The sequence below is a fragment of the Mchenga conophoros genome, linkage group LG3 (assembly GCF_057382185.1).
Source record: "Mchenga conophoros isolate Kocher_MC1m ecotype Shallow Benthic linkage group LG3, M_conophoros_male_GT1.1, whole genome shotgun sequence".
Taxonomy (NCBI): domain Eukaryota; kingdom Metazoa; phylum Chordata; class Actinopteri; order Cichliformes; family Cichlidae; genus Mchenga; species Mchenga conophoros.
The window spans coordinates 60,349,197-60,420,600 of NC_140528.1; the positions used below are offsets into that span (position 1 = coordinate 60,349,197).

The following is a 71,404-nucleotide window of genomic DNA, read 5'->3' on the forward strand; positions in this document are numbered from 1 at the left end:
TAAAATCTACAAACATGTGACTAATATATGTGTATTACACAGCCACAAAGCAGTATCTTTGAAGGTGCTTGTTATGTATTAAAGGAGAAATCCAGCCACCCCCTGGCCACAAGCGATTGCACTACTAATTAGGGTAATAGGCTGGAATGATTTGAGTTATTAGAATAGCCTGATTATAAAAAAAAACAAAACCTTTGTTTCAATACTTTGTTTAAGTCACTGCTCTATATTTCACCATGTCGCCTTGTAAATGTGAGCATTTCACCCACAGCTACAATTAAAAACAGACCTGCAATAGAAATTTTATCTTGTAGCGTGCCCGTGAATAGATAGAAGATGTCATAATAGACATTATGTCCATGCAGCCTCCAAAGAAACTGATAACACAACGGCAACAGTGAAAATTATGCTTTCATAGTTTCATGTGAATCCAGTGAGACGGAAGTAATATATATATATATATATATATATATATATATATATATATATATATATATATATATATATATATATATATATATGTAGTCGGATGGTAACAAAGAGAGGGAAGGTAGTCAGAACTGAGGGGATTGAACTACCAGAAGGCAACATTGCAGACATAGAGGACAGTTACAAGTACCTGGGGATCCCGCAGGCAAATGGGAACCATGAAGAGATCGCTAGAAAGGCTGCAACCACCAAGTACCTGCAGAGGGTCAGGCAAGTCCTGAGGAGTCAGCTGAATGGTAAGAACAAGATCCGGGCCATTAACACGTACGCCCTACCCGTGATCAGGTACCCTGCTGGGGTAATAGGCTGGCCAAAGGAGGAGATAGAAGCCACTGACATAAAGACAGTAAAAGCTCCTTACCATGCATGGAGGGTTTCACCCCAAGTCCAGCACCCTGAGGCTGTACGCTAAGCGGAAGGAAGGGGGCCGGGGACTGGTGAGTGTCAGCACCACAGTCCAGGATGAGACAACGAACATCCAAGAATACATTGGGAAGATGGCCCCAACTGACCGAGTGCTCAGTGAATACCTCAGGCAGCAGAAACCCAAGAAAGAGGAGGGAGACGAGGAACCATCATGGAAGGACAGGCCCCTGCACGGTATGTACCACCGGCAGATAGAGGAGGTGGCTGATATCCAGAAATCCTACCAGTGGCTGGACAAAGCTGGACTGAAAGACAGCACAGAGGCACTAATCATGGCAGCACAAGAACAAGCTCTGAGCACAAGATCCATAGAGGCTGGGGTCTATCACACCAGGCAAGACCCCAGGTGCAGGCTGCGTAAAGATGCCCCAGAGACAATCCAGCACATAACAGCAGGGTGCAAGATGCTAGCAGGCAAGGCATACATGGAACGCCATAACCAAGTGGCCGGCATAGTGTACAGGAACATCTGTGCCGAGTATAACCTGGAAGTCCCGAGGTCAAAATGGGAGATGCCCCCAAGGGTGGTGGAGAATGACCGAGCTAAGATCCTGTGGGACTTCCAGATACAGACGGACAAAATGGTGGTGGCTAACCAACCGGACATAGTGGTGGTAGACAAACAGAAGAAGACGGCCGTAGTGATCGATGTAGCGGTTCCAAATGACAGCAACATCAGGAAGAAGGAACACGAGAAGCTCGAGAAATACCGAGGGCTCAGAGAAGAGCTCGAGAGGATGTGGAGGGTGAAGGTAACGGTGGTCCCCGTGGTAATCGGAGCACTAGGTGCGGTGACTCCCAAGCTAGGCGAGTGGCTCCAGCAGATCCCGGGAATAACATCGGAGATCTCTGTCCAGAAGAGCGCAGTCCTGGGAACAGCTAAGATACTGCGCAGGACCCTCAAGCTCCCAGGCCTCTGGTAGAGGACCCGAGCTTGAAGGATAAACCGCCCGCAGGGGCGTGCTGGGTGTTTTTTTTAATTTATATATATATATATATATATATATATATATATATATATATATATATATATATATATATATATATACGTTTTTTGCTTGTGTGTTTGACTTGGCTGGAGTATTGTAGGCAACCCATTGGGTGTGTGGACACACACATTTGTGAATGCAATAACTTTAGAACGACACAACATAGGATTTTGAAATTCATACCACAGGTGCATCTACTATGAGGCTGGGAGGTACCACTTTACTGGAAGCAGTAGACCAGGGTCCTTCATGAAACCACCTGTTTAATCAAATACTAAATAGGTCATGAAGGGTTAGCAACTCACATCCACACTGATGTTATTAAAGTAATGGTTAACTTAGAGTTTTGCTTCATGATAGAGAAGTCAAAGGAAACCACAGATATGAAATGGTTCTCACTGATGTAAGAGAAACAATTAATAGATTTAACATGACAATGGCAGAGTGAAGCTGTTTGTTTACTATATATGTAGTTATACTTATTTGCACACAAATAGTTCATAGTTCACCAGTTCATAGCAATCAGTTATCTAGGATCGACCTGTCTTGACTTACTTTGCACAGTAATGAATCAGATGTTAGTCAAGCTGGAGTGGCAGTTCGAACCCCGCCCCCTAGTGGGATGGATGAGACTGTCATGGTCCTGGGTCGCTGACCCAGCGTTTCTGAGTTTATTGTCATGATTTTCTAGTTTCTTCTAGTTTCTATTATTCCTACCGGTGTTCTCCTGTGCTCTGTCTGTGTCTCTGAGTTTGTGTTTGTAAAACAGTTTGTGAGCTTCCTGTTTTACTTTGAAGTTCTGTGTCTCGTCGTGTCTAATTAGGTCCAGCTGTGTTCCCCTCTAGTGTGTCATTCCCTTGTTACCTTGTTTGTATTTATACTGTGTGCCTGCCTGTGTTCCTTGTCAGTTCGTCTGTGTTATTTTGTGTTTCTACGTAGTTTCAGTCGCGTGATTTTAGCCAAAAAGTGTTTACTTAAATTCAGTGCACATATCAATTTGGTGCTGATTACACCATTCTTTTGGAACATTTGAGATTTATGCTTTTAGAATTCATTTTGAAGCAAGTTTCACAAGAAAATTGGCTATCAGACAAGGCTATTGTCTATGAGAGTGGAATGTGTTAATTCTCTTTTTCTATCTGATAACAGAACACATATTAAGAATATGTGAGATATGTTTGGAAAAAGTATGTACACAGTATTAATACTGTAAAGTAACAAAGGAGTGCATATGTGTAAATTGCAATAAAAAATGGAAGGACATACGTTGTCGTTAAATTTATTTAGGAGTGTTTAGTTCAGTCACAGAACTCCTAAACACAAACTTAACAATGCTGTAGGAATGCTAAATCCTCTATAATGGAAAGATCAAACAACCACTTCATAAACGCAAGGCATGAGACAAGACTCAGCTGTCCATCTGCAAGGACAAAGGTCAATCTTTTGAGGATTAAAATATTCACATTTTGGACAGAGAAGACAGATGGTTTGAAAGAGGAGTAAAAGAAGCCATTTAACGCCCACTCACTTCCTGAGCAATTTGATCTCTGGAAATTACATGACAGGAATTACATCACTATGAGTTCAACCAAAAATTTGACTGATTGTGACCTACAGCCGTTTTCACACCTTGGCTCATGTGATTAAGTAGAGGATCATTAGGGGGCCCATGTCCCTCTTGGGGGACAGTCCCATAGGGCTTAAATCTTGGACTCTCCACCATTTGACCTTAGAACTGAAGAAGCTTCTCAGATGAGAGGTGAAACGTCTTCAAGCAACTTAAAGAAATCCAGACGCTTTTCTTTCCGATCTCCTTAGATTACAATGACTTGGATGACTGAGAACCTTCACAGATAATTTAAATTTGTTGCAATTTCTGATCCCCTCATTGTCAGAGCTCTCTTAAAAAATTAATGTCAATGATGCTTTTTATAAAAGATTAATAAAGGATATATAATAAAAGTCACTTTGCCAAAAAACTGATTTAAGCTTCAACCTGAAGGTTGTTTGTAGCTCAGGAAAGAAGTGTGACAGCTACAGCCTTAAGAAAACAGAAGCTCTGCCTGGAGGCGGGGCGGGAACAGCCAGCCCACAAATACACCAGTAGATCGGAAGCAAGAGGCTAAATTTAGATGTAGGGGGAAACTCACGGAAGTCCTGGAAACTTAACTATTCATTGACTTTAAAGTTACCAATGAATAAGAAGCAGACCTGAATGATAACAACAAAAACCACTACCATAGCCAACCAGAACAAAGATAGTAATAAAAAGTTAATTAAATCTTATTCTTAAGACTTCTTAATCTCAATCATAGCTTACCAGGTTACCTTCCAACTGTGTCTCAGTTGTCTAGACATGTAAATGCATTCCTTCACTGCATTTAGACAAAGTATGACATCTGGTTCTTCTGGTTTTATCTTTTATTAAATACCTCATCAACTACACAAAGTGTAGGCGTTGATTACGGTAAAACGTGATCACAGAAGCTGAGCATATTCTTTTGTCTTTTAAAGTCTAAGACAATGACTGTAGTTGTTAGCAATGGAGCTCCAACAGCTTGTGTGCTGGTTCAGTGTGATGATCGTACTCTTTTTCAAAGGTGAGAAAAAAAGATTGGTTTTTCTCATTACATAGTTTGTTTCTGGAGCAGATGTAAAAGAATAATTAGAGGCACAAATGTAAACTACACTGTATAGTAAAGTATATTATATAGTATAATATTTATTCCGATACTGTATTATTCTCATAAGTATCCAATGTTATAATATTAACAAACCAAATTAATTAAACTCAATCACTGATTAAAATCTGCATTTCACAAGCCTAGAGACTTCTGTAAGTATCATTGTGTTTGACTCTGTTCAGCCAGTCTTTCTTTCCTTAAAGGTTTTATATACAAGGTTAAAATTTCAGTTTAAAACGGACTAGCTGTGTAGGTTATTTTTTGCAGTGTTCATGTTGACAATGATCACTCTCAGTACTACTTGAGCAAATACACTGAAAAAAAAACCTGCTAGATGAACATTGCAAAGATATGTATATCAGTTACATGCAATTAATTTGTATATCGTCAACCTTAGTGTCTTATGTTATTACTGCTCACAATTTTTTCGTAACATGAACATGATTTTTTATGTTGTTCTTATGCCTTTTACTCCTGTCAAATATCTATAGAAACCATCTGTTTATTGGAAATTAAATGGTTATGTAAAATGTAAAGGTTTTTTTAATGCTAATTGTATTTGACTACCATTTGTTAGATTGACAAGATTATTTTATGCTAAGTATATTTTAATTTCTAACTAATTACTGTATATACATATATAAACACATACACACAAACAATTTAGTGTTCAATAAATAAAACTAAGTTAAGGTTGATCTCACTGTATGTACTATACATTTTCTTTTCAATCCGAGCAATAAGCTAAAATAATAGCTTTATTCAAAACTAACAATGAACAATGAACTGTATTTTTAAAACTAATATTGTAGTTTATGAGTCATCTGTTTAAAGTGCGTCTCTTGAAAAACATTCCATAATGTTCCTCAGAAAGAATCTTACGACGTCACAGCTATGTAAAAAACAAATATGTTTTTAAATGTAAGAGTCATAAGGAACTATAGCAACAGGAACATATTTATTTAAATGTAACAAGGAAGAGCCTTAAAATAACATTTTAAACCACAAGCTCAAAACCAAGTGACCTAAACTGGTTAGTATTGGCTTGCATCTATCGCTAAAACATCATAATAACTCATACTAGACTATGCAATCTGTTTGTAGAAGTGCACCCTGCAATTGAAAATGGCCTCTTGGTAACCTGACCAGAAAAAAACCCAAACTATGTGTCACCAAGAAAAATAGACTGATGCTCTTTATGTAGTGTATTAGGGCTGTCAGCATTATTAATCAGCATTAATGCTGCCCTAATACACTGCAATAACTTGTGCTAGGGAAAACATCACAGAACAACCAAAATTACCATGACCATGTCCAATGAGCTTGCAAATTGTTTGTCATCTATATATCTGTTTCAATGACTCAGACCAAGCTTGTGACCACCTGAGATCAGTTGACACCTTCAAAATTACTGTGGTGAATCAAGATGTCAAATAATGCAGTGATCATTTTGCAATTGCCTCAAAGTAGAGGGTGTGGTACACTCAGCCTCAAGGTGATGAGAAAAAAAAATGAGAATGGACTCAATGTTTAGCACCTCCATTGTCGAAGTTGCAGCACTGAGCTGCAACCACAAGGTGGTTGGTGCCTGTTGTGGTGGTTATACCCGAACCAAATGGTGAACACCAGAGGTGAAGGGAGTAACTAGACTGAAGAAGGAGTCCTATGGGGCTTGATTAGCTTGTGGGACTACAGAAGCAATTGATAGGTACCGACAGGCCATGCAGAACACAACTGGGGCAGTGGCTGAAGCGAAAACAAGGATGTGATAGTTGTGGCATATGTGTTAGAACAGTGAACCTGGAGGTGGTGATGCAAGTTCTTTTGAAATTACCTTTTTAAAATAAAGAGAGCGTTTTCTCTTTATAAATACTGCTTTGTAACATCAAAAGTTATTACAGTGGCTTGCAAAAGTATTCGCCCCCCTTGAAATTTTCCACATTTTGTCACATTACAGCCACAAACATGAATCAATTTTATTGGAATCCCAAGTGAAAGACCAACACAAAGTGGTGTACACGGGAGAAGTGGAACGAAAATCATACATGATTCCAAACATTTTTTCTACAAATAAATAACTGAAAAGTGGGGTGTGTATGTTAATGTATTAACCCCTTTTAAATAGATGCTTGGGGTACACAATGCATAACAATACAACTTTAAGAGGTCCTGCCCAAATAACCATGTGTGATATGAAGATATGTCTTTATCTGAACTAAACTTTTTTTTGTCTTTCATTTCTGCTTTTCAGGTTGTGCTTCAAAGCTGCCCGGTGAGCAAACAAAAGCTCTGTCTTTGTTAACTTTCATGGTTTTTTTGGAACACGTTTCCAGATGTCAGCTCTACAGCAACAAGAGAAAAATACTAAATACCATAATCGGTTGCATTCTATAATAGAGCCAGTGACTTAGTATGCAATAACTCCTAAATTTACAATGCATGTGTTATGTAATTTTCCTGAGATTAGCGTGCAATTTTAACACTAAGCACTAAGAGGCAATGAGTTTTAACAAAAAACAGTATAAGTTTTTGAGCAGAAATTTTTAGTAGTGTTATAGCCTACTGTAAATAATTTTAAGTTGTGAGTAATTTTCAAGCATTATTTTTTACTTTTTTTTCTTCTCTAACCCAGCTCTCCCATCAGCAGTACAATATTTTTCATAAAAATAATGCAGCAATGTATACGCTTATCAATAATGTGTAATAACATTTCTTTGAGAAAGCTTTCTTCGTTCTTTTTATGTTTTGTGTCTTATGGTTCTTACTTCTGTGTGGGCAACTATGCTTTAGTATGAAAAGCATGGTATGTTGTATCCACCACATTTCTTTTATGTTCTTTGTTCTTGTTTTTTTAGATGGAGCCAAAATCATTTTAACTGGATCTGGATCGACTCGATGCTCTGGAAGAGTAGAAATTTATCACAATAATAACTGGGTGTCAGTTTCTGATTATAACTGGGACTTAAATGATGCAGAGGTGGTTTGCAGACAATTAAACTGTGGGACGGCACTAGAAGCTCCTCGATCAGCTCACTTTCGTGCAGAAACTGAAAAGATTTGGCTTGATAATGTCAACTGTTCAGGAAACGAAAGTTCTCTAAATGAGTGTCAACACAGTGAATTTGGAAGACACAAATGTGGATATGATCGGAGTGCTGGTGTGATCTGTTCAGGCGAGAAAACATTTAGATAATGAAGACATTATAAGTCATTCTGTTCTTGTGTGCCACAAATGAAATCTCTCCTATAAAATGTAATGAACATATAAAATAATGGTTATTCCCTTTGTCTGATAGATCTTATCAGGTTAGCTGGGTCTGGATCAACTCGATGCTCTGGGAGAGTAGAAATTTATCACAATAACATCTGGGGAAGAGTCTCTGATGGTGGCTGGGACTTAAATGATGCAGAGGTGGTTTGCGGACAATTAAACTGTGGGACGGCACTGGAAGTTCCTCAATCAGCTCACTTTGGTGCAGGAACTGGACGGATTTGGCTTGATAATGTGGCCTGTTCAGGAACTGAAAGTTCTCTAACTGAATGTAAACACAGTGGATTTGGATCACACAGCTGTGGACAAGGTCAGGATGCTGGTGTCATCTGTTCAGGTAATAAAACTGTTAGATATTGATAACATCATAAGTCATTCTGTTCTTGTGTGTCATATATAAAATCATTCCTATATAATGTAAAGAACATATCAAAACATTTTTATGCCCTATGTTTAATAGATCTGATCAGATTGGCTGGCTCTGGATCGACTCGATGCTCTGGCAGAGTAGAAATTTATCATAAATATATCTGGGGAACAGTCTCTGATTATAACTGGGACCTAAATGATGCTGATGTGGTTTGCAGACAGATAAACTGTGGATCGGCAGTAGATGCTCTTCAACTTGCATACTTTGGTGAAGGAACTGGACAGATTTGGCTCAGTGATGTGACCTGTTCGGGAAATGAAAGTTCTTTAACTGAATGTGAACACTCTGGATGGGGAAACTACTACTCTGGACATTACTACGATGTTGGTGTAATCTGTTCAGGTGACAAAATGAGAACACTTTTAGATATGTAACAATTTGCTTCATAGTCTGTTCAGTGTCATACATTTAAAAAAAAAAAAAAAAACAAGGCACGTGTAAGGCACATATATCAAAATGATGGTTTCTTTTGTGACTTATGCTCAAAAGGTCCAATCAGATTGGCTGGATCGACTCGATGTTCTGGCAGAGTAGAAATTTTTCACAATAAAATCTGGGGAACAGTCTGTGATAATGGCTGGGACCTAAATGATGCTGAAGTTGTCTGCAGAGAGTTAAACTGTGGGATGGCACTAGAGGCTCCTCGATCAGCTCACTTTGGTGCAGGAACTGGACAGATTTGGCTTGATGATGTGGCCTGTTCAGGAAAAGAAGGTTCTTTAACTGAGTGTCAACATGGTGGATTTGGAGTAAATACCTGTAAACACGGTGAAGATGCTGGTGTGATCTGTTCAGGTGAGATACATTTGGATCTTCTCAATGTCCAGTAATGCCATGTAAATGTAACTTTTCTGTTTTAGAGCTTTTTCATCCATTCATTGGTGTGTTTTAGATTACATTCATTGTGAGGAGTCAAATTGAGCTGTACAGTAACCATACTCTGTAGGATTTCGGTAATGAAGTGTTCCATCATTCTCTGTAAATGCAGTTGCGATTCAGAGAGACATAGATTAATTTAGGGGCTTAAAAAAATTAAAGAAACCATACATTTGCTTTCACATCGAGGCTCTCTCTTCACTCAGTTATGTACAGTATAACACTTTTAGACACCCCTAGAGTTGATGGCACTATACCCTAGGCAACAGATCAGGGTTCTGCCCAATGTGAAGGCCAAGCCTGAGAAGGAGATGGAAAAGATAGATAAGAGATACACTTTTATTAGTCCCACACATGGGAAATTTGTTGTGTTACACCAGAAAATGGACAGTGCAAAGTTGCAGCAGTAAAAATGAGGAAAAACCATATACTATAATAAGATAAAAATAATAACTTACTATATAAATCTCATGGTTCTAGGTTGGTGACCCAGTTTTTTGAGTATTGTACTTTTATTTCCTCATGTTTTGACTAAAAGTGTTTTGCTTTCTGTTTTGTATTTCTAGCTCTAGTCCTTTGTTCTTTGTTCCCAGGTTTTGTTTCCGTATTCCCTTTGCTCAGTGTCAAGTTCATGCCTCTGTGCCTGTTGTGTGTTTCCTGTTTTACTTTGGAAGTCTGTGTCTTATGTCAGTGTTTCTGGTTTTACTTCCCTTGTCTCATTAAGTCTGATTTCTCCCAGCTGTGTTTCCCTCCTGTCTCCCATTCCCTGATTACTAGTGTTTATTTAAGCCCTGTGTTTTCCTTGCACTGTGTCATGTCATTCCCTCACCGTGCTGTGTTTTGCCTCCGTGTTTCTAGTAATGTTCTAGCTTTCTGTCTCTTGGTTTCTTTTCTAGTTTCTCAGTTTTTAAGTTGGATATTCATGTTTTTAGTTTAGTTCCCTGGTATTTCATGTTTGTACTATGTTCTCCAGCAATAAAGCTGCCTCCTTTAGTTAATCACTCAATTTCTGAGTCCTACATTTGGGTCTGAGTCCTACACCTCCTGCCTGTTACTCACCTTGACAATACAATAGAATAAAATACTATATACAACAGAATACTATGTTGTCAGAAAAATTGCACTCAGTGGTATTGCACGTGTATGTGTATGTCTGTCTGTGCATATGTGGTAATCTGTAAAGTCTCTTGTTGTGGAGTCCGACAGCAGTAGGAAGGAAAGACCTGCGGAGTCTCTCTGTCCCACACCGTGGGTGCCGCAGCCTGACCCTGAAGGAGCTGCTCAGTGCTGTCAGAGTCTCCTGCATGGGGTGGGAGATGTTGTCCAACAGGGATGACACCTTAGCCACCATTCTCCTCTCACTCACCACCTCCACTGGGTCCAGAGGGCATCCTAGAACAGAGCTGGCCCTCCAGATCAGCCTGTTCAGTCTCTTCCTGTCTCCAGCTGAGATGGTGCCGCCCCAGCAGACCACATGTTAAAACATGGCCAAGGCCAACACAGAGTCATAGAAGGTCTTCAGCAGCGGGTCCTTCACTCCAAAAGACCCGAGTCTCTGCAGCAGGTACAGCCTGCTCTGCCCTTTCCTGTAGAGAGCATCTGAATCATGAGTCCAGTCCAGTTCATTGTTCAGATGAACCCAAGGTACCTGTAGCTGTCCACAGCCTCAATGTCCATACCTTTTGTGTTTAGTATAGTGGAGGATGTTTGTGCCTGCAGAAGTCTACCACCAGCTCCTTGGTTTTTTTCAGTGTTGATCTGGAGGTTGTTCTGCTGGCACCAGTCCACAAAGCCTTGGGTCAGTTCTCTGTAATCCTTGTCTTGCCCATCAGTGATGAGGCCGACTATTGCAAAGTCATCAGAGAACTTCTGCAGGAAGCACTGGGTGAAGTTGTGAGAGAAGTCTACAGTGTAGATGGTAAAGAGGAACAGAGCCAGAACCATTTCCCGTGGGGCCCCCCGTACTGCTGATGACCCAGTCCTGAGTTCTCACATACTGTGGTCGGTCAGTGAGGTAGTCTAGTATGCGAGGTGATGGTCCACTCCTGTGTTCTCCAGATTCTCCTTCATGACTGTGGGAAGAATGGTGTTGAAGGCACTGGAGAAATTGGAGAACAGGATTCTCACAGTGGTCCCAGCGGTCTCCAGGTGAGAAAGGGAATGATGTAGGAGGTGAATGATGGCATCATCTACTCCAATTCCAAGCTGATAGGCAAACTGAAGTGGGTCCAGTGATGAGCTCATTAGGGTATTGGCTTTAATCCTGCTCAGTTCTCTCGTAACCTGGATGGTTGAGAGAGACAAGCTGGAGCCGTGTGCTGGATGTGTATTGGCTACTGTGGCAGCGCCCCCCCCCCCCAGGCAGAGTTCTATTCTTTGTGGCGCAAGATGGTTCTAAGGCCTCTCCAGAATTTGCTAACATCGTTCTACTGAATCTGGTTCTCCATCTTCTGCCTGTAGCTGTCCTTCCCATTCCTGATCAGTCCTTTTAGCTCTCTCTATTCCTTTTTCCGTTGCTCCTTGTCTTCAGAAGTGAAGGCTCTCCTCTTCTGCTTGAGAACGGCTTTTATTTCTCGGGTGATCCAAGGTTTGTGTTTGGAAAAACACTGCACGGTGGGTACGGTGTTATCCATGCATAAGTTAATGTAATCCATAATACAGGTCACAAGGCTGTCAATGTCCTCCCAGTGGTCGTCACAGAGCATCTCCCAAACAGTGGACTCAAAACAGTTCTTAACCCTCTGGGGTCGAGGGACGCACCGGCGCCTAAAAATCACATGACCAATTTCAGACAACACAGCTACAAGATGTAGCGACTCTGAGTCTCCATTTCAACTTGGGTCGAAAGTGCGGACTTCAAACTATATACCAGTTTTTGAATTGTGTCGATGGGCGACATAAAACCAGAGTTATGATAAAAAATACACGCATTGTTTTTTTTCTGAACAAAACAGTGGTGTTTACAGCGGGAAGAACGGTAAAAACTGTGTTTTCTACAGATGGCGCTAACAAACACTCTCTGCTTGCGATTGAAAAAGAAAAAACACCCCTTCCCTATTGGTGTTAAAGTTTACCATGTCAGCCAATCCAAAAAATTATTTAGTAACATGTGGCACTTGGTTGTTTAGGGAGAAGGGGAAGTTTTAGGAAGGACACAGAAATGAATAGAGCTTCTGTAACAGGCTGCCACACAAGAGGTGCGCTGGAGTTGAAAAACAAACAAACAAACAAACAAACAAGAAAATTCAGACAAATCTGAGTAAAGTGACATGGAAGAAATGGGATGATACTAGAGACAAGGCTCTGCCCAACACCTCAGGGAAGTAGACACCAGCTAATCTGTCTTCCTAATGGTCTGAAGTGCCCAATATACCCTGAAGATCCAGAACAGAGCAGAGAGCAGCCTGGCAGAGAGCTAACATGTGGTCTAACCCAGAGGAAAGACACCGAGCCCAGCAAATACATGGAGCTCGTTAATCCACCTGTTTTAACCGTCAGTGTTATCTCATTCGAAATAATATTGTAAACTGGGGTAACTGTATGTTGGGTCTGTGTTTCCACAAGCCCCACTAGTCTAGAGACTTATTCTCGTTAACGACAAAAACAAGATGAACATCTTTTACTTGCTAGCAAGGGAGGCCCCAGCCGGTGTCTCAGAAAGCACTCTGAATCCTGTTTTCCCAACGACGGCCTCCGCTTGCTGCCTTTTGTTGGGAAAACAGTTCACACAATACATATCACAGCAAAGCACCTCCCACATGGTTCTAAGACAAGGCACTATGTGTGTGTATGTGTAAACATCTGTATGCATGTGAGAGTGTGTGTGTGTGTGTGTGTGTGAGAGAGAGAGAATGTGTGCGTGTGTGTTTGAGTGAGTGTGTGAGAATGTGTGTCTCTCTGTGTGCATGTGTCTCTGTATGCATGACTTCCTGCTCACCAAAAGAATCATAAAAGCAGGAAGCAACATCACAAGAAACAGATCTTCCAGATCCAGAGAACGTATCTGCAATAAAAGCCTCTCCTGCCAGTGGTCCGAGACAAAGGAATGTCTTGATCCTATAGATTGAACTCAGACCTTAAAAATTTAAGAAGCACAATGACAACATTCAACAATTAGACTTTACACTGTGCTTGGACATTAAAAGTATTGCATGAACTATCCCAACCTTATCTTTGTGTTTTGTTTTCAGCTGTACCAATGATCTTAACTGGATCTGGATCGAGTCGATGCTCTGGGAGAGTAGAAATTTATCACAATAACATACGGGGAACGGTTTGTGATAATGGCTGGGACTTAAATGATGCAGAGGTGGTTTGCAGACAGTTAAACTGTGGGACGGCACTGGAAGCTCCTCATTCAGCTCACTTTGGTGCAGGAACTGGACAGATTTGGCTTGATAATGTGGGCTGTTCAGGTACTGAAACCTCTCTCACTAAGTGTCGACACAGTGGATTTGGATCACACAGCTGTGGACATGGTCAGGATGCTGGTGTGATCTGTTCAGGTGAGAAAACTGTTAAATATTCAAGACATTATAGATCAGCCTATTCTTGTGTGTCATATGAGAAATCTTTTATATATAATAAAATTAACATATCAAAATTTTGTTATGTCCTTTGTCTGATAGATCTGATCAGATTAGCTGGCTTTGGATCAACTCGATGCTCTGGCAGAGTAGAAGTTTATCACAATAACATCTGGGGAAGAGTCTCTGATTTTAACTGGGACCTAAACGATGCTGATGTGGTTTGCAGACAGATAAACTGTGGGTCAGCACTAGAGGTTCCACGACTTGCTTATTTTGGTGAAGGATTGGGACCGATTTGGCTTGGTGATGTGACCTGTTCAGGAAATGAAAGTTCTCTAACTGAATGTCAACACTCTGGATGGGGAAACTACTACAGTGAACATCACTACGATGTTAGTGTCATTTGTTCAGGTGAGACAACTTATAGATAGAGAACAATTTCCTCATGGTGTCTTTAGTGTAATACATATATGTGGAAGGTCTATCCTTCACATAGAGCCACATAGATCTCCGATGTTGTTTCTGGGATCAGCTGGAGCCACTTGCAAAGCTTGGGAGTCACTGCACCTAGTGCTTGAAGTTATATGTATGTGTATATTTAATATAAGTTACATATATTAAAAAAGTAGTTTGTCTTGTGACTTATGCTTAAAAGGTCCAATCAGATTAGCTGGATTAACTTGATGCAGAGTAGAAATTTATCACAATAACATCTGGGGAACAGTCTTTGATGACAGCTGGAACTTAAATGATGCAGATATTTAAACTGTGGGACAGCGCTAGAGGCTCCTCATTCAGCCCACGTTGCTGCAGGAACACACCCTCATTGCTTCTATCATTAGAAGGGAGCTGTGGTGATCAGTGTTGGGAAGGTTACTTTTAAAATGTATTCCATTACAGAATACAGAATACATGCTCCAAAATGTATTCTGTAACATATTCCGTTACGTTACTCAATGACAGTAACGTATTCTGAATACTTTGGATTACTTAATATATTATCATGCTTTTTACAACAACGTGAATGTACTATTGCTGTGTGATTTATTACTATTACTGAAGGTCCGCGACACGGACTACACTGCCCATGATGCTACATTCTTTAGAGCTATGCTTGTAGCATTCTGCCTGTTAGCTTAGCACAACAACAACAACAACGAAAAGGCGCTCTCTCACCCAGGAAACACACAGTCACAGAGAGAGAGAGAGAGAGCGTCGCCCTGTAACCACGGCAACCGTAACGCTGCCGCCTGGAACAACAGAACGTAGCTGTCAAACAAAACCCAAACAGTCCTGACCCGCGACAAAATGAAACAGGAAAGTACCGCAGTGTAATCCATTTATTTCAACAAAGTAACTGTATTCTGAATACAACCTTTTTAAACGGTAACTGTAACGGAATACAGTTACTCATATTTTGTATTTTAAATACGTAAGGGCGGTACATGTATTCCGTTACTCCCCAACACTGGTGGTGATGTCAGTGTTTGTGTACAATATGACCAATGACTAGAGTGAAATGGGCCTATTACAGTTATCTATGGTTTATCCCCTTTGGGTTTTCATCAGGAGGGACATTCAGCATAAAACTCAGCTAAACAAAACATGACGAGCTACCCACTGTGGCGACTCCTTGTGACATGGAAAAGTAGTTTTTACAGTTAGCTGTGATCTTTTGTTTTGCCAGCATGCGGCAGGGCTGTGGAAAGCACAGAAAGTTGGCCCTGGCAGGTCACTATAAGCCACAATGGAGAGTTTCGGTGTGGGGGGTCCTTAATCACCAACCAGTGGGTGCTGACAGCTGCTTCCTGCATATCACAGTAAGTCACTGTTGCCAATTTAAATTTCTGTGTGATGATGTTGCAAATGACCATTACTCCTCAGTTTACAACTAGCTTAACCTCTTAAGCTCCAACGCCCCCTGATACTGGGGCAAAAGGCAGGAGATCAGGTAGGCTTGGGGCTTAAGAGGTTAAGATTTACAGGTTATCATTCTACTTATTTTCTGAAGGTCAGGAGTTTTTAATATCTTAAAAAATTTATTCTACAGAAATACATTTCCAGAAACAATTTTTTAGGGCAACAAGAATCATTGGACCCTCAGTGTGACGTGGCAGACCACGTGAGTTCACTATTGTGATGGGATCAAGCAGATCGCTTCTGGAGGTTGTCCAAATCTGAGATGTAACTGCTGTCCAAAATGTTTAGCATAAAGACATACAATGGGGAAAGGCTAGCCTAGCTGTTTGTTAATAATAATAATAATAATAATAATAATAATAATAATAATAATAATAATTTCACAGATATCTTTAAATCATTATCCCTGCCAATAATTAACCCCAAACACAGAAACACACACACAAGGAGAAAAAAGAGCTTTGAAAGTAATGATTCCATTTTTGCACAATAAATCACTGATGTGTCCATTTTCAAGATCACATGAACAGTACCTGGTTTGAAATGTGATCTTGACCAAATCAAGCTAATAGAAAAGAAAAAAAACAACAAACCATTCTTTTTCACAATTTTTAAATTTAGTAACCTGACAGAGGTCCATCTCGGCTGCCACAACCAGTCAGATTTAAGCTCCAGCAAAATGTCTCGAACATTAGAAGACATCATCTGCCATCCTGAATTCAACAACAACACACATGAGAACGACATTTGTCTTCTGAAGCTGTCAGTTCCTGTGACTTTCACAGACTACATTCAGCCAGTCTGCTTAGCCTCATCAAAAAGCACTTTCCACAGTGGGACAAGCAGCTGGATTACTGATATATGTGAAAATGGTAAGTATATAAAATATTTTTTAATTTTCTAGGAATGTACAGGTTTTTTTTTAAAGCTCTTCTATTTCTTTTTACAATTCGGTAACGATTCCTTCCTGAACATCCTGCGTGAAGTAAATGTACCAGTAGTGGGAAACAATGAGTGTCAGTGCTACTATGAAGGTGACAAAGTGATCATGGAGAACATGATCTGTGCTGGGCTCAGCGCTGGAGAGAAGGATTCATGTCAGGTGATCCCAAAGATTCATGTATAATGTCACTCCTTGATTAGTGCTGTGAGAATTATGTGTTACTTTCATATTGGATTGTTTTTTCTGTTATTGTATCGACCTTACTGATATTATAGACTGTTAGCTTTCACGACTCAACCAAGATGATTTATTACTCAATCGAGTTTCACAACAGTTGGATATGCAAAAAATATCTTATCGAAACTTCTGGGAAATTTTTTATCAGTGACATCATAGTCGTAAATGCACTTGAGTGCCTAAGTGCAACAGGTCAACCACAAAAACACAAAAAAACCCATAAACCCCCCCACAAAAACAAGCTTTAAAATTAATTCTCAGTGGGGACTAGTAAGGCGCTTCAGTGTCTGTTTAGCTTTTTCTGTCCTTGAAGAAGCCTCCTCTTAACATATAAGCGAATCAAAAATATATATGTGATTGTTTGATAGCTATCCAGTTGCAGCTTGTAGAAATCGTTCACACTTACTTAGAGACTCTCCTTTCATTTTTAGATGGGCTGACTGTTTCATTTTGTTACTGTCTTTGTGACTGTTAAAGTTAATTACAGACTCATAAATAAAATAATAGCTTAGATTGAGGTAAGCAAACTGCATTTTAGGTTAGCGTTCATAATATTCATGCTTTAGCAGGATCAACACAGAAACAGGTGTAACTAAAAGGTATTTCTCTGCCTTCAGAACTTTGATCTTTCTTTTCTCACAGGGTAACTTAGGGGGACAACTAATGACAAAGAGAGGCTTTGAATGGCTCCAGAGTGGAGTTGTGACTTTTAATGATGACTGTGCAAGACCTGCAGTCTTCACTCGTGTGTCAGAGTACCAAAATTGGATCAAGGACACCGTCACTGGCACTCAACCAAACTTTGTTACCTTCACCTCGTTGGGCCCTGACAGTGACTTTTATTTCACCTGTCCAACATCATCAACTCTTCCTGTCCCCACCACTGTCTCTACTGCTGTCCCCACCGCTGTCTCTACTCCTGTCCCCACCACTGTCCCAACTACTGCCCACACTACTGTCCATTCTAGTGTCCCCACTGCTGTCCCTTCTAGTATCCCCACAACTGACCCTACTGCTGCTTATTCTACTGCTGTCCCCAACACTGTCCCTTCCACCTTCCCCACCACTATCCCTACTCCTGCCCCCAGCACTGTCCCTACTGCCGTTTCCCCCAGTGTCCCTTCCACTGTCTCCACCACAATTCCCACAATTGACCCTACAGCTGTCCTTACAACTGCACCTTGTACTGTCCCCACCGCTGTCCCTTCTAGTAACCCCACCACTGATTTTCCTACTGTCCCTACTGCTGTCCCCACCACTGCCCTTCCTACTATTTCCACTATTGTCCCTACTGCTGTTCTCACCACTGTCCCTACTCCAGCCCCCAGCACTGACCCCACCATCTCCCCTAGTCCTATCCCAACTAGCCCCACCATCTCCACTACTCCTATCCCAACCACTTTCCCCACCACTGTCCCTCCTGCTGTCCCTTCTACTATCCCCACTGTTTCTTCTACTTCTGTCCCCATGACCAACCCTACTGCTGTTTCCCCTATTGTCTCCTCCACTGATCACACCACTGTTCTCACCATTCTCCCTACTGCTTTCCCCGCCACTGTCGATCTGACTGTGTCCACCACAGTCCCCACCACTGCCCTTCCTACTATTCCGACCATTCTCCCTACTGCTTTCCCCACCACTGTCCCTGCTACTGTCCCCACAACTGTCCCTACTCCTGCCATCAGCACTGTCCCTCCTACTGTCCCTTCTACTATCCCCAGTGCTTCTTCTATTTCTGTCCCCACGACCGACCCTACTGCTGTTTCCCCTATTGTCTCCTCTACTGTCCCCACCACTGTTCCCACCATTCTCCCTACTCCAGCCCCCAGCACAGTCCCTTCTACGGGCCCCACGACATTCCCTACTGCTGTTTCCACAATTGTCCTTTCCACTGTCTCCACCACAGTTCCCACAGTTGTTCCTACTGCTGTCCTTACAACTTCCCCTTCTACTGTGCCCACCACTGTCCCAACTACTGCCCCCACTGCTGTCCACACTGCTGTGCCCACCACTGTCCCTACTGCTTTCCCCCCCATTCTCTCCTCCACTTTCCCCACTACTGTTCCCACCATTCTCCCTACTGCTTTCCCCGCCACTGTCCATCCGACTGTGTCCACCACTGCCCTACCTACTGTCACTACTCCTAGCCACACCACCTCCACTACTCCTATCCCAACCACTGTCCCCACCACTGTTACTACTCCTAGCCACACCACCTCCACTACTCCTATCCCAACCACTGTCCCCACCACTGTTACTACTCCTAGCCACACCACCTCCCCTACTCCTATCCCAACCACTGTCTCCACCACTGTTACTACTCCTAGCCACACCACCTCCCCTACTCCTATCCCAACCACTGTCCCCACCACTGTCACTACTCCTAGCCACACCACCTCCACTACTCCTATCCCAACCACTGTCCCCACCACTGTTACTACTCCTAGCCACACCACCTCCCCTACTCCTATCCCAACCACTGTCCCCACCACTGTTACTACTCCTAGCCACACCACCTCCCCTAGTCCTATCCCAATCACTGTCCCCACCAATGTCCCTTCTACTATTCCTGCTGCTTCTTCTACTTCTCTACCCAGGACTGACCCTACTGCTGTTTCCCCTATTGTCCCTTCAACTGTCCCCACCACTGTTTCCACCACTGCACTTCCTACTGTTCCCACTACTGCCCTTACTGCTGTTTCCCCCATTGTCCCTTCCACGGTTTCAACAATTGTCCCTACCACTGTCCCTTCTAGTAACCCCACCACTGCTATTCCTACTGTCCCCACCGCTGTACCCACTGCTGCTTCTTCTACTGCTTTCCCCACCACTGTCCATCCGACTGTGCCCACCACTGCCCTTCCTACTACACCCACCATTTTCCCTACAGCTGTCCCCACCACTGTCCCCACTGCTGTCCCCACCACTACCTCCACCACAGGTAACAGTAAAATTGATAGTGGTGAAAACCTGGTCCACTTCACTCACTTCACCTCTCTCTGTGTTCTTCTTGTGTTGCTCCATGTATTCGTTGGACTGGTTGAATATAACTAAACACATTTACTTAAGTCTTGTACCTGAATACACACTTTAAATACGTTTACTTCAATAGTAATTTAGTACTTTCCTTTTACGTCATTTTTTATATTTGAGGGGAATTGCATCTTTCTCTCCAATATATTTATGAGACAATGATTCAACATTTTGAAACTAAATGATCTAAATTTGAAAATGGAAAATATTTTGCCGTTTCGAGTTTCTCAAATTACAGTGATGGGTAAATGGGTTTGTTTTTATATGGCACTTTTCTCCTCATAGCACTCAAAGCAACTTGCCACTATGCCATAGTTACCCTACCAGCATGCTATACATTTTCTATGTAACTGCTTCCATCACATGCTCTTGCTCAAGGATATTTGGCATGCATATTTGATCAGTGTAAGGTTTTAATTACACTGATTAATCTTTTAAGCTCTTAATTTAATAAATTAAAAACATATTATTTATTAGATCAAGTATTTCTTTCTTTTTGTTTAGTTTAGTTTTTCTTTTGTTGTTGTCTTGCAGCAGAAATTTTCATCTACAAGTCTCAGAACTTTAACAAAGTGTTTTTCTTTTTCTGTGAACTGAATGAGGATGTTTTAAGAATTATAATGCCTAAGTTTATACTGTACACAAGGTTTCTGGAAATACTCCCATAAAAATAAACCCACACATTGTTTCGATTACTAGAAATGAATTACTAGGCTTGTTCAACCTGTGACACTGCTCATAAGGCAGGAAGAAAAAAGTCTGTCGAGTTATGAATGATCATTTCCTCATTGTTAAAGATGACATGACATGACTCATTTTCTCTTGACATTTCCTTCACGATGAACATAGAAAAGAAAAGAAAACAAACAGCAACTGAAAGCCATTGCTGTAAAGACGTGGCAGAGTATTACAAAGAAGGAAACCCAGCCTCTGGTGATGTCCATGATTTTAAGGCTTCAGGCTTTCATTGAAAATGAACATTTTATTTTAAATTATTGAATTTGTCAAATTACTTTTGAACCCCTGGAGTGAATGAATCGTGTTAAAAAGTGCTTTAGTTCCTCACATTTTTATTCTTGATTTTAAATCCACTGAATCAAAGCTGAGAATCTGTCCTTCAACTGAATCTGAATCGTTTCATTTAAAAAATAACTGTTTACAAAGCCAAAATTTGAAAATAAGTTCTCTCTGTCTCAGCATTTATGGAACTACATGTAAAAATGTGTGTCCATCTTCAGGGGTATTGTTGCATCAGCAACTGAAGACCAAGAGAAAAATCTGGAGGTTAGTTCATGACATATAATTGCTAGAAAAATCCAATTTGTTTTCAGTCAGATTAATATTATTTGTTTAGTATTGTAATTTATTTGATGATCTGGAACATGTAAGTGTGACAGATATGCAAAAAAAAAGAATAAAAAAGAATAAAAAAAGAAACCAGGAAGACAGAAAACAGTTCTTCACAGCACCGCATACTAATTTACAAGGGTGTGTGTGTTTCTACTTACAAAGAAATGAACTGTATTTAATAAGTATGGCGGTTTCATTTTAATAGATAAAGAAAAAAAAGACTCATTATGCAAAAGTTACAAATCAGTTTGCATTTAATTGAGTAAAATAAGTATTTGATCCTCTGCAACCCAGCCAGAATCAATCAATTAAAACACACATGTTTGGGCACCTTTCTCACAGAGAGAGGGAGAGTTGAGTTATGAAACAACAAATCTTTGTATGAGAAAACAGTCTAAATTCTGATCTAATCTAACAAAGGGGGTTCTAACAGCAGTTTTCCATTTTGGATCCGTCCAAAAACAATTACCAGAAGTCCCGTCGCTCCACAATAGTCAACTTAGGCAGGTTTTACTTTTGATCCAATTAAATAATTAAAAAATAATGACACCAAAATTAAAATTGAATGGATGATTTTTAGAGCTGTTTTCATCGTTTCAATATAGTCTATAGTCTCCTGGATGTATAAATTGTATTTTACAAAATATTTCTCCTGTGTCAGTGTTTGAAATTTGTTATGATGTCTGAAATGCTGTTTCATGCATAAAAAAGAACAATGTTTAAATACAAATAAATATATTCAACTACAAAGATCTCTGTGTGTGTGTGCTATTTTTGTCAGCACTTACATTACTCAATTTCCAAAAACACACGGTAAAATGAGTGAAATTTTCACCTCTGCAGGTGATGTTTGAATCGCTGTCAGTGCCCGGTGAAGTGAAGGTCACAAAGCCTGGTAGTTTCCCAATGAAAATGTCACTTATCCATTTCTAGTACAGAAATCAATCTGGACACATGAGCGTGGATTTGAATCAATGGTACGTGTGAGTACAAGAAAACAATGATTGGAATACAATGTGCTTAAGTTTGCTCAGATGATAGGGTCCAGCTGAAGATCAGAGGAATAGGAAAGGATTTTTCAATGTGTGTGTTTTAAATAAATTCTTCCAGTATCCATTGCAGGTGACCATTTTAAGATAAAGTATTTCTTTCTTTTTGTTTAGTTTTTCTTTTGTTGGTGTCTTGCAGTAGAAATTTTCATCCAGATCCACTCAAAGTCACAGAGCTTTTACAAAGTGTTTTTCTTTTCCTGTGAACTGAATGAGGATGTTTTAAGAATTATAATGCCTAAGTTTATGCTGTACAGAAGGTTTCCGGAAACACTCCTATATAAATAAACCCACACGTTGTTTTGATTACTAGAAATGACTTACAGACTTGTTCAACTTGTGACGCTGCTCATAAGGCAGGATGAAAAAAGGCTGGCTGTGTTATGAATGATCCTTTTCTTCATCGTCTTTAAAGATTTAATTACACTGCTCATTTTCTCTTAACACTTTCTTGACAATGACCCAAAACATACAACCAAAGCAACCAAGGACATTATTAAAGCAAAGAAGTGGAATGTTCTTGAATGGCTAACACCTGATTTTAACCCAACTGTTTGGTTTTGCTTAATTCGCCTTATAATCGCGTGCTCCTTATGGTCCAAATAATATGGTAAGGTATCTTTCTTGTATAAATGTGCTCCAAATAAAGAACTTTGTGTTGACAAGATTGTTAGTTAATCATTTATAAATCAATATTGTCTGTATGGACAGCATTTTTTAAAGTAAACATGTACAGCTGCGGTGTTAAGCGATGGGGTTGAAAAATTTGGGTGCAGCTAACTTTTGTGCTGGTGCAGCTAAGAAAAAAAGTTAGGCGCACCAGTGCAACTGTGGCAAAAAGTTAGGCTAGAGCCCTGCACTGAGGTAACTTATCAGACCTTTTTGCATTTTTTAGCTTTTTGAACTGAGAAGATGGGCTAAACACTGATGGAGCTTCGTTTCAGGTGAATGCATGAAGTGGATATTAATGTTGTTGATTTGTCAATTAATCAATCAAATCTGATTAAATGTGGCAAACATCTTCAATGACAAATTTTTCTTCATGGTAAATGTGACAAAAAACTGTAAAAAACATTCTAAAAATATCAAATGTAATAAAGGTTGAATGAAAGTCATAACTCCGTTTAATTAAGTGCCCCCAAATATCAGTTTATATTTAACTGATTGACCTGCTGAACAAAGACACTTTATTGTGTTTTCACCCTACTGTCAGTTTTTTGAAGGAAATTGTTTTATAAAAAAATATCAAAATGTATCAAATTAAATAGCAATGAACCAGCTCTGTCAACCCATGAGAACCAGTATGCCACAATATTAAATATAAGTACAATTACAGAAAAAAAAACAAATTGACTAAAAGTAATATATTATTTTCATGGTCTTCAACAAGAGATTGCAAATAAACAAATAGTTTTAGTTAGCTGCCATGAATCCTTCCCTCTCAATTTGAGCCCAGAATACAAAAAATCAAACTGAATTGAAATTCTAGAACTAGATCCAGACCTTAAACAAACAAAAGATCACTGTAATAACAAAGAACATCAAGCAATAATTAGTAAGACAAAATAACAACCTGACATTAAAACTGTGCTCTTTTGTGCATATAACATATAAAAATAGTAAAATAAAAATTTGATGACCTTAAATTACAAAAAAATGAAAACAAAATTCTAGATAGTGACTATAAAAACGACTGACAAAGAACATTCACAGGAATCACAGCTGGTTTATTTAATGTTTAATTTGGTGTGTGTGGGAAGATGTTCGCATGTGGAGTTTAAAAACAGCCTCATTTTGCAGTGGAAAAAAATTGTTGTACTGCTACCTTTTGCGTCAATAGTTTGGGGGCAACAATTTTACGGCATGTTTTGCAAATGAGCACATTTTGTTCAACCTCCTCCTTGTGAAATCCTATTGACAGTAGTGTTCTTCCCTTGCTTGTCTTAAACTCCCGCTATTATCATGTTTTTCCCTAACTGGTATTTTATAAACACATTCTCAACACTGTGTAGAACATTTTCAAGTTGGAAAATGTCCAGTTGGAAAATTTTCCACTAGATTGAAGCCAACAAAATAACCATGCTACAAACGAGATATCATCAGGATGCTACAACACAGAGCGAACACCATCCCCACAGACCCAGCCAGAGAAGCAGAAGAACATCACATCAATACGGCCCTGAGTAAGTGTGATTATTCCAGCTGGATATTTTCAAAACTGCAAGGCACCCAAAGAATGATGGTGATCCAGGAGAGAAGGAGGACTGCTGCCTAAGAGAAAACCCTTACTAATGTCTTATCAGAATCAGAATCAGAAAAGTTTCTATTTTTAAAGGTTGAGCAGATTTACAATATTAGGAAATCGCTGCTGTACTTAAACTTTAAACTGTAAAACACACTTTAAGACAAACACTTAAAAAAAAACTAAACATAAAATTTAAAAAGCAGATTGATATATACATGAATGCAGGTGATGATCAGTGCAAAAACGCCAGCACAGCTGAAACAGACGTCAGCGCGAATCGCATGTCCGCCATTACCTGCCCGAAACCGGAAGTGTCGCCATTTTTGCAGAAATCTGTGGTGTTTTTAAAAGTCATGTTTGATTTTATGCTTTTATTTATAGTTTCTGGGATGCTTAGAACTCAAATTGCACTGCTGGAAATTGTTTATTTTGATGCACATGCTGTTTCTTTGCAAATTTGCATTATAATACTTTTTTCATCGTTTTTCCTGCAATATATAAAAATTGGTGTATCTCAAAAATAAAGCTATGAAAACACTCAAAATAAATTTCCTGTCGTTGGAAACTATTTTGTGCAACTTTTTTCTATTTACAGTTTTGAGGAATAAACCTCTGAAATTAAATTAAACCAGAAATATATGTAAAAAACCAAAAACAATTTTCAATTTTTTTGTTGTTTATTTATTTATTTATTTTTGCAATTTATTATACACTTAATGCATACATATAATTAAAGTTTGGGCTATAATGGTTGTATTGATGTATAGCAACTTGAAATGCTCCCAAAAATGGCACTACAGCATGTAAAAATATAAAGATAAGCTCTGGCGGACTTGGTTCTATGGTAGGTCTTAAAGGGTTGAAGAATTTGAAAAAAGCATGTACAAACTGACATTAGTCTTTAATAGGGCGTGTCAAAATTGAGAGCAAACAAAAAACTGCAGTATAACGCCCCCTGGCTATTACTTTGGTAATTGAGTGGTAATACATTACAAGCTTACAATATAATACAAAACGTTCTTCTGCCTTGTTAATCTTTGATTAACACTTTATCATCGAGCTATAATATAAAGTACTACCGAAATGATAAATCTGTTTAACATAATAAATACAGTGTGAAGCTGCTTGCTGAGCACAGAAACATTTTCATAGTTCATTCTTAATTGGAACATGTGTGAATGAGTGTGAAAACAATGAAAAATTAATAGAATAAGAACTCAATCGCAGGCAAAAATTAAGCCTGGTTCCTTTACTCACAACTATAAATTGAAGTATCCTCAATGTCGAGAGCTATTAATGAATAATCATTCTTAATAAATAATAAAATATTTATTTTACAGACACTGATAGAAGGCAAGACATAAGATATTTAAGCAATGCATTTTTTTACTCTGAAGGTAACGTGGAAGATGTGTTAATCTTTATTTCAGCAATGAATGACTTTGACTTTGACTTTTGACTTTGAATAAATTATGAATTGTGCTAGAGAGTCTTCAATTTGTTCTAATGAACTCACTATACATGTAGGTTTAAAAAGGAGAGAAATGTTCATGCCTGTCTGAGAAAAGTGTATAAAGTATAGTGAGGGGTTTTACAGCCTTAAAACATCTATAATATTTGTAAAAATAAAATAAAGGTGACTACTTCACAGATTTCACCTATCGTGGGTTATTTTTAGAATGTAACAAACAAGGGACATAGTGATTATAGCATAACACCCTTCAAAGATGATGAGTTGAAACTTTTGCAACAGATTAATTCGTTTGATAATGAAAACCTATTCTACTGCAATACTGACAATTCTTGCAGGATTGCAGGGTATATTGCTTGGGGTTTGGTGCTCATATTTCTGAAAATGAACTGGGAGGCACTTGTTTCCAACCTTATCGCACGCAACAATAACAGGCCTCTGGGCTCGAGTAACATTAATTTTACGACCCTTGTTGGTTTTCTTAATTGTGACCTCATAAATCAGCATTTCTGAGTTGCTGATACACAAGTTGCCTGCGTAGGTAACTGAGTCAGCCAAGCGACGACCATCACTGCTGCAGATCCTGTCGACATTCCACTCACTGTCACTGATGAAGGACTGCACTGGAGTTCGGCACCAGAGGCCTTCCTTTTTCAAATACCTGTGGAATAAATCAAGATTCCATTGCACAATAATAATAATAATTATAATAATAATCATCATCATCATCATCATCATTACTATTATAGTTATTATTATTATTATTATTACATAGTAGAGAGTAAGTCAGAGTAAGCAAACAAAGTGTAGAGAAATAGAAGAATCAAATGAACTTCACACAGTTTCAGGCTTTTTTGTGTTTAACTTACCTTTTCCAAGCATCTAGAGAATTTCTGTCAAAGCTGTCATGGAGGATGTGATTTTTGACAAATTTGTTGTATTTGTATTCTGAGCTTTTGTTGTAACAGGGGAATGTTGGATATTCAGTCATGTTGATGGCCCAGGGGAAAAAGGATGCAGTGAAGATGATGGCAGTCAAAATGTTTATGCTCATTTTACTTGTACTGAAAGAAAGAAAGCACCCAAAACACAGATAGTTACATAAGAGTGGTATTTTTAAAAATCTTTGTAGCATTTTAAGATCACATTGTAATATTAGCATTGTAATGTGCCACATTAAGTCAAAGCAAAATTTCCAGGGTCAACAATGATCATGTTATCACAATGCACACTGCTGAACCAATGCATATGGAGGCCTAGTCACAGAGCACAGCATTATCAATACTGTGAGGCAAGGACTTGGATGTGTAGTTGGCAGGGCTGGACTGGGACAAAATATCGGCCCGGGCATTTTGCCTAGAGACCGGCCCACCAGGTACTATAGGAAAAGCCATAAAGCCTTTGAATGAAAACAAACGCTGTTGTGACAGCATTTGTTTTCATTGTGTGATGTATGTATGATTTCTATACATTTTACATCAGATAAAAAACTTTGGTTGTAAGATTCAGATAATTATTTAATAAAAGCTAGACATTTTAATAAGAAAGAAAAGTATTTCTTTGTGCCCCCCTTTCCCTGTTAATGCCCTACCTGGCCCCTGGCAAAACTTTGCTAGACCCGCCCCTGCACAGTTACCAGCTGTCAGCTACATAAAAAAGGATCCTGGTGTTATTTGTCTCTCAGAAACAGTTCATAACTTCCCTTCAACTCATTCATGTCACCTAAAAGGTAAACCTGTTTCTCCATCACAGCTCTGATGATTCATTAAGGACATCTCCTGGTTTCATCTTCATTTTTTCCCTCTCACCACATATACAAACCGACATCATGACCAGCAGGTTTACAGCTGTGGCTCCAGCAAACATCAGCTGATACTAGAAATTAATATTAAATAAATTCTAACAACAGCTGATCAAACTTAAATGCTCTGCTGTTGTTTAGCGCGACATCCGCTGGTTTCCTCTATCTGGCGCAAAGTGGGCGATAAATAAACAAGAGAGAAAAGCCGATCAGCTGATCACTGATCAGTTTCATGATTGAAGTAGCAACAGGAGAGAGAGGGGGGAGAGAATGAGAGAATAAGAGGCAGTTGACAGCGTAAAGAAACAGAATAACCGCAGCTTTGTGTCTTTTTCATCCTAGCTGAGGTCCGCGACAAACTGTTCCATTTCAGCTCAATACAAAACGCGTAATATTTTCTCTGAATGCCGGACGATTCTGTTTTTTACGGGACGGTTGGCAACTCTACTAACTAACCTTATTAATAAATTTCACTATCAGTAACATCATAGCACCCACCCAGCTGTATAGAAACTCCGTCATGCTAGCTAGTACACAGTATGAGTTATTGTGACTAACTGTAAAAAGTCAGCACAACGAAAATAAACTAAACTTGGTTTATCTGACCCAGATTTTCACTTTCACTTTGGAACAGTTTTTCAAACATGAATAGACGTTCAGTAAACATTTTAACCGACAGCCATTCAGTATCAAAATGTTTGCTGTCTTGTGTTACAGACGAGAAGTTAGCCTTTAAAAGCTAGACACGTTACCTCCCCCCCCCCCCCCCCCCCCCCACTCGTGACAATGACAAGGATAAGTGGAAGAGGATGGATAAAAGTCTTTTATTTCATTTTGTTGATTATAAGGATAATATAAGTCATTGTCAAACATAAGCTTTCATTTGCTAAAAAAAACAGATGGTTTGAAAGAGGAGTGGAAGAAGCCATCTATGTCCACTCTGAACAACCAACTTTGAACAGAGGCGGTGGCTTAATACACCAAATGTCTGCCATCTACGATCCAGTTTGAAGGTCCCTTCCCAGACGCCTTGATGCCAACTGCCATCCTGCGCGATTTGACCTCAGTAAATTGCATGATAGGGTAGAACTAGGTTTCACAGTGGGTTCACCCAAAACCTTGGCTGATTGTGTTCTACACCTATTTTCACACCTTGGCGCCGGTGATTTGGTAGGAGATCAATAGGGGGCCCATGTCCCTCTTGGGAACACTCCCATAGGGCTTAAAGTCTGGGACTCTCCACCAGTGGCTGTATAACTGAAGAAGCTTCTCAGATGAGAGGTGAAACGTCTTCAAGCAACCTAAAAAAGGATTTTAAATTTGATCCTGGATTTAACAGGGAGCCATTGAGGAGAAGCCAATAATGGAGAAAAAACAATTAGATGTGGGTTTACTGTATGCTGGAGGCTTATGTTTAGAACCACTGTCTATGCTAACTTCACCCATACTGTCTGCCGAGGCCGATTTAGTAAGCTACATGATTTTGCAAGTTTATCCATCCATCAATCCATTTTCTCTCACTTATCCAGGCCTCATCTCCAGTCTTATTCTTTATGCTGGCATTGTGTTTCTTAATAGTAAACCTAGCAAACCATTTATGCAGATCCACCTATCAGCTTTTGCATTTGTGTTTTTCATGTATTTTATATGAAACACTTCTGCTTTATAAATAAACTAACAGAAAGATGACAAAAGGCCGTAAACTGGTAAAATTGCAAACATTTGCGTAATAATTAAAATTGTTTTCTTACCTGTTCAATCAGATAGATGCTATTTATTGTCAGCGTAACTGTTGTAGTACGAGGAGATATGAAGTTTTACTTTCTGACAAAAGTTCAGAAATGCTTCTGCTTTTTAAACCTGCTCTCGTCTTATCTATGCTAGCACACAACCAGTCATCACAAGAGCAAGCAGCCACTCACAGTTCTGCAATCTTACCACTCAGTATATAGCATGTGGTGATGATCATTATCAGTAAATTAGTGTGAAGTAGGCCAACACGTGACTACGTCTTGACCAAAACTGACAGCACCCAATAGCGGGAATGCTATTTGTGTAAAAAAAGAGTTCAGTCTAGTGAGAACACATTGTAAGCGTGAAATTAGTTGTTATCATGCATGTTATCCACACATATAGTTATTATAGCTTTATTTTATACAAATGACTAAAAAGCCATAATGCCGATACAGTTTTCTTGTAATATGTTGTTTCTGGACAAACAACATATTACAACTCGATGTAAACTGTAATATCACTGGCTTGGAAAAGCAAACAGACACAACAGTCCCGATAAGGTGACAAGAAAACCAAAAAAACAAAAGAAAAAAAACCCCAGACTAATTATTTCAGATCTTTCTTATTTTTCATTACCAGTAAATTAGCGTGCAGGGAAACATGGGGCCATTTCCTGATACAAATTGGGTGTCGGAAAATGATCAGTGCTATTTGTGTATATGAAGAAGTGCAATCTTGTAGTGTACGTGTGAAATTTGCTATCTGGGTCACTGTGGGTGAAGCATAACACAGAAAAATAGGAAGCAGCTAGCCTTTGCTTATCATGAGGTAGTTGCTTGTGCGCATGTGTCAACAAGCAGGCAGCTTGTTTCAGTTACTCCTGCTGTCAAAACTCCCCTGTTTTGCTCTTTCTTGGGTGGTGCATGAGTGAGGGCCATTTTCTTGTTTCGTTCAATCCTTGCCTAGACTTAGAACGTAACAGTACTTAAGAGTGTAGTCTGCATTTTTGTAATTTTGCACATTTAATCATCACTTGTTTTTGTTGTGTTTGGTGGTTGTAGATATGGTTTATCTACAACCACCGAATTTATACCAAATTTCCCAGAGGAACCCACCCGAGGGATTAATAAAGTTTTATCTTATCTTATCTTATCTCTTAGTATTTAGCTGAGATTTCTGTGGATACTACACGTGTTGATATTTGTCATGATGATATTTGTTCATAAAAGGCATGGAGGGTTACAAGCTTAACAAGCTAAGAGACATAACACTTCCTCACATCCTCCTCACAGGAAGGTGGCCTTAATCATAAATCTGCTGTTATGGTATGCCCCTTCTTTAACTCTACAGCTCACCCGTATATGGCTTCACTTTAATGGTACACCGTATAAAAGCATAGGCATGCCCCTAAATGGCTGGAAGTAAACATTCCTTATCAAATAAGGAAACCAGAGTCTTCACATGGAATGTGCCTGCAGTAAACACTATAGCTATAACCTCCCCCACCATCTGATATGTAGGGGAGGAGTATAGAAACAGAAGAATATCTTTAATCATGCACTTTACAAGTTTGCAATCTTAAGCTTAAGTTTAGTGTGTTACTGTTATTCAGGGCTGGACTGGGACAAAAAATCGGCCCGGGCATTTTGACTAGAGACCGGCCCACCAGGATAAAGATTGAAAATGTGACGTCATTCAGGGGTAAAACCGCAAAGGATTCTGGGAACTTGTGGCAAGAGGTACTAGCGATAAAAAGAAACCCAAAAAATGCCAAGAAGCTGTTGTATTATTAACTGCAATAGCTGGTCGCATGACAGCCACGGGAAGCCGACGGGTAAAGAGATCGTTTTTTGTTTTTTTATCGGATTACGTTGTTGAAGAGAAATTTTTTAAGCCATGTTTCCGAAGTAAGAGCCGACGGATGGTCTGGATATACCAAATATAACGTCTCAGAACACTCCAGCTCACAGGTTAGTCTGCTCCAAGCATTCCCACAAACGTCAGAGTTTTGTAGTAGTTAATACGTCATTTTTCTTAACATAATTGGTGATATAGGTTACAAGCAAGTCTGGCGCTGAACAGAAATTGTCGCGCTATGCTCCTTAATTTATTGTGTTTATTGTGCATAAATAGTGAATTGTCCTGACACAATATTGCGTTTCGCTTCTGTTATTATGGTACACTGACAAAAACATATACTTTTATTCACAGGGTAAAACAGTTGTTTTGTATCACTAATTGTCCATTGCGATTACAGCATACAATATTATTGTCATTGCTACATTTCTGTAATGCTACCAGAAATTATTTCCACTACTAATTAATTACCGTTGAGCTCAAAGGTTATATTAATAAACGGTTAACGAATGTGTATCTATGACGACGATTTGTGAGACTGGTAAACTTACCTTTGTTCGTACGATGGTCTTTCGTTCTACACGGTGCATTTCAAGGTCCTGCACCCATCCGTCGGTAAACTGTACCTGGGCTTATTGCAGTGACCTGAAGTTACTAAACTTCATGAGTGTATGCACTCACTCCAAGAACCGTATAATTATAAATATGAGCGTGGTGAAAGTTGGGCAGCACACTGACGTCTTTTGTCCACTCTGTGTGCTCGTATGGGTCTGACCCTTTCACTGGTTTGATTTTTTCCTCGTATTTTTCTTTGTCTTTTCGTCGAGTCTGTCTTTGTACGGACCGGCATTGTTCTCCTTTTGTTTTGTACATTCCTTTTTTGTGCGGCAAAGAAAAAACAAGGTGGTATTGGAACCGGAGAATGAACGTTTTGCGGTGCTGCAAATGCTTGCATTTGATGCGGTACTTGGATTGTTTTGCCACGAGTTCCAGGCATGCAATGCGCGAAAATCACGTGATTGCTAAACAAGGGGGAGGGTGCATCCGGCCTCCTCGGCTGTAATTGGTCCAGCCCAGAGTCGATCATGACCAATTGGCCAATCCAACACCTGTCATTATATACACCCTTCCTAAAAAAAAAAAAAAAAAAAAAAAAAATCCATCGGCCCATAAAAACAAAAAATCGCCAGCGGCCCACCGGGCACATGCCCGGTATGCCCGATGGCCAGTCCAGCTATGCTGTTATTCCTTGGAGCAACTGTAACCCACATGATTAAAGTATTCTGATTGTGATTCTGACTTTGATAGTTCACACAAATGTTCAATAACATAAAACACTTGTGACTTTTTTGACTCAAAGCTTTTTGTCAAGTACTTATTGACACTAAAGCAGGGTTTTGTGATTATGGGCAAATATGGCTGTAAGTTACAGCTTGACCGGTTGCTTGTTTGCTTGACTGGAAGGTTTTTTAATGTGGTTTTAAGGTTTTAAAGCTTTTGTGTGTGTATGTTTCATCAACCATTTCCCTTGTAAAAATGTAAGATGGTAGGGTTAACTTAAAAGTAACACTTCCTCTATGTGTTGAATATACTTCTGTATTTTATGTTTAGTCAGCCAGTTAAGAATATGATACTGATCTCATCTCACTGCTACTGTGTCTTGTGCAAAAATACGACAAACATTTTAACTGCATTTTCCTTCCTTTTTGCATTCAAAGATAACCATAGCTTTTAATGAGCATTAGTGGACAGAAAAAACAACACTGCACCACACCAGATTACACAAGTTTCTGATATGTTTATTTGTGGAACTGTAAGGATATCAGAAGTTCCTGGTAATGTAATGGTAATGAGGGTTTTATATTTAATTGAAATAAAAGCTGGAGAGTCAGAAGAGCTGATGAACATTTTACCAAGAGAAGAATACGTGCCTAAAGTTTAATTAAAAAAAAAAAAGGAAGTTCAGAGGACGGTCAGAGTAGCTATAGCAAGAAACAGCCTTTAAAACAGAAACTGATTCACAGTAATGTCAAATCCCCAGCCTCAAAACATATGAGCCAAGGCCTGGTCTCGTCTGGTTGTGCTAACTTATTTAACTGACAAACGCTGAAACTTAAATACACCTCATGTATATGTTTCAATTTTCACAAACCAAAATCAACAGTGTACAAATTAAAAATAAATTGGCTGAGGACATAGTGACCACAAACATTTGCATGCGTACGTCTAACAGCAAATATACCGTTTCCTGTTACACTTCTTTCTTTAATAAACAGGAAGAAAGGGAACTCAAAGTTACACAATTCTGTTTCGAGGATACAAAAAAAAAAATCCCTCAGTTTTTCTTACAAGTGGGAGTGGTCATACAGTCAAAAACACAAGTACAAACCAAGTAGCTCCAAAATCCAAATATTAGACAGCTAGTTAGAAGTGCTCATCAATCAGATGTTTCTTTCATAGATTAAATATTAGAAATGTGGAATCAGCATTTGTTATTGAAATCTGTGTGATTATTATTTCAATAATGGACCAAAAAGAAAACTAAATTCATAATTAGCACTAACACCATCCAAAGTCACTGAATTTAGAAATGTATCTTAACTCATCATGAAATTTTAATAATCAGTATAGCAACAAGCAAAGTTTGTCACAGAATCATTGGTCTGACTGTGGAAAGCTATTCTACCACAATACTGAAATTCCTTGCAGGACTGCAGGGTATATTGCTTGCTCTCTGCTGTTCATATTTCTGAAAATGAACAGGGAGACATTGGTTTCCAACCTTGTTGCATGCCACAATCACAACCCTTTTCTTTGCACCAACTGTAATTTTACAATCCTTGTTGCTTTTTGTGGATATGACTTCATATATCAGCATTTCTGAGTTGCTGATGCACAAGTTCCCTGCATAGTTATCCGTCTTGCTTAAGCGTCGACCGTCTCTGCTGCAGATTCTGATCACGTTCTCCAGATCATTTTTATTGAGGAACGATTGCACTGTAGTTCTGCACCAGAGGTGTTCTTTTTTCAAATACCTGCGTTAATAGATCAATAATTCAGTACATATTATCACATCATGGATAGTACGCCAGTTTTCAGCTTGCTAAACAACTTCTGCTTAGTTTTCAATATTTTCTAATGTTCCCAGTGTTACAATTCCTCTAATAGGTAACAATATGCACTCATAAACATTAAGCCTCGATGTGGAGCAGGATACAGAAATCTGTTCGCTTATTTGTAACACAATTCCTCCACAACATTACTTTAAACCTTCTCGTTTCTACACACATAAAATGCTGAGTTTAATGACATCACATGAAGATGCTCATAAAGCAGCACCGTGTGGTGTAGCAGCACGTAACCCTCTGGAGCCTGTAAGCTGTTACTTTAAAGTTTGTTTCCTACTGCACACAATAAAACTAAACTTTTTTGAATGATGTACTTTTAATTTACCTTTTCCAAGCATCTAGGGAATTTCTGTCAAATTCCTCTTGAAGGATGTGTCTGCTGAGAAATTCTTTATAATGACTTTTGGGGCTTTTGTCCTGACACGGTGATGAAGGCTCTGCAATCATACTGCTGCCTCCACCAATAAGGGCTACAGTGACGAGGATGGTGATCAAGACAATGAATCTCATTTTATCTGCAGTAAAAAGAGAGAAGGCAACAGTCTTATGAGGCTGAAAAGAAGGCAACGGGACTTGGAAGATGTTTCACCTCACTGAAGAGGCTTCTTTAGTTACATGTTTGTTCCATGATAGGGTGAGACAAGGTCTCACAGTGGCTCATTTAGTGATGCACATGATTAAAAGTGGGTCAACAACCCTCTGAAATGCACACCCCTTTACTTTTGTAATAGTCTTTATTTAGGTGTCAGTCTGTCATCGGTTAGCTGACTGCAGCTGGTCCAAAACACTGCAGCATGGTTACTAACTGAACACATGCAAGTGAGATTACATATGTTCCATACTAACATCCTTACACTGACTGCCAGTCAGTTTTTGCATTAACTTTATGATTTTATGATATTATTATTATTATTATTATTATTATTATTATTATTATTATTATTATTATTATTATTATATTAGCACACTCATACCTTTTGAACTGGTACAGTCCTGCAAGATCAATGAGGTCTGTGGACCAAATGCTCCTAGCTTTCCCGAGGTCCAGATTAGTGAAGAAAGGAGTGAAGAAGCCTTTTCTGTGACTGCTCCTAAACTGTGGAACAAACTTCGCGTTCAAATCATGACTTCCTTAACATTAGACAGCTTCACAACCAACCAAATCACAACCAAATCAAGAAAAAAGTATCAAGAAAGTATGAGCCAGGAGACATTAGTCATCTTACCTTTCTTTGTTGTTGTGCTGTGGAGAACTGATAATCCTGTTGCTCTACTGTGTTAGAATTACTGCAGACGTCTTTACCCACTTCCTCTTTTTATCTTTTAGTCATCAGGAATCAAAATAGTCGAAAGGCAAAGAAAAGGAAGCAAAAACAGCGCATCATCAAAAAGTACTGCAGTGCAAATGGAGTGATTTCAGGTTATGAGTATATGAAACTGAACCTGTTTAATTTTCTCACATTACTACTGTACCAGACCTTGAGGAGACTAACTAACTGTATTATAGGCATACCAATGTGGGTGTATGTAGTTCACCAGTACTGGGATGCGATGTCTCTTCATGCTGGTTCTGCTGGTTTATCAAAACTCTGAAACATATCATTAGTCTGGCTGTGGAAAGCTATTCTACCACAATACTGAAAATATTTGCAGGACTGTAGGGTATATTGCTTGGGGTTTGGTTCTCATATTTTTGAAAATGAACAGGGAGTTAGAGAGACAGAGACCGATGAACAGGTACAGGTGCTCTAGTCTGTTAGAATTTCTGCACTAAGATTTTCTGTCTTCCTCAGTTAGTATTTTAATTAAGACTAATAATCTTCTCCCAGATGAAAAAACACAATAAAGCTAGTCCAAAATCAAGGCAAGATTTTCTGGGTCAACAATGATCATGTTAACACGATGCACATTCCTGAGGTATGGAAGTCTGGTCACAGAGCACAGCATTACCAACACTGTGAGGCAAGGGCTTGGGTGTGTAGTTGGTAGAATGAAAAGTGGGATTCAGAGGAGAAGGTGATGATTTTGACTTTTTTTCTTGGTATTCGTTCGATTGAAAATTTTGTATTTCATATTGTAGTGATTGATATAAAGATAATATAAGTCATTTCTTAACATAAGGCTTGTTTTGCTAAAAACTATGTAAATAGTTGTCGATACTGTTTTTACTCGGTAGCTGTAGGGGTGAGAAGCCATTTTTCTTTGGGAACCTTTTCTCCTGTTTTTGGTTAGGGAGGCAGGTAAGACACCTATAATTTTCGTTTGGGGTTTTCTGTGAAGGTAAGCCAGCTGCATTTCATTTCTAGAGTTTTTGTTTGTTGTTTTGGCCATGCTCACCCTGATGCCTGCTACCTTTTGGGACTCAATAAACTGACTGGCTGTTGTGAAATCCGTGGTAGCTGTTTTTTGTTGGTTCGTCCTCCTTGAGAGCAGGGAGTGTGGGGGCATTTTTCCTTATTTTTATTTTCCTTATGTCGCACGCCGGTTCCCTGGGCTGGGGTGTAACATAAATGGGGGCTCGTCCGGGATCCCGGGATTAGGCTGGAGGGTCCGGGGGACCGCTTCAGCCTTCGTCTGTCTTCGCTGGAGGGTCCGAGGGACCGCTTCAGCCTTCCGTCTCCGCTCGAGGGTCCAAGGGGCCCGTCCGGCCTTCGTCCGTCTTCGCTGGAGGGTCCGAGGGACCGCTTCAGCCTTCCGTCTTCGCTGGAGGGTCCGAGGGGCCCATCCGGCCTTCGTCTGTCTTTGCTGGAGGGTCCGAGGGACCGCTTCAGCCTTCCATTCAGCTGGGGTGTCCAAGGCCCCGTCCGGCCTTCGTCTGTCTTCGCTGGAGGGTCCGAGGGACCACTTCAACCTTTCGTCTCCGCTGGAGGGTCCGAGGGACCGCTTCAGCCTTCCGTCTTCGCTGGAGGGTCCGAGGGGCCCGTCCGGCCTTCGTCCGTCTTTGCTGGAGAGTCCAAGGGACCGCTTCAGCCTTTGTCTGTCTTCGCTGGAGGGTCCGAGGGACCGCTTCAGCCTTCCGTCTCCACTGGAGGGTCCAAGGGGCCCGTCCGGCCTTCATCTGTCTTCGCTGGAGGGTCCAAGGGACCGCTTCAGCCTTCTGTCTTCGCTGGAGGGTCCGAGGGACCGCTTCAGCCTTCGTCTGTCTTCGCCGGAGGGTCCGAGGGACCGCTTCAGCCTTCGTCCGTCTTCGCTGGAGGGTCCGAGGGACCGCTTCAGCCTTCCGTCTTTGCTGGAGGGTCCATGGGGCCCGTCCGGTCTTCGTCTGTGTGAATCAAACATTTCACTTGGGGGTAAATGTTTGATTTTTGGGTGGGGGGAAATGTTACGATTCGATGTTGTCAGTGTTTTGTTTTACGCGTGACTGTTATGTGTTTCCTGTTTTACTTTGAAGGTCCGTCTTATCTCAGTGTGTTCAGTTTACGCTTCCTTGTCTCGTCAGTTCTGATTTGCCCCAGCTGTGTTTCCCTCCTGTTGTCCATTCCCTGATTGCTCCCTCTATGTATTTAAGCCCTGTGTTTCAGTTTGTCAGGGTCGTGATCTCCCCTGGTGTTGTAAATAGTTTGTTGTATATAGATGTAAATAGTTGTTGATACTGTTTTTACTCGGTAGCTGTAGGGGTGAGAAGCCATTTTTCTTTGGGAACCTTTTCTCCTGTTTTTGGTTAGGGAGGCAGGTAAGACACCTATAATTTTCGTTTGGGGTTTTCTGTGAAGTAGTGATGGGCAGATGAAGCTTCATGAAGCACTGAAGCTTTTCATCCAATTGGTTCACCCCAGCGCAAAGCTTCTTGAAGCTTCATTTGCTCTAGTAGGACATCTACTGGACGTAAAAATATTAGTTGGCATGAATTTGAAGAGTGTGGCCTTTTGCACACAGCCTGTAAATGTCAACAACAAAAGGAGTGTGTAAAACATGTATATTGTATTGATGGCAGTATACTGTGTATATTTATACTGCCAGTATGGAAAATGATCATTTGGAAATGCTTAAAATGGAAATGAACATTTACTGTGAGGTGAGGTGTGGTTGGGGTGTGGACAGTGGTTGTGCTTTTGTAACGTTAAGGTATGGACAGCTACACACTGAGGCTTTGAGCCTCAGTCCTGCCTGTTCACATTTTATTCTGTAAAAACTAAATTTTCACTGCTGTTATGACCTTTTTAGTGGGGAGAACATAGCTAGGATTTAATGATTTAACAAATGTTTTAAATCCTTTGTCCTCCACAATGCTAAATGGCTGGGAGTCCTCAATCACCATGCTAACCAGGTTTTCATCTATTTGAGATTGTTCTCCTGAGGAAAGACAATAAAGACAAAGCACAGATATAAATAACCACACACGTAACTTATTACAGTTGTATAATATTGTTATATCATTTAGTAACATTACTGCATGCTATATTATCATGGCATTTGATGGCTCACCTGGTCTTGCTCCACAATCGGTGTTCCCCTTATTCTCATGCAAAGCTCTGTAGTGCCTAAGCATGGATGAGGTGTTGTTGTTATATCCCAGCTCCCTGGCACATAGCAAACACTTCACCTTGTACAAAAGTCAAGACAGCTTAACATAAATTGTATTGCACCATCAGTATTATGAAAATACATCTTCTGTAGAAATTTACATACCTTGTTGGGAGGAATAAGATCAAAATGTTCCCACACAGGGGAGGACATCCTCATCTTCTTAGCTGGCTCCATTCTCTCCTGACTTTCTCTCCTCACTCTCATAAACCTCCAAACTGCCTCCCAGCTGTCTCCAAACTCTCACTAACCGCAGCTCTCCATCAAACACCCACATTTTTGAATGAAGTCTGAGGGGTTTATATCGCTGTCATATCTCGCGGCAAAGTTCGAACCACTTCATGAACCAGTCACGTGGTACAGCCGGGCAGCGAGGCTTCGGACGTCATCATTTTCAGCTCCTCCCATAAATGAAGCAAGCCTCGATACGCGCATCGCGGAAACGCCCCCTCCATTACTCGACACAAGCTTCGAAGCCTCGATACAGAACGTCACATCACTACTGTGAAGGTAAGCCAGCTGCATTTCATTTCTAGAGTTTTTGTTTGTTGTTTTGGCCATGCTCACCCTGATGCCTGCTACCTTTTGTGAAATCCGTGGTAGCTGTTTTTTGTTGGTTCGTCCTCCTTAAGAGCAGGGAGTGGGGGGGCATTTTTCCTTATTTTTATTTTCCTTATGTTGCACGCCAGTTTTCCCTGGGCTGGGGTGTAACAAGTCTAACAAAGACGTCAAGGTGACTTCAAGAGAAATATCAAGCTGACATCGAGGTCACATCTCATGCTTGGGACAACTGTCATTTTGGAACAATTTTTCAAACATAACAAAACCTCTTCACAAATCAATATGTTATCTTGGTGGAGGGGTTTGTACAATGGTTTGCAAAAGTATTCGGCCCCCTTGAACTTTTCCACATTTTGTCACATTACAGCCACAAGCATGAATCAATTTTATTGGAATTCCTCGTTAAAGACCAACACAAAGTGGTGTACACGTGAGAAGTGGAACGAAAATCATACATGGTCCCAAACATTTTTTACAAATAAATAACTGCAAAGTGGGGTGTGCGTAAGTATTCAGGCCCTTTTGGTCTGAGTGCAGTCAGTTGCCCATAGATATTGCCTGATGAGTGCTAATGACTAAATAGAGTGCACCTGTGTGTAATCTAATGTCAGTACAAATACAGCTGCTCTGTGACGGCCTCAGAGGTTGTCTAAGAGAATATTGGGAGCAACAACACCATGAAGTCCAAAGAACACACCAGACAGGTGAGCTAGTGATGGTGAGATGAAGCCTCATGATGAACTGAAGCTTCCCATCCAACTGGTCGACTCATGGTTCGAAGCATTGTGATGATTCATTTGCTCTACTGCGCCATCAAGTGGACGATTCAAGTGAAACAGGCTCTGTGATTATAATGATGTGACGTGTAAACTGCTAAACTGAATAAATAAATTGTTTTCCATGGTTATTTATCCCGAATATTGTCTCAGTATGTCTGATACAAAAGAGAAAGTGGAAACTATCAGTACACAGTTTTTGGGATGATTGTGTAACTGCGTAATCATGCTTATGTACATCTCAATAATGACACAAACTAGTGTGTGGCACTTCAAGTTGAATGAATAAAGGAATTACTATTGTTCATGACACCAATAACTGAACTCTAAATATTAGTTATATTTAATATTATACTAATTTTATATTATATTAATTTAATCAATGTTTGTGTATAATAACTTGGCAGCTTAACACAGGAATGTACATGGAAACAAAAAGGGAGGGAGTTGTGATGTGAATGTGCTTGTGACGTTATAACAGTGCTCATGACACTAGGGAAAAGTTGTCATTTGTTTTTATTCAAAAATAGCAGCTTTTCCACAGTGCTGGGCTTAAGACGGTTCCTCTTTTTTGAGAGGATTTCTCCTGCTTTTGAAAATATCCTCTCACAGGGCACAGATGAAGCAGGGGTTGCAAGAAAAACCACAGCAAGTTTATACAAGTTTGGATAAAGAAATTTGTGTCCAGCCCAGTACTCCAGCGGATTCTCCAGTCTGCCGATATTTGGTTCATGGAGGTATGTCTGTACTTCAGCTGTTGCATCAGCAGTAGCATTTGGGGTCTTTGTCTCCAGAACAGTGGTTTCCAAACGATGCCACAGTTTGCTACCTGAAACAAACAGAATGTAAGTAACTAAATACAATATAGTAATCGAAATGTGCTCATATACCTTGAATCACAGGCTGAGAAGCTTTTGATGATGAGGCTGCTGCTGATGAGGCTGTTGATGAGAAGGCCACGTGCCGCAAAATAGCAGCACATTCAAAAATGAGTCTCTTCTCAGCATCCATTGCTTTATTTGGGCTAAAGAAGCCTATTTTTTTGAACCTTGGATCCAGCAATGTTGCCAGTGACATGATGCTCATTGACTGCAATGTGTAGAGCTTCTCCTTCAATTGTCTCCTTAGACACTCAACCATGGTGGAGCTCTCTGGAGTTAGGACAACTCCCATTCCCTCTTCATTTAGTGCATGGTGTAACATTGTTAAAAGTGGAATTACTTTGGATCCAGACACTCGCTTTTCCTCTGACACCTCAGTGGTGGCATCATTAAATGGGGAGAGTATTTTAAGACATTCTGCCATAAGCTCATACTGTTCAGAGGATAGTGGGCAAATATCAGTGTGCAGGCCAGCTAACGATGCTCCAATAGGTTCCCTGAGTTCATGAACACGTTGAAGCATTTGGAATGTGCTGTTCCAACGTGTATCCACCTCTTGAATTAACTTCAGTGCAGGTCGGCCCATTTGCTCCTGCACCTCTGTCAGCCTCTCCTAGAAAAACAGCCAACACAAACTGATTAATTCAAGCTGTGTTACTGCAGCAGCACCTTAAAGCAGCAATGAAATAATGGAACAAACCTTAGCAATTGTACTGCTCTTGAAATATCCCACTATCCTCCTACAGGTAGTCCGGATGTCAGACAGCGTCGTGTGTTGCTCAAGAGCTTTTTTGACCATTAGGTTTAATGTATGTGCCACACAATTACTGTGACGCAAACGAAGCTCCTTAGCACAGGCACCCATGTTTGCTGCTCCATCAGTCACATAACAAGTAACTTTGTCTGTAATGCCCCACTCTGACATGAGCGCTGCTGTTACTCGTGACAAATTGACAGCAGTATGTGCTTGAGGGAAGTGCTGAACACCTAACACTACAGAATGCAATGCAGTGTTAGAATCGATGAAATGGCAGGTGACGGCTAGGTAAGCCTCTGTGTTAATGGAGGTCCACATATCAGATGTCAAACTAACTGCAGACGCCTTGGCCACAGTCAGTTTTTCTTTTTGTTTGGACTCTTTGTATCTTTGGTCCACCATAGCTTTCAAAGCCTAAACAAAAGAAGGTACAGTACTTAATATGGAAATAAAGGCCAAATGGAAACATGCTTCATATTTTAAGATACACACCTGCCTTGTGGGGAGAACATAGTTAGGGTTCAAAACTTCAACAAGCTTCCTAAACCCACTGTCCTCCACAATAGTGAAGGGCTGGGAATCCTCTATCACCATGTTGACCAAGGCCTCATCCACATCATTCCTCTCCCCTAATACAACAAAAAAACATTAAGAAATTACAGATATCAGTAATTACAACCCAAATATAAGTGAATGACATGGGGAATATAAATGTATCAAATGACTGTATCCTTAAAACCTACAAAAACTCACCTGAGCTTGGTCCACCTTGGTCAGTCTCCTTGTTCTCATGCAGGGCTCTGTAATGCCTCAGCATAGATGAGGTGTTGTTGCTGTATGCAAGTTCTTTAGAGCACAGCAAACATTTCACCTTTTAATGAACCACAACACAGAAATCTGATTATAGGATCTGTGGTGTCATTTATTTATATTATGGTACTTATCATTTCTTTATTACAGTGTGTATACCTTATTAGGAGAGATGACATCAAAATGTTGCCAGACAGGGGAAAATTTTCTTTTCCTTGCTGGTTCCATCGAGGGAGGAAATGCTCATGTAGCTATGTAACACGTACGTAATCCAATTCCACAACACGATGTGATGGGGGAATCAGCTGTGTTTTTCTGCCCATTTTATTTCGAATCTGGCGCGAACCGGTGAACCAGTTCCCGAATCAGTCACGTGGTACGGACTGCCCGCGGGGCCTCGAACGTCACTGCATACGTAAACAACGCAAGCCTCGATACGCGCTTCAGAAAAACGCCCCCGCGATTACCCGACGCGCGATTCGAAGCTTCGACACACAGGACACATCACTAAGGTGAGGGATAAAGTTATTGAGAAATTTAAAGCAGGCTTAGGCTACAAAAAGATTTCCCAAGCCTTGAACATCCCATGGAGCACTGTTCAAGCGATCATTCAGAAATGGAAGGAGTAGTCAAGTCAAGTCAAGTCAAGTTGGCTTTATTGTCACTTCAACCATATACAGTTTAACAATACACAGTGAGGCGAAACAACGTTCCTCCAGGAACCAAGGTGCTACATGCAACATAAATTTACAACATAAATTAACAGAAAACACTAAACTAGCTAACTAAGAGGCCTAGTTAGCTGGCTAGCAGAGACAAGACAGACTGACCTAACATAAATTACAACATAAATTAACAAAAAAAAAAACCCAAAAAAACCAAAACTAACTATGTATGGCACAACTGTAAACCTACCAAGACAAGGCCATCCACCTAAACTCACAGGCCGAACAAGGAGAGCGCTGATCAGAAATGCAGCCAAGAGGCTGGAAAACTAACACTGCATATCACTCTGAACACACCATCCCCTCTGTCAAATATGGTGGTGGCAGCATCATGCTCTGGGGGTGCTTCTCTTCAGCAGAGACAGAGTTGATGGGAAGGTGGATGGAGCCAAATACAGGGCAATCCTGGAAGAAAACCTCTTGGAGTCTGCAAAAGACTTGAGACTGGGGCGGAGGTTCACCTTCCAGCAGGACAACGACCCTAAACATAAAGCCAGGGCAACAATGGAATGGTTTAAAACAAAACATATCCATGTGTTAGAATGGCCCAGTCAAAGTCCAGATCTAAATCCAATCGAGAATCTGTGGCAAGATCTGAAAACTGCTGTTCACAAACGCTGTCCATCTAATCTGACTGAGCTGGAGCTGTTCTGCAAAGAAGAATGGGCAAGAATTTCAGTCTCTAGATGTGCAAAGCTGGTAGAGACATACCCTAAAAGATTGGCAGCTGTAATTGCAGCAAAAGGTGATTCTACAAAGTATTGACTCAGGGGGCTGAATAATTACGCACACCCCACTTTGCAATTATTTATTTGTAAAAAATGTTTGGAATCATGTATGATTTTCGTTCCACTTCTCACGTGTACACCACTTTGTATTGGTCTTTCAAGTGGAATTCCAATAAAATTGATTCATGTTTGTGGCTGTAATGTGACAAAATGTGGAAAAGTTCAAGGGGGCCGAATACTTTTGCTGTCCACTGTATGTCCCAGGGATCCTAGAAGCAATGTTGTCTGGGGGCTTTTGCCTGGGATAGGGTTACCAGGGCTCCGTCCTGGAGCCAGGCCCAGGGAGGGTGCCCGAGAGCGAGCGTCTGGTGGACGGGCCTTAGTCCATGGGGCCCAGCTGGGCACAGCCTGAAATAGGGACATGGGGCCATCTTCCTGCAAGCCCACCACCCGGAGGAGGCACCTTAGGGGTCCAGTGCATTGCGAGCTGGGCGGCGGCCAGGTGCGGAGGTCCTGGCAGACCGATCCCCAGCTACCAAGACTGGCAATTGTGACATGGAATGTCACCTCTCTGGTGGGGAAGGAGCCTGAGTTAATGCGTGAGGTTGAGAGGTACCGGCTAGATATAGTCAGGCTCACCTCAACGCATCCCTTGGGCTCTTGAAACAGTCTCCTGGAGAGGGGCTGGACTCTGTCTCAGTCTGGAGTTGAGGCAGGTATTCTGGTATCCCCTTGGCTTGCTGCCTGTATGTTAGGGTTTCTCTGGATCGGGGAACGGGTCCTGACTGTCGTCTGTGCTTATGCACTTAGTGGCGGTTCAGAGTACCCAGCCTCAAAGAGATTCTGCCTCAAAGAGATTCTGGCAAACCACCAGGCAACTCAGGAGGAGATTGAAGGCTTTTCAGGGAGTTATCAGTACAGTAACAGCCTCGAGAGGGCAACAAAAAACAAAACAAAATAACTTTCTTATTCGTTCATTACCAGTAAATTAGTGTGAAGGGAAACATATGACCATTTCCTAACACAAGTTGACTGTGGCTAACATCCCAAGTGTTATTTGTGTATTTGAAGAAGTACACTCTTGTACTATATGTGTACTATATGTATGTGACATTTAAAATCTGGGTCACTGTGGCTGAAGCATAATGCAGAAAAATAGGAAGCACAGCAGACATCAGCTAGTCTTTGCTTACCATGAAGTAGTCCACATAAATGCCCAATAACATAAAACACTTTATAACTTTTATGACTTAAACATACAAGAGAAGATTGTAACTATGTTTTTTTTTTCAAGTACTTATTGCCACTAAAGCAGAGTTTTGTGATTATAAACAAATATGGATGTAAATTAAGTTTAATTAAGCAAACCAAAATCAAGACTGTGTTGCTGTGCTACACTACTTTATCTAATAAACAGGAACAAAGTTACACCATTCTGTTTTTGTGGATACAAATTAAAAAAAAACATCAGTTTTTATTTTGAATGATACAAGTGGGAGTGGTCTTACTATCAAAAACACAACTACAAACTTAGTAGTTCTAAAATCCAAATATTATACAGCTAGTTAGAAGTACTCATTAAACAGATGTTTCTTACACAGATTAAATACTAGAAATTTGGATGCTGCATTTGTTATCAAACTCTCTATGATTCTTTTTTCAATAATGGATCAAAAGAAAACTAAAGAAAAATTCAATAACCCTTTATTCACCATTAGCCAGCTGACGGGCCCATTTTCCAAGCCCTATTTAAATGACTGTAACTGTGTCATCGTTTATGCTATGGAAAAAATGTGAATGGTTTCAAAAAAAGAAAAGCTGATGCTAAAGCTAATGCTATCTGAACACAGAAAGAAAACTCAACTCTGCCTAGAATTTACCACGTGAGCTTTGTACTACTGTAACTCATCAACTCTTTGAGCTTGAGAGAAGTGATCTAGGTGTAAACACTTTTTTATACATTATATTTAGTACAGTTCATATTTAAACTTGATGTTGTGTTACATTTTGTTCGTGTTGAATATCAGTTTTCACTTAACTCGAAATCTGATCCTTTTTTAATTTATTTTTTCCCCACGTAAACTGTTGTTGCATTGCCATAACAATACAGTGATGTAGAATGACTGCCAGATATTGAAAGTTGAGGTTATTCTGAAAAAAAAGAATGGCAAAAGCATTCACATATAGTATGATTTAAGACCCCTTTACAGACAAAATTACCAAATAAGTACTTGGTAAAAAAAGGGTTAAAGCACTAACACAATGCAAAGTTGCTGAATTTAGAAATTAATCAGTTGAAAGCTATTCTACCACAATACTGAAATTCCTTGCAGGACTGCAGGATATATTGCTTGCTCTCTGGTGTTCATATTTCTGAAAATGAACAGGGAGACATTGGTTTCCAACCTTGTCGCATGCCACAATCACAACCCTTTTCTTTGCACCAATTTTAATTTTACAATCCTTGTTCCTTTTCCTGGATGCGATGTCATATATCAGCATTTCTGAGTTGCTGATGCACAAGTTCCCTGCATAGTTATCCGTCTTGCTTAAGCGTCGCCCGTCTTTGCTGCAGATTCTGTTCACGGTCTCCAGATCACTTTTATTGAGGAACGATTGCACTTTAGTTCTGCACCAGAGGTGTTCTTTTTTCAAATACCTGCATTAATAGATCAATATTTCAGTACATAGAGATAATAATATAATAATAATATTATTATCTGTTCTCTTATTTGTAAAATAATTCCACACATAAAATGCTGAGTTTAATGACATCACATGAAGATGCTGATAAAGCAGCACCATGTGGTGTAGCAGCACGTAACCCTCTGAAGCCTGTAAGCTTTTACTTTAAAGGTTGTTTCCTATTGCACACAATAAAACTAACCATTTTTGAATTATTTACTTTTAATTTACCTTTTCCAAGCATCTAGGGAATTTCTGTCAAATTCCTCTTGAAGGATGTGTCTGCTTACAAATTCTTCATAATGACTTTTTGGACTTTTGTCCTGACACGGTGATGAAGGCCCCGCGGTCATGCTGCTGCCCCCATCAATAAGGGCTACAGTGACGATGATGGTGATCAAGACAATGAATCTCATTTTATCTGCAGTTAAAAGGAGAGAAGGCGACAATCTCATGAGGTTGAAAAGAAAGCAACAGGACTTGGACTTGGAAGATATGTCACCCTCAGAGGCTTCTTCAGTTACAAGTTTGTCCCAAAATGCACTGTAAAATAAATCTGAAAAAATACAGTATAGTTTTTATTTTTAACATGACTTAATATTTGCAATATTTGCATTATTTTAAATTTATTGCACCTGTAAACAGTTGTTTTTTTTAATATATGTGCTTTATAAATACATTTGACTTTGACTTCAAGAAACTTAAAGAAGTCCAGTTGCCTTTAATTGAAGGTACTTCCGCTGCACTGACCTGGATGACTCCGAACCTACACAGACAGAGAAGGCAATACTGATTAGCTAACATATTTTAAAAGGAAACACTCAACAAATCATTTAAAATAATGAATATGCTGTGCATTCAAATAAAAATAAAAAAAACCAGCATCCAGAAACAAAATCAACATATCATATACGTTTTAACATCACATTGCAATATTGTACATTAGTGTTTGGTAACTCTTATATTACTGTAGAGTAGGATCATGTGCAGAGTGCCACTAATCTGTGTTATTCCTTTAACATCTCAATACGACTCTTATATCAAGAAAAAACGTGAGTACACAAGATTGCAAAATTACACAATTTCATCTGATAAATGAAATTTCAATATCATTAACTGTATAGGAAAATACGAGCCAGGAGACAGAAAAGTCATCTTACCTTTCCTTGTTGCTGTGGAGGACTGATATCACCTGGTGCTCTGGTGGGTTAGAAGTACTGCAACATCCTTTACTTGCTTCCTCTTTTTATCTTTTAGTTGTAACCAATCATCTTTCTCCAAATAACAGGAATCAAAACAGTCAAAGGCAAAGAAAAAGGAAGCATAAAAAAGTGCATCATCAAAAAGAAGTGCAGTGCAGATGGAGTGATTTCAGGTTATGAATAAATGAACCCGAACCTGTTTGATTTTTCTCAGATTACTACTGCACCAGACCTCGAGGAGACTAACTAATAGTATTGTAGACATACCAGTGCTGACATATTTAACCAAACTGACTAATAATAATAATAATTCATGTTTATCTTTATTAAAAAATGCACAAAAAGAGTGTAAAAAATAATCCAAACTTGTTGAGGACTATAAACATTTACAAGCATTAAATGACAAATCAGCTGGCTGTTCCCTTTTACACGAAACATGTAAACGCATTTCAAGAAACTGTGGTTCAGTTTTTCAAAACTCTACAAAACACAACTGAAAAGAGTGAACCGCTTTATCAAAACCCTACACAGCACAAAAAATACTCAACAACCCTCAAAATCACATTTTCTCATCTCAAAACTGATTCCATGTCACAAATTCCAGTGTGTGCAAATATCCCGTTTCTCCGTTTAGTGTAGAGTTGTTTACCTGCATAGCATTTGCAGTACTACATGTAAGTGCAACACAAATCATTCTTTAGTAAAACTCAGTAATTTCACCTGAAGTGTAGGTGTAAGTGTAAGACTACAAAGTAAATGTGTGCTCAGATACAAAAAAATGAAACAATATTTATTTGGGAAAGGGAAATTACATCTAAACCTCATCTTATTCTCTCTCTCTCTTCTTCTTTGTTGGTGTTGCTTCATCTTCTTGCCTAACACCTGCAAAAGTTATTCTTGGTCTCTTTTATATTCTGACACATGACTGTATTCTCTTTCCAACTGAGTTTGCACATGTTTGCATGTTATATGCTTTGTCTCTTTGCTTAGTTACTTTTGTGTTATTTTGGTAGTCTTTAGTCTTGCTTCCTTTGTCTCGCTTTGCCACCTGTTGCCTCTCAACCAGCTGCCTCCACTTCCTCTCATTAGTCTCGGTGTGTGCAAATGCCTCGCCTTTACGTTGTAAATATATTACATTTATACAATACAATTATATTTTGTCTACACTCTGCTCCCGTTGCTCTTGTGGACTTTTGTGATGTCTTCAGATTTTTGGATTTCCAGTCAACATTCAAAGCTCACCTTGAGTTAAGACTCTATCTTAGTGTCCTTTCACTCACTGGTCATTAAATAAAAACCACTACTGTAAATAGAAATGACCTAAAGGCTCCAAATGTAAATCCACCTCTTGTTACTTGTGGTTTTCTGGTTGTCTTGCCATTTTTAAGGAGATACTTCAAAGTTTCCCTTCAGGCATATCCTTCACTAATAACAGTTTTTATAATAATTATTAATGTAATGAGTCTTTGCTAATAATGTAAGATATGCTTACATAACCACTTCTAACACTAAGCATACGGTGCACTCTGAGGTGTAGTTAAAACAAACAATCAAACAAACAAACCTTGTGATCTATTGATTCTGTGGTCAAATCACAAATGTCTCCGAAACACTGAGGAAAGCCACCGACTGAAACATCAGTTTCTTTCTGCTGGTATAAAAAGTATAACTGTGGATTCTGATCTCTAAATCTGAGGTGCCAACAACTGTTATGCTTCATGATTTATGTGGTTTAGGTCAGCTTTTTTAATCATACTGGCCCTGTCATTAACCCAATTTCTGCTTTGAAAATGTGTAAGAGGAGCGCTCAACTGCCATGCTGAGAGAGGAGAGTTTGGAGGGGTGAGTTACCCAGGCATGAGCAGGACACACAGCAGACCTGCTAAAACCTTTTATTTTAATTTCAATATAGCGGATGCTGATGTTGCACACATCTGAGGTAAAATGATTATAATAACACAGAGCTCAGCAGCAGCTTCTGTATTGGTCTCACAGCACTACAGTGACTAAGAACGTGGAGCTAATGTCACTGTAAGGCAGAGCTTCACGGAAAAATATAGCATTAATGTTACTAGTCTAAAATTTTCTCTTAACATTAGTGAGTGCTAAAAAGTGTCTGGCCAATTCACTTTCACAGGAAGTGTTTTCTAAACTTTGCTTGCATGGGTGAAATGAAGAAATGAAACAGATTGTAGGGTTCCTCACTGTTATTCTAAGAAAGAGTCAAGCTCCAAAAAAAAATCTGAAAAATCAGGTGGCTTTTAAAGCCTTTTGAATTCAGACATAGCTAAACCACAGTGTGCTGTAGCTTATTAACTTTTATTGCACTTAAAAATGTAGCTAATGTAAAATGTAATTTCTTTTTTTTTTTTTTGCTAATGTCAGCTGCAAACTTGCTTCTCTAAAATCCCTGCACTCCTAGGGCTGAAGGAAGAGTAAAGGAGACAATATACAGCTGGTTTCATTAAGGTTTGGATTTATTCAAACTACAAAATAAATAAAACTAAAATCTTAAACATATTTCATTCTTTTTTCATTGCAAACACAGTTAAAATATTAAAAAATATTCCCTAGATAGAAGTTTGTTTGTTTCTTGTGTGTATCTGTGTAAAACATATTTCTTATGCTGTAAATGGATTATTTAAAGTGACTCATGTAGACTACAGTTGAAAAATGTAGACATCAGTTTACAGTATCTAAACTGCCCAGTTAGACAAATTGTTTAACAGATGTGTGGAGTAACAAGGAGGGTCTGTAGAAATAAGCATCTTGTAGACTAAATGCTTGAGGTAGTGGTTAAAATCAGCTTTTCCCAAACACGGAATATAAGTATGCCATTAGAAATCATTGAGTATGCCGTGGAAGATTATCCAATTTCACCTGATTGATACTCTTAGCAAGTGGCGTGTTGTGACAGGCACAACAGTTACATTCTCATCCACCAGATCCACTTAATTGTACTGCCCTTACCACCAGCAAGATGAAGATGAAGAAGAAATACAAAAGTACAAAGTCGAGCTGCGAATATGACAACACTGCAGGGAATAGCGATTACTAAATAACTGAAAACAAAAAGCATCAATCTGGCCTGGGTCCTAGAGAGATTTCCAACCCAGATGGCCCTGGCTTTAATAGTGGAAGAAAGCAAAATAAAAAGTAAACACATGACAATACAGTTAACATTATCTTGCCTTTGGATTGTCATACACTGGAGAACCAAACTGAGCCCATTCTGCTACGCCTGGTGCGCAGGGAAGTCAAACAGTGCCACGGTTCCAAGAAAACTTAAACACCATCTCCAGACAAAACACCCATCACTTCAAGCATGAACATACTGAGACGCAGGCAGCTTTAATGAGGAAAACCACCAATAAGAGCAATAAAGCACTTAAAGCTAACAAGTTGCTGAATTGCAAAAATGCATACATGTTTGCACCAATGGAGCAGCTGCCATGCTCGGGCACACTAAAGGATTTGTAAACGGAGTGAAAGAGGAACATCTAGATGTCATTGCCATGCATTGTTTTCTGCACCCGGAAGTACTTGTTGCCAAGACTGCAGGAGGAACTTAAAGTGTTTTTCACAAATCAGAAGGACGTCAAGTTACTCTCAAGGGACCAGTGGTGTATAGAGATTGAAAATGTGACGTCACTCAGGGGTAAAACCGCAAAGAATTCTGGGAACTCGTGGCAAGAGGTACTAGCGCACGCAGGCTTTCAATTGAAATCAGTTATGCAGCGATAAAAAGAAACACAAAAAATGGCAAGAAGCTGTTGTATTATTAACTGCAATAGCCGGTCGCATGACAGCCACGGAAAGCCGACGGGTAAAGAGATCGGTTGTTATCGGATTACGTCGTTGAAGAGAAATTGTTCGAGCCATGTTTCCGAAGTAACAAAGAGGCAACTGGATTGCAGCCATTCAAAGATCAAATATAACGTCCCAGAACACTCCAGCTCACAGGTTAGTCTGCTCCAAGCATTTCCACAAAGGTCAGCCTGCTGTTGTAGTTAATGCGTCACTTTTCTTAACATAATTGGTGATATAGGTTACAAGCAAGTCTGGCGCTGAACAGAAATTGTCGCGCTATGCTTGTTTGTTTATTGTGCATAAATAGTGAATTGTCCTGACACAATATTACGTTTCGCTTCTGTTATTGCCATGGTACATTGACAAAAACATATACTTTTATTCACAGGATAAAACAGTTGTTTTGTATCACTAATTGCCCAGTACGATTACAGCATACAGTATTATTGTCACTGCTACATTTCTGTGATGCTACCAGAAATTATTTCCACTACTAATTAATTACCATTGAGCTCAAAGGTCCTATTAATAAACGGTTAACGAATGTGTATTTATGAAGACGATTTGTGAGACTGGTAAACTTATGATATGTACGATGGTCTTTACTTTCTACACGGTGCATTTCAAGGTCCTGCACCCATCCGTCGGTGAACTGTACCTGGGCTTGTTGCAGTGACCTGAAGTTACTAAACTTCACGAGTGTATGCAGTCACTCCAAGAACCGTATAATTATAAATATGAGCGTGGTGAAAGTTGGGCAGCACGCTAATGTATTTTGTCCCTCTGTGTGCTTGTAAGGGTCTGACCCTTTCACTGGTTTGATTTTTTTCCCCGTATCTTTTCTTTGACTTTTCATCAAGTCTGTCTTTGTACGGACCGGCATTGTTCTCCTTCATTTTGTACATTCCTTTTTGGGGGGCAAAGAAAAAGCAAGAATTTATTGGAACCGAAGAATGAACGTTTTGCGGTGCTGCAAATGCTTGCATTTGATGCGGTACTTGGATTGTTTTGCCACGAGTTCCCGGCATGCAATGCGCGAAAGTCACGTGGTGTGTCAATCTCTATAAGACTGCTGTACCTGGCAGATATATTTGAACATCTGATTGACCTGAACACACAAATATAAGGCATAAATAACAAATTGCTCACAAGTAAAATATACGGGATTTGGTTGAAAGGTGCAGCTCTGGAAACAACATGCTTAACGTGCCAACCTGAACATGTTGACACACACCTAGATATGGTAGGGTGTCAATAGTGGTGGATTTTGTGATTTTTCTAATGTGAAATATGTGCTGTGGTTCCAAAAGGTTGGGAAACTCTGGTTTATGTGAACACAACCAATAACAAGAGAAGAATCCTTATTAAATCATCCCTTTGCACATAATCATAATTAACAGTATTTAGAGTGCATCCCCATAATATGTATACATTTGCATTGCTAGCATTGCTATATAGTGCATAAAAGAAAATTCTAAAACCCATGCCTTTATTGTACCTTCATTGATTCATGTTGTCATTATAAGAAAAAGAACATGGAAACCCAGGCAATCAAATTCCCACTTTAATATATATAATGCCTATAACTGATGCATTCACTGCTCCAAAACCAGTGCATGTGATTACTACTGCTTTTCCATAGCAGATATAATCAAAGGATCGCTGTTTTTCTCATCTGGTTTCAGATGGAGACTGAAGTACGGGAGGATCTCACCACCAAACGAACACTCAGTAAATGAGTAGATGTGAGACTGAGACATCACATCATAAAAGGACACGAGACCTTCTTCATAATCTACAAACACCCCGACTTTCCGAGGTTTCACTTTAAATGAAAGGTACACGGGCGGTATTGTCCGGGTTGCGTATTTTTTGTCTCCACAATGTGCAGTAACCCAGTAACCTTTGTCAGGGGTCACTAAAAATTTCCCCTTGCGGTAAGCATCACATCTGGCCACACCCAGATCCCACCCGGTCTTGTTGCTGACTTCCACCTCCCAGTATGATTTCCCTGATTTCAGCCTGTTGAGCCCCAGGACACTTCCAAATATACCAGACCTCTGGGGAGAATTAGGATCTTTTGCTGTTTTTCCACCTTTTCTCACTTCTTTACCATTATCAGAAATTACAAGACTTGAGTGTGCAGAAGTCGGGTCCAGCTTCACGTCCACTACAGTCAAAAGAATACACTTAATTAAAAAAACTGAACCATGTGGTAAGTAGATCTATAAACATCACACATAGGTCAACACATAAAAATCACTCTTTATTCCTTTTTTTAATCAGTATTTTTGTTGAAGGGCTCCATCACACCAAAATATGGCACTAAGTATTGATGGAGTCCAATCAGACTGACCTTTCCAGACCTCACCGTAACAGAGAAGACTTACTAAATAAAGCAGGTTGCTTAGCCAGCTAGGGCTTTAATTTGTTTTATTGTTAATGTTTTTTAATGTTATTTGTCTAATATCTGTGCTAGATTTCAATTCTCACAATATTCAAATGCAACAAATTCATTTTGTTGAATTTTAGGAAAAAGATGGATGGGTTGCCCACCCAGTTCAGAAACAACAAATCTTGTGTTATATGGTTTCTCTATATCACCAGCTGTCGGGATCAACAGGATAACAAGTGAAAAATAATAAATAAATTCTGGATAATATTAAACTGATCTTTGCCATTATTTTCTAAACAAACGCAGAAAATTACATGAGAAAATAATATCCTAGATTGGGGAAGTGCATACTAAATTGTGCTTAGAAATTACTTAACTTTAGCAAAAGAACAAATTCAACTCTAGAAATTAAAAACATATTTAAAACTAAAATCAAAGGCTTTTATTCCGAAAATCAGACTTACTGTATCAAACTGATGTCTAATTTTGAAAATGTCGTTATTATTTTATAAGCATATTGGTTTTCCTTTAAATAAAATTATGAAAAAACAGGGCTTTTATTTTGAAAATCTGGCGCACTGTCATGGTCCTGGGTTATTTGACCCAGCGTTTTGTGTTTTCTATTATTGTAATATATTCTGGTTGTGGTTTCTAGCTCATTGGTTTTGGTTCGGTTCTTCTTCAGTTTAGTGTTAGTCATCCCTACCTGTGTGTTCCCTCTGTGTAAAGTCTGTTTCTTTGTATGTGTGAGTTCCTGTTTTATTTTGAAGGTCGGTGTCTCAGGTTATTGTATTCTGTTTTTATATCTGTCAGTCTCGTCAGCTCCAATTTTCCCCAGCTGTGTCTCTTCCTGTTTCTCATTCCCTGATTGCCTCTTTGTGTATATAAGCTCTGTGTTTTCTGGTGTGCGTTGCTGGTTCGTCTGTGTATTTCCCAAGTCGTTTCCCTGAATCTCCCTGCATCTCTACTTCTGGTTTGTTTCTGTTAGTTTTCCAAGTTTAGGTTTTGCTTAGTTTCCATGGTCACCCTTGTCGTATCTGTTTGTGTCACCATCTGATGAATAAACTCCCTTGCATCTGAGCTGCCTGCATAAAGGGTCCTTTAATAATTTACGCACGGCTTGCCCAGCAAACTGTGACATGCACACCTGTTCCCTGTTTTTACTCACTGTTAACATTGTTTTTATACTGCTGTAATTTTTTTTTTTAAATACACACCTCCAAATGTAGAAATCCTCTCGAGGTCTGTGGAAACACACATTTGAGTAAGCTGCAGTATGTCTAAAGTTAAATTAATACAAGTCATGAGAGACCAAAAGACTTACCTTTGGATGCGAGTTTTTCTATTTCCTGGCCAATTTGCTTCATCATGGCTGAAGTCGTACCTCGCAGTGTCCCGAAGAAGAGTGAAGTGTTGTCACATAAAGTTTTCCAGTTAGCAGATTCTTTCAGGCCTGTTACAGGAGAAAGCTGTGCATGTGTGCAAAGGTAAAAGTTAGCTTACAGCAGGCACGATTAAATTGAATGAATCAGAAATAACACTGAAAATGCACAGATGTTGTAAATGAAATTTTTCCTCTTTTAAGGGAATTTATGCTCCAGTAGATGGATCTCAGATCCTTGAGGTTCACCTCCAAGTCTGGGTTGTTGTCTAGGTCATCAGTGGCTTTTTTGAGCACATCAATTTCTCTTTGCAGCTTGTGGGTGAGATCTTGTGCTTCTCTTTTCACTTTCCGTCTCCTAAAGATAACAGAGAGGGCACGTGGGAATCCATTTTATTAAAACATAATGCACCAAAGGAGCACAAAGAATCCTTGCGATGTTAAAATGTTCTTCAACGATGCTGACAGACTAACTTCTATATGCCTCACAGGACCAACCTGTCGTCCACAGTCTGGCATGCTTTCTCTTTAGCATCCTCCGCAATTTTCATCACCTCTGAGAAGAAACTGTTGATCTCCAGCCATTCGGCATCCAAGCGACCCTGAATAGCCATAAGAGAGTAACGGCGTCAAAGCAATATCAAAATAAAGGATTTTCTTTTTTTTTAAAAATGTTGCGGTCTTTACATTGCAGTTTATTTCAGATGATTTGACCTCGGCCATCTTGTGGTCTCGGGAATCAATTTTCTGCCGTAAATCAGCTTTCATCTTTTCTTGTCTTTCCTTGAAAAGGGACAATGGAAAATGTTAAAATACTCAAAGTTTATACAGGTTATAAGTCTTATACTAGCAGTCATGTCAGCAGCTCTATGAGTCACTGCGTAGTTTGGATTTGCCAGTACTAGAGTCACACATTTTTCAGGTTTGTCATAAAAAAGCATTAGTTACCTGAGCCATGTCACAAATGTTAACCTCCTGGTGAAGCTAGACAAACAGCCAGTTCATTACCTAACTGTTAATGTGTTTATTTCAGGCTTTACCTCAAGTAATCTGAGTATTTGAACTCCACCTCTGTGCTTTTTCTAATGGAATTATCAGACAGGATTGTCTGTGAGGTACTACCTTGTGCTTCAGTTTTGGAGGATGAAACTCTGGTAATGAATGACTGTATATTCACTGTGTTGAAACTGCAGTACCTTTTGTCGCCTTTTAGCCTTCTCTCTCTCCCGTTCTCTCTCCCTTTCCCTCTCTAGTTCTCTCTCTCGTTCTTCTCTCTCTCTTTCTTGTCTCTCTCGTTCTTGTCTTGCTCGTTCTCTCTCTCGTTCTTGTCTCTCCCGTTCTTGTCTCTCTCGTTCTTGTCTCTCTCGTTCTTGTCTCTCCCGTTCTTGTCTCTCTCGTTCTTGTCTCTCTCGTTCTTGTCTCTCCCGTTCTTGTCTCTCTCGTTCTTGTCTTGCTCGTTCTCTCTCTCGCTCTTCTCTCTCTCGTTCTTGTATCTCCCGTTCTTGTCTGTCTCGCTCTTCTCTCTCTCGCTCTTCTCTCTCTCGTTCTTGTCTTGCTCGTTCTCTCTCTCGCTCTTCTCTCTCTCGTTCTTGTCTCTCTCGTTCTTGTCTTGCTCGTTCTCTCTCTCGGTCTTGTCTCTCTTGAGCCCCTGTAAGAAAAGAAGATCAATGTTATCATGTTGTTCTTCAGAGTCTTGTTCCTGTCATGAACTAACTTAAACATCTAACTCTGCATATTACTGTGGTTGTCTGACTGGAGGATCAGACAATCCTCCAGTGATCAGTTATCAGCTATGTGTTTTTGTCTTTGTTTTTTCAGTGCAGAAACTGTAAAAACCAAGCCATAGTACATATTAAATATCGTAGGAGATGGCAAAAAAGAAATCATGTTTGATGAAACTGTAGATTTAATTGATGTAAGTTTGACAAATATGGGGCAAATATTCTAAAAAAAAGTAATTATCTAAAACATGAAAATAGATTATCACTGTAAACCAGTGAGTTTTAGTTAGATAGTCACTCCCCGACCCTGTAGCAACACAAACTGACCACTGTACAAACACATTGGTAGACTCACTATAATCCAGACTCATACACATGCCCATCGAAGGCTCTCGTCTGATTAGAGATCCCATAAAGGCCGGCATAGGATGGAAACTAGATTGCCCACTTTCAGGGATCCTCATTCCCTTTGGTGTGCAGCCCATCCTTCCCTGGTGAACTCTCAGGCCATGGTAAGTTGTGAAAGACCGGCCGCAGTGACAGAAGTGTTGCTCCATGTTGGATGAGTTGAGTATCTGTAGGGGACTGATAAGGTACAAACAAGCAGGTATAAAGACATGCACTGTCCAGAAAATGTGATCAGTAGATTTTGACTTACAGTGTATTATTTTTCGTTGTGCATTATTTTTTCAATCTTAATGGAGGAAGAATTAAATAAGTAATCTGTGATCCACCCATGAGGGTGATTCAATACAAATTCATATAATAAAAAAAAAAATGAGCTAGAACTAAAGTTTTATGTCTTGGGGAATTTTGAGTTTTGAGGATTTTTTTTAATTACAGCTATTGTAAAATGTCTGAATTTAAATCTCTAAATCACTTATATTGTAGTCATGGAGTATTTGATGTCAATCTGGAGATGTGTGGACAGTGATTAGGCACCCTCTAGTGTTACAGATTACATGTTACAGTCTTGCACACAGAGCCAGATGAAAACAGGAATTTAAATAGGGAAAGTTCTGTTTCTGTAACATTATAGCTTCAAACAGTTTTCAGTAATAAACTAATAAATGCCTAGTAAAATAAAATTAAAAGCAACAATCAAAATAACTTGTGGTTTTATAGTAATCCCAATCAACTTGAAGTAGCTAACAGCATATTTAGACTACATTTAGCTATATAATGTTATAACACGATGTTTATCAAGCATATATGCAGAATTTGTTTTTTAATTAAGTTGAGTTACTGATTGAATCATCACAGTTCTAATACACACTATACTCACAGTGTCTGCATAATCTATTTTTAGAGTTCGACAATGGATATTATTATATTTTATTTGAGTCAACCCAAGTTCATTTATCTACACACATAACTCATGCATAGCTGTGCACATACCCTATACCCTGGATCAGGATCAATGATAACAACTTGCTGTTCTACAACTTGTGAAACACTAGACATGCAGTCTAAAGTTATGTATTTTAATTTACATGACTAGATAACATCTAAGCAAAGCCCAAGGCACAATGATTTTTCTTTTAAACACATTCTTAAACACATATATACCACTGCAGCATGTCATTCACTTGTCTTTTCTTTTGCAGCCTGTGTTTTGTCCTGTCTTACGCTCTCTTTCTATTTTCCTTTCACTTTCTCCTCACCTCTCCAACTGGTTGAGGCACTTCTTGCCTGGAGGACTGGTTCTGCCGGAGGTTTGTCCTGTGGAAAGGGAGCTTTTATTTCCCACCATTGCAGTAGTGCTTACAAATGGGGAATTTCTGGATTATTGAGGTTTTCTCAAGAATATCAAAGTCTTTACCTCACATTGTAAAATGAATTCTTATTTATTTATTATTAATTCTTTAGTTTATGCAGGAATAAAAGTGAGTTAACAAGCAATTAATGTGATGATTAAAAAGTTGCTGATTTACTCGATATTTCTTTGTTCTGTTTTATGAGTGAAACTTGAATCAATGATTAAAATCCTAGGAAATGTTGTCTTAAATGAAACTCCAAGTTTTCATGTGTTAAGATGCATCACAGATTTTTTTTTTTTTTAAATTCAATCTAGTGTCAAATGCTTGAATTTTAATCTCTAAGTCACTTATATTTTACTAACGGAAAAATAAACCTGGATGTTTTTATAATTTGTTATATAATATATAGATTTTTTTTTTTTTTAAAGAACAAAAAAAAACAAATATTAAATTAAAGACGCTTAAACACACTTATCTGCCCAGCAGCCTACCTGTGCTCCTGACAGCGGTGCTCCACTGTGTGACCTGTCACCTGTTGTTGCATCTTTTTAATGCATTGTCAGTTTTTCAGTTTCATTTCAGTCAAACCCGAAACTTTTCCACCAATGCACAAAGGTGGAGCTACAATACATTTCTCTGATATACTTCTGTGTTTTGGAAACACCATTAAAAGTAAAGCTGTAATACAGAAAAAACTGAACATCTTTATTAAAACTTTTAAAAGTGACATACAAATAGTAGCAGTGAATATACATTTTGTTTCCTCAAATTTTACTCTACTTGTACTTAAAAGAAGTAAAAATATCACAATTCAAAACTTATCCAAATCCAATGCAACCTGTTAGATGACATCAATCAAAGCGCACGATCTGATATCGTCATGTTGGTGTTGTTCCCAGATCAACATAGTAAATGTTGTTCCAGGATCAAAATTGCAAGTGACCAATCAGAATGTCATAATTTTGCGACTTCGGAAAAAATCGCCGTAAAACAAGAAACTGTACTTAAGCTGCGAGAAACCGCCTCTGTCCGCCGATCAATGGACCCTGACCCTAACCCTTTAATAAACGCTAAGCAGAATTGATATTGTCCTTGCAACATTGGAATTTCATAAATGCACGAATGGCTTGGCGCGCCAAAGAATAACGTCACAACAATGTGATTGGTCACTTGCAATGTTGATCCCGAAACAACATTTACTATGTTGTTCCAGAAACAACACCAGCATGACGATATCAGATCATCCAGTCAAAGCTATTCAATGGTCACTAAAAATATCTGACAGATTTAGTCAGCCACTCTGTGGAATCTGAAGCTAAATTCCTTTTTGTCACATGAATGGAGGTCATCAAACACGCAAGGCTTGGTGTGCAGACACTCCTTATTTTTTGAGCGTGACAGGAGGTTCATATTCTCTGGTCCAATTAAACGTTGAACACAAAAGTGTGCTGTGTGTAACACTGTGTGAAAATGGTCTCTGAGAACAGACTGGACATTAAGATGCACACTGAAATAGCAGTAGAGTTCCCGAACAAAGTAAAGTGAAGTAAGACTTAACAAACAAACAGTAATTGTTAGAAATGAGTCTGAACTGTGATATTGTAGAGTGACACAAAACTTCCACATTAAAACTAAAATGAAATAAATAAAACCTACGACGCCACAGTAGAACAAAACATAGCAAATGTTTAAACTGAGAAAATGTACCATACCAAGACAAATATTGGCTCATTTTAAGTTTGATGACACGAACAAGCCTCAGAAAAGTAGGGACAGGGCCGTGTTTACCACTGTGTAGCATCCCATCCTCCTTTAACAACAGTCTGTAAATGTGTGGGACTGAGAAAATATGATATAAATATGATATAGGATTCTAGCTGCTCAAGAGTCCTCGGTCTTCGTTGTTGCATTTATTGTTTCATGATGCTCCAAACCTTTTTAGGAGGTAAAAGGTCTGGACTGCATGCATGTCGGTTCAGAACTCAGACTTCTACTCTATCGTGCTGGTGTAGCTTATGTGTAAGTTCGATGAGGAAGATCCGGAGTCTACATCTGTCTGCTTTCCCAGGTGTTGACAACTAATCTAAGCTTTAAATTCAAATTCAAATTCAAATTCAAATTTTTATTTGTCACGTACACAGTCATACACAGTACGATATGTAGTGAAATGCTTGGACAACTGCTCGTGACCTAAAGAAAACAAAAAAGGAAAAGGCTATGAATAAGATAGGAAATAAATATGAAAAATTAAAAAGGGTAAATTTAACTAGGAAGGAATAAAATATAAATTAAGGTTAAAAATGAAATAACTGTACAACACAAATTAGAATGAAGGGTAAATTTAACTGGGAAGAATAAGATAAAATATATAAATTAAAGTTGAAAATAAAATAACTGTACAACAAAATACACAATATAGAACTATATAAGAATGTATGAAGAAATCTAAATATAAATAAATATATACACAATAACAGCAGCTGTACAAGTATTAACCGGAAATGAAGAATATAGTGACCAGTGTTGTGCAAAACCAAAGTCCAGAAAGTCCAGTGTGTGTGTAAGAACCATATGTGTGGGTCAGTACTGTGTGGTGGTGTGATTGAGAGACCGTATCGCCTGCGGGAAGAAGCTCCTCCTCAGTCTCTCTGTGTTGGTCTTCAGGGAGCGGAATCGCTTTCCTGACCTCAACAGAGAGAACAGTCTGTTGTTGGGATGGCTGAGGTCCTTCACGATCTTCCTGGCCTTGGTCCAGCACCGCCTGCTGTAGATTGAGTGCAGGTCAGGGAGCTCGGAGCGGATGGTGCGCTCAGCTGACCGCACAACCCTCTCTAGAGCTCGTCACTTTCACTTTCCAACGCTGTCAAGCTAATTGTGACATCACCGATCTAGTCCAATCATGTTTCTGCCAGCCTTCTTCAGCCCAATCAGCCTTCACTCCGCCTACTTTAAATCTCACTTTCACATGACATCTGACATTCTCCCTTGCAGATGCCTTCATGCAACCCAGCTCCTCTTCGTCACTGCCTCTCCCTCATCACTCAGGCTTCATCCAAGCCTCCATAAAAATTCCTTCATGCTCTAAAACCTGTATATACACCTTTCCACATTAATAGTGCCTTTCGACATGTGTAAACTTCCAGTTCTAATTCTCTGAAAGATTTGATATTATGATATACTCTAGATGGCGAGATATCTGATTTGGCCAACAACTTTGTGATGGTCTCCACCTGTAGCTGTTATAAATAATCTGTATATGTACAGTTATATACTGTATAATGTTAAAACCATATAGCCAGTGCCTCACACAGGAAACCAGGCACGCACCCTCAGCATTCAATAGTCTTTACAGGAAACAAAAAGCAATGACAACTGTTAGATTTGTATTGTTGATTGTCATTTATGCTTAGAAATATTTACTTATATATGCTTAGAGTTTTGTAATTAGTTGTAGATTGGTAGAGGTTTTGATCCTTGATAGTCTGCAAACTTTGTGTGTATTAGACAGCACTTTGGGAGCATGAGAGGTCATACCGTGTCTTATTGTTTTATGGTAGGATTAACGTAGTTGCGTCTGTTCTAGTCTAAGTGCTCTTTGTTTAGATGAACTGCAGGACTTCCTCACCGTGTTATCTAGGATGAACCATCTAGGGTGAGGGGGAGGCTACCCTCTTCCTGACCAAGGATGTTTGACCCTTTGATCAGCAGTCCACACACACACACACACACACACACACACACACACACACACACACACACACACACACACACACACACACACACACACACAGGCAAGGTACTCTTTGTGTGTATGTAGACGTCATATGTTAATGAACTTATGCATATTCATGTAACCTCAATAAAAGAACAGTGGTACGGGAGAACGGACGAGAGCAACTGGGGTCAAGCGAAGGAACGGTGCCTGTCCGGTTCTCTCCCGTGCACGAGAAACATGAAGAAGCTTGCCTACTTGTGTCTTGCTTTGCAGTATAATTATATTGTCTTCAACGTTCCAGCGGATAGGTTCAAGCTACAAACCTATCAACAACAACACCATAATTTTTTCTTCCCATGAGTAACATGTGAGATAGGAGAGGAAGGAGTGTTAATACTAGTAGCCAGTAAGTATTGTGTGTATATGACAGTTAGTTATAAGATTTGAGTCTTTAATAATTCCTCTTCAAGAACAGGATTTGCTGTTTCACTCTTAGAGTTTTACAGGTAGAAGACTAGAAAAGTGAAGAGAGTAACAATAGCTTAGTGGAACTTAAAGAACATATTTCATTTTTATTTAAAAACTACGATGTGTTATCTAAAAACTAAATGTAATTACTGTCTAGTCACAGGGATTGAGAAAATTGACAAGAAAAGAAAATAACTGATCACTGGCTATGGTTAAGACTGCAAGTACATTACCAAACATACAGGGAGTGCAGAATTATTTGGCAAGTTGTATTTTTGAGGAATAATTTTGTTATTGAACAACAACCATGTTCTCAATGAACCCAAAAAACTCATTAATATCAAAGCTGAATGTTTTTGGAAGTAGTTTTCAGTTTGTTTTTAGTTTTAGCTATTTTAGGGGATATCTGTGTGTGCATGTGACTATTACTGTGCATAATTATTAGGCAACTTAACAAAAAACAAATATATACCCATTTCAATTATTTATTTTTACCAGTGACACCAATATAACATCTCCACATTCACAAATATACATTTCTGACATTCAAAAACAAAACAAAAACAAATCAGCGACCAATATAGCCACCTTTCTTTGCAAGGACACTCAAAAGCCTGCCATCCATGGATTCTGTCAGTGTTTTGATCTGTTCACCATCAACATTGCGTGCAGCAGCAACCACAGCCTCCCAGACACTGTTCAGAGAGGTGTACTGTTTTCCCTCCTTGTAAATCTCACATTTGATGATGGACCACAGGTTCTCAATGGGGTTCAGATCAGGTGAACAAGGTGGCCATGTCATTAGTTTTTCTTCTTCTGGTATAGAAGAAGAAAAACTAATGACATGGCCACCTTGTTCACCTTTCTTGCCAGCCACGCTGTGGAGTACTTGGACGCGTGTGATGGAGCATTGTCCTGCATGAAAATCATGTTTTTCTTGAAGGATGCAGACTTCTTCCTGTACCACTGCTTGAAGAAGGTGTCTTCCAGAAACTGGCAGTAGGACTGGGAGTTGAGCTTGACTCCATCCTCAACCCGAAAAGGCCCCACAAGCTCATCTTTGATGATACCAGCCCAAACCAGTACTCCACCTCCACCTTGCTGGTGTCTGAGTCGGACTGGAGCTCTCTGCCCTTTACCAATCCAGCCACGGGCCCATCCATCTGGTCCATCAAGACTCACTCTCATTTCATCAGTCCATAAAACCTTAGAAAAATCAGTCTTGAGATATTTCTTGGCCCAGTCTTGACGTTTCAGCTTGTGTGTCTTGTTCAGTGGTGGTCGTCTTTCAGCCTTTCTTACCTTGGCCATGTCTCTGAGTATTGCACACCTTGTGCTTTTGGGCACTCTAGTGATGTTGCAGCTCTGAAATATGGCCAAACTGGTGGCAAGTGGCATCTTGGCAGCTGCACGCTTGACTTTTCTCAGTTCATGGGCAGTTATTTTGCGCCTTGGTTTTTCCACACGCTTCTTGCGACCCTGTTGACTATTTTGAATGAAACGCTTGATTGTTCGATGATCACGCTTCAGAAGCTTTGCAATTTTGAGGCTGCTGCATCCCTCTGCAAGATATCTCACTATTTTTGACTTTTCTGAGCCTGTCAAGTCCTTCTTTTGACCCATTTTGCCAAAGGAAGGGACGTTGCCTAATAATTATGCACACCTGATATCGGGTGTTGATGTCATTAGACCACACCCCTTCTCATTACAGAGATGCACATCACCTAATATGCTTAATTGGTAGTAGGCTTTCGAGCCTATACAGCTTGGAGTAAGACAACATGCATGAAGAGGATGATGTGGACAAAATACTCATTTGCCTAATAATTCTGCACTCCCTGTATAACAATTTATACTTTTTAACATAACCCGACCCCGTCAATATCTGTATCTCTCACAAAAGCTTAAAATGAAAACTATGTTTATATGGTCTTATTTATGATGGTATCATGATGAGTTTTCATGTATTTTTCTCTTTGTATAGCTGCAAATAAACTGTAGCTGAAAGTGTATTTAGAAGAAATGTAACTGTTCCTTTTACATGTGGATTACATTTAGGGACCAGTTGATCAAATCCATAATTCCTCATTTAGGTTTTAGAGAAGAGACTGTGAGAGAGTGTTCCAGGGAAAAGTAATACAAAGAACACGAGACTAGAAAAGGACATAAGAGGCTAAGCAGGGCAGCTAAGGGAGAGGGGGAGGAAGAGAGGACAAAAGTGCAACCGCCTTTGTCAAGAGCAAGAGACAAGCAATGTTGAATATTATTACACAGGAAATAAACAACTCAAACGCAAACATTTTTCTTGTAAAACAAAGGGGGGCCCAGCAAAAAAAAAAAAAAGTTTGGGAACCGCTGATCTAAGTGCATGATGATAATGCTTGACATGTGACACTCAGAGGTTTAGGCTTCAAATTTCCTCATGATGTATACAAAGGAAATCATTCAAATTTTATCAGGCACAGATGAGTGGGTCTCTTCTGCTCTATCCTGGACTGTAAGGACATTTTTAATTGCAAGTTGGAGACTGATCACTTGGATAATGCCAAGAGTTCTCAGGTCAATGAAGCAGTTTTTGTCATAGTACGGCTGTGTGCCGGCAGGAATTGGAACCAAACGCAAACTCACTGGAGACAGGACTGAACTCAAAATGGCAGCTTTTATTGCTGAACACAAAAACTCTACTAAATCTAAACTGGGAAGACTCTAACAAAACACACAGGGAGCTACAGGTAGTGATGTGACGTTCTGTATCGAGGCTTCGAAGCTTGTGTCGAGTAATGGAGGGGGCGTTTCCGCGATGCGCGTATCGAGGCTTGCTTCATTTATGGGAGGAGCTGAAAATGATGACGTCCGAAGCCTCGCTGCCCGGCTGTATCACGTGACTGGTTCATGAAGTGGTTCGAACTTTGCCGCGAGCTATGACAGATATAAACCCCTCAGACTTCATTCAAAATGTGGGTGTTTGATGGAGAGTTGCAGTTAGTGAGAGTTTGGAGGTTTATGAGAGTGAGGAGAGAAAGTCAGGAGAGAATGGAGCCAGCTACGAAGAGGAGGATGTCCTCCCCTGTGTGGGAACATTTTGATCTTATTCCTCCCAACAAGGTATGTTAATTTCTACAGAAGATGTATTTTCATAATACTGATGGTGCAATACAATTTATGTTAAGCGGCTTTACTTTTGTACAAGGTGAAGTGTTTGCTATGTGCCAGGGAGCTGGAATATAACAACAACACCTCATCCATGCTTAGGCAATACAGAGCTTTGCATGAGAATAAGGGGAACACCGATTGTGGAGCAAGACCAGGTGAGCCATCAAATGCCATGATAATATAGGATGCAGTAATGTTACTAAATGATATAACAATATTATACAACTGTAATAAGTTACGTGTGATATTTATATTTGTGCTTTGTCTTTATTGTCTTTCCTCAGGAGAACAATCTCAAATAGATGAAGACCTGCATGGTGATTGAGGACTCCCAGCCATTTAGCATTGTGGAGGACAAAGGATTCAAAAGATTTGTTAAATCATTAAATCTTAGCTATGTTCTCCCCACTAAAAAGGTCATAAAAGCAGTGAAAATTTAGTTTTTACTGAATAAAATGTGGGCAGGACTGACGCCTCAGTATGTAGCTGTCCATACCTCAACGTTACAAAAGCACAACTACTGTCCACACCCCAACCACACCTCACCTCACAGTAAATGATCATTTCCATTTTAAGCATTTCCAAATGATCATTTTCCATACTGCCAGTATAAATATACACAGTATACTGCATCACTACAATATAGATGTTTTACACACTCCTTTTGTTGTTGACATTTACAGGCTGTGTGCAAAAGGCCACACTCTTCAAATTCATGCAAACTAATATTTTTCCGTCCAGTAGGTGTCCTACTAGAGCAAATGAAGCTTCAAGAAGCTTTGCGCTGGGGTGAACCACTTGGATGAAAAGCTTCAGTGCTTCATGAAGCTTCATCTACCCATCACTAGCTACAGGTAGAAACACACAGCATGAGGGACGACACGACACTGACTCAGAGAAACACAGGGTTTAAATACACTGGGAAGTAACGAGGGGAATGAGACACAGAAGGAGAGCACAGCTGGAGGAAATCAGAACTGACGAGACAAGGAAGCGTAACCTGAACACATTCACATAAGACATGGACCTTCAAAGTAAAACAGGAAGTATGACACAGAGACACGAACTTGACACGGTGGAGACAGCAACTAAGAAAAACAGAGACATCATCAGTAAGGCAGAGGACTCGATGAACCAAAAGACACAGAGGGAAACTCAAACATGCAGACACAAACTTACACAGAACAGAGGGGGCACAGAGAGACACGAAGGGCAAGGGATCAAAACTAGAAACCATAGAATAACTCACACAAGTACAATAATACAAAAATCACAAAGAACTAAAAACGCTGGGTCAGAGGACCCAGGACCCTGACAGTTTTTGAGAATATGACTTTTTTTCATTAGGGTCGAAATATAAAGAATTTCCTGTATAAATAAATGTACCAAGAACTCTTGTAAGGAGTGTAGACTGTTACACTTGCAACTGAGTATTTATTTATAATGACAGACAGATCATCGGTTTACAGCATGTCACTTTAAACAGGAGATCATTATGACAAAAAGTAGTTACATGGTTTTTGTGACAGTTTACAATTTAAATGATAGGTTTGTAGCATAAACCTATTCGCTGGAACGTTAAGGATAATTTAATTACACAGCAAAGCAAGACACGAGTAGGCAAAGTTCTTCATGTCTCTCGTGCACAGGAGAGAACCGGACAAACGCCGTTCCTTTGCGTGACCCCAGTTGCTCTCATCTGCTCCCCTGTAACACTGCTCTTTTATTGAGGTTACATGAATATACATAGGTTCATTAACATATGACGTCTACATACAAACAAAGAGTACCTTGCCTGTGTGTGTGTGTGTGTGTGTGTGTGTGTGTGTGTGTGCGTGTGTGCGTGTGTGTGTGTGGTGTGACCCCATAAAGACTTCCCTAAACCTGCTAGTCTGGAAGTCCAGCAGTTCATTTCAACAAAAGGCACTTAGACTAAAACAGATATAGCTACGTTTGTCCTACCATAAAACAATAAGACAAGGTACGACCTCTCCCATGCTCCCAGAGTGCTCTGGAATGCACACAAAGTTTGCGGACTATTAAGGATCAAACCTCTACCAATCTAAACTAATTATAAAACTCTAAGCATATATAAGTAGATATTTCTAAGCATAAATGACAATCAACAATACAAATCTAACAATAAATGCTCTGGTTTGTTGGATTAGATTTTAATATTTAGAAATATTATCATTAAGACCAGTTTATAAGTGTAAGTGCACAAAGACAAAAATATTGCAAAGATAAAAAATAAACAGCAAATATGAAAACCAAAACTAACATTGTTTCTGACAACCAAAAAATGAAAGTGCAACAATGGAGTAATGAAGCAATAATGAAGAAAGTAAGTAATTATGATATCACTGAATCAGGCAGTCAAAAGGAAACTATATTTACTTTACTGAATATCAGATATTGCCAATATTGTGCTGGTTACAACAATGTTTGGTTTTTTTTGTTTGTTGTTTTGCTATTAGTTGAACTTGCCAGAGAAAAAAGAGCCAGTGACACACATCAGAAATCTTATTTAAAACAAACAAAATTATATGTCTCATTGTCTCTCTGACTGACCCACTCATACTGTCCTCCACTCTGCATGCCCACAGCCCTGCCACACTCCTCAGTCTTTCCATCTCTGCTCCACTTCTCATAGCAGACCACCTTGTCATTGACCCAGAACCACAGATCCAGAGTGCAGGAGTAGCGCAGGCCGAGCCAGACAAAAGGACTCGAGGCATTCTTGGCTCTCACCTCCGCCCATCTCTGTTGGTAAGGGTTAGTGATGGAGACCAGTCCCCTGTGAGACTCTCTACAGTAATCCAAGGCCTCCTCCCAGGTCTTGTTTTCTTCAATCAGGATCAGTTTATCTGCCATAAAGAAAAAAACAACACATTGAGTTGAATATATGTGAGCTGTAAACATGAGAAACTCTCTGCGCTGTTGATTTTGTTCCAATTAAAAAAACAAAAACTACATGAAGCTTGTGTGTTACTCTGCCCTCAGTAGAAACCAGTATAATAACAATAACGAACTTTGTGCAGACAGGTCGACAACATCCTGAAATATTTGTGTGTTTTTAAACTATTAGGAATCCAAAACAACTTCTCTCCATATTTACAGACAACAGAGACTTTAAAATGTTGGTTGAACATAAAAGTAGCTGAAAGTTATCCCACAGATATTTAAAGTCATCTGACTGTCAACTAAGTGTGTTCATGTTTATGAGATTAATTCAGCAAACATGCAGATGTAGGTGGAGGAAAAATACACAACATGTTCAGTTGGATCTTGTCAGTGATTCCAGTGATCCTCCTTTTAGAGAAAACCAGTCAGACACATGTTGATAAAAACTCACCATCATAACAGAAGAAGGGTTTTTCTTTGTCACATTCATCAGAGCTCCATTTTCCTGATCTGTTTAACAGAGTCATAGCACATGTCTTGTTGCTTTGTTCATCATTGAATAACTGCATATCCCAGTATCTGAAAGAGAAATCACTCCCATCTGACCACCTCCAGCTGTCTCTGAACAGACCCATCCACACACTCATGTCACCGCCATTGAACAGAGCCTTCATTTCTTCTCCATCTACCTGATCGAGTCCACTGGCCAAGTCAGTGTGATGGTATCTGCAGTAGTTCTGAGCCTGTGTCCAGTTCATAGGTGTTGTTATCAAATACAATGTTTTATTGTCTTTCTTCATTTCTGTGAAACAAACAGACAAACACACAAAGACATCCCTCAATTATTTCTCTCCTGAAATTCTGTCTGTCTCTGTCTTCTCACTTCACAATTATGTGATTGCATTATATTTTTATATCATGATATTACAATAATATTTAATATTATTCATATCTCCTCACCATCGTAGCAGATGAACCACATAGGATGGTGACATGAAACATCTACCAGCTTGTCTCTTTTCCTCCCACAGTTTCCAGGCCCAGGTTCAGTACCGTATCTTCCATTCTGATTCCAACTGCTGTCATTTTGAATGTATTCCACTCCTGGCAGAGACCAACGCCACGTCCTGTTTCCACCTGTGTTGTTGTTCAGTCCAATCCAGGCTTCTCCTTGATTCTGTGTGGAGTTACGAAGTCTGCTCATGTCTGTCATGTCAAACACTTTGGCCAGGTCTGTATATTTCTCTCTGCAGTATCTCTGTGCTTCAGACCAGCTCTTGTTTTCTGCAATAAAGTGGTACTCATACAGGCAGCATGTAAAGAAGCAACACTGACCTAAAATACAGAAATATGATAAACAAAAAAGTCACATTAGCAAATCAAACATATGGTTGAAACTGTCACATAAATAAGACTCTGACTGCAGTGTTGTCATTGTGCACATATGAGAAGACTGAGTGAATCTAAGCTAAAGTCCTTTATTTGCCAGTTGCATTCATACAATAGCTCCGATTACATGGGAAATCTTATGCAGAGCTGAGAGTAACAGTCAAATAAGTACAAATACACACATACATGTCAGGTATAAAACAAAGTGCCTGCAGAGGTATTATATAAGATTTTCTTTTAAACAGAAATTTAAAAAAAAAAACATGTCAAGTAGTTATTAAGGAGTAATCTACAGTCATTTTATTTAAATTAAAAACAGTATATTTGATAAAACAATCCACTTACCCATCAGAATAAGCAGATACAGACTCCACTGCATCTTTGATCTGACAGACGAAAGTGATGCTTTATTGCTCAAGGAAACAAAGATTTGAACAAAACTTCTTCGATGCACACTTTATGTCAGGAAAGAAAAGATGGATTAAACAGAAAGCTAGATAAAGAAAAATAGTGTGAACATTATGAACCAGAACAGAAATTAATTCATTTTTAATAATTCAGCAGCTCATGGAGAAGGTAATGAAACCATTAATGTTA

General features: G+C 39.5%; 5 protein-coding genes and 2 long non-coding RNA genes across 7 annotated transcripts; 1 reads left to right on the forward strand and 6 right to left on the reverse strand.

The window, feature by feature from the left end:
* Nucleotides 1-4,428: 4,428 nt before the first annotated feature.
* Nucleotides 4,429-21,834, forward strand: LOC146579827 (uncharacterized). The gene is given in 11 exon segments (XM_085269538.1): nt 4,429-4,504; nt 6,840-6,860; nt 7,444-7,761; nt 7,900-8,631; nt 8,779-9,084; nt 13,356-13,704; nt 13,825-14,105; nt 15,382-15,514; nt 16,236-16,471; nt 16,562-16,716; nt 17,437-21,834. Coding segments are annotated over 11 exon segments (5,001 nt in total). The 5' UTR covers nt 4,429-4,446; the 3' UTR covers nt 19,849-21,834.
* Nucleotides 21,835-25,214: 3,380 nt separating this feature from the next.
* Nucleotides 25,215-29,623, reverse strand: LOC146579828 (uncharacterized). The gene is made up of 3 exons (XR_014891675.1): nt 29,495-29,623; nt 26,812-27,006; nt 25,215-26,603 (listed from the first exon to the last, which is right to left on the reverse strand). It is a non-coding gene; the product is annotated as an uncharacterized LOC146579828 (long non-coding RNA).
* A 3,484-nt stretch (nt 29,624-33,107) lies between these two features.
* Nucleotides 33,108-35,805, reverse strand: LOC146579829 (uncharacterized). The gene is made up of 4 exons (XR_014890783.1): nt 35,689-35,805; nt 35,437-35,558; nt 34,788-34,977; nt 33,108-34,369 (listed from the first exon to the last, which is right to left on the reverse strand). It is a non-coding gene; the product is annotated as an uncharacterized LOC146579829 (long non-coding RNA).
* A 5,024-nt stretch (nt 35,806-40,829) lies between these two features.
* On the reverse strand, nt 40,830-41,811 carry LOC146579830 (zinc finger BED domain-containing protein 4-like). Its single transcript, XM_085268007.1, has 2 exons — nt 41,214-41,811; nt 40,830-41,152 (listed from the first exon to the last, which is right to left on the reverse strand). Exons 1-2 carry the CDS (start codon nt 41,788-41,790, stop codon nt 40,830-40,832), a joined length of 900 nt encoding a protein of 299 aa, XP_085124133.1. The 5' UTR covers nt 41,791-41,811.
* Nucleotides 41,812-41,874: 63 nt separating this feature from the next.
* Nucleotides 41,875-42,999, reverse strand: LOC146579831 (E3 SUMO-protein ligase ZBED1-like). Its single transcript, XM_085268008.1, has 4 exons — nt 42,931-42,999; nt 42,715-42,832; nt 42,454-42,590; nt 41,875-42,375 (listed from the first exon to the last, which is right to left on the reverse strand). Exons 1-4 carry the CDS (start codon nt 42,997-42,999, stop codon nt 41,875-41,877), a joined length of 825 nt encoding a protein of 274 aa, XP_085124134.1.
* A 9,314-nt stretch (nt 43,000-52,313) lies between these two features.
* Nucleotides 52,314-59,171, reverse strand: LOC146579832 (uncharacterized). The gene is made up of 9 exons (XM_085269540.1): nt 59,083-59,171; nt 57,774-58,003; nt 56,894-57,345; nt 56,385-56,480; nt 56,196-56,299; nt 55,947-56,055; nt 55,641-55,785; nt 55,534-55,560; nt 52,314-54,091 (listed from the first exon to the last, which is right to left on the reverse strand). Exons 1-9 carry the CDS (start codon nt 59,169-59,171, stop codon nt 53,547-53,549), a joined length of 1,797 nt encoding a protein of 598 aa, XP_085125666.1. The 3' UTR covers nt 52,314-53,546.
* Nucleotides 59,172-67,966: 8,795 nt separating this feature from the next.
* LOC146579833 (C-type mannose receptor 2-like) lies at nt 67,967-71,186 on the reverse strand. Its single transcript, XM_085269541.1, has 4 exons — nt 71,153-71,186; nt 70,379-70,753; nt 69,870-70,220; nt 67,967-69,381 (listed from the first exon to the last, which is right to left on the reverse strand). The coding sequence occupies exons 1-4, from the start codon at nt 71,184-71,186 to the stop codon at nt 69,038-69,040; spliced, it is 1,104 nt and encodes a 367-aa protein (XP_085125667.1). The 3' UTR covers nt 67,967-69,037.
* Nucleotides 71,187-71,404: the final 218 nt, after the last annotated feature.

Excerpts from the sequence above, each read along its gene's own strand:
- LOC146579830 (XM_085268007.1), bottom strand. The coding sequence starts at position 41,790 with ATGGGCCGACCTGCACTGAAGTTAATTCAAGAGGTGGATACACGTTGG. Across the intron at positions 41,153-41,213 it reads TTCTCAGCCTGTGATTCAAG|GTAGCAAACTGTGGCATCGT; the intron begins GTATATGAGCAC and ends TGTTTGTTTCAG.
- LOC146579831 (XM_085268008.1), bottom strand. The coding sequence starts at position 42,999 with ATGGAACCAGCAAGGAAAAGAAAATTTTCCCCTGTCTGGCAACATTTT. Across the intron at positions 42,591-42,714 it reads CCAAGGTGGACCAAGCTCAG|GGGAGAGGAATGATGTGGAT; the intron begins GTGAGTTTTTGT and ends TTGTTGTATTAG. Across the intron at positions 42,376-42,453 it reads ATGTTCTCCCCACAAGGCAG|GCTTTGAAAGCTATGGTGGA; the intron begins GTGTGTATCTTA and ends TCTTTTGTTTAG.
- LOC146579832 (XM_085269540.1), bottom strand. The coding sequence starts at position 59,171 with ATGGTGGGAAATAAAAGCTCCCTTTCCACAGGACAAACCTCCGGCAGA. Across the intron at positions 56,300-56,384 it reads CATCTGAAATAAACTGCAAT|GGTCGCTTGGATGCCGAATG; the intron begins GTAAAGACCGCA and ends ATGGCTATTCAG. Across the intron at positions 55,786-55,946 it reads ACAACAACCCAGACTTGGAG|CTTTCTCCTGTAACAGGCCT; the intron begins GTGAACCTCAAG and ends ACACATGCACAG.
- LOC146579833 (XM_085269541.1), bottom strand. The coding sequence starts at position 71,186 with ATGCAGTGGAGTCTGTATCTGCTTATTCTGATGG. Across the intron at positions 70,754-71,152 it reads GTATCTGCTTATTCTGATGG|GTCAGTGTTGCTTCTTTACA; the intron begins GTAAGTGGATTG and ends TCTGTATTTTAG. Across the intron at positions 70,221-70,378 it reads GTGGTTCATCTGCTACGATG|AAATGAAGAAAGACAATAAA; the intron begins GTGAGGAGATAT and ends TTTGTTTCACAG.